Source organism: Mangifera indica, chromosome 7, assembly GCF_011075055.1.
Source record: "Mangifera indica cultivar Alphonso chromosome 7, CATAS_Mindica_2.1, whole genome shotgun sequence".
Lineage (NCBI taxonomy): Eukaryota > Viridiplantae > Streptophyta > Magnoliopsida > Sapindales > Anacardiaceae > Mangifera > Mangifera indica.
The window spans coordinates 7066466-7138554 of record NC_058143.1 but is presented as its reverse complement, the minus strand read 5'-3'; the positions used below and the strand labels follow the sequence as shown (position 1 = coordinate 7138554).

General features: G+C 33.7%; 2 protein-coding genes across 5 annotated transcripts; one reads left to right on the top strand and one right to left on the bottom strand.

Moving 5' to 3' along the window:
- Positions 1–26280: 26280 nt before the first annotated feature.
- LOC123221791 (DNA topoisomerase 3-beta) lies at positions 26281–51230 on the top strand. 4 transcript variants are annotated; one of them, XM_044644704.1, is made up of 15 exons: positions 26281–26490; positions 26574–26630; positions 27047–27150; positions 29108–29201; positions 30417–30516; positions 32525–32768; positions 34715–34877; positions 34965–35084; positions 45106–45185; positions 47340–47618; positions 48860–49028; positions 49305–49433; positions 49560–49772; positions 50118–50297; positions 50411–51230. In XM_044644704.1, the coding sequence occupies exons 1-15, from the start codon at positions 26467–26469 to the stop codon at positions 51053–51055; spliced, it is 2601 nt and encodes an 866-aa protein (XP_044500639.1). In that variant the 5' UTR covers positions 26281–26466; the 3' UTR covers positions 51056–51230. The 4 variants fall into 4 exon arrangements, with proteins under 4 accessions (XP_044500639.1, XP_044500641.1, XP_044500642.1 ...); XM_044644706.1 differs by lacking the exon at positions 47340–47618; XM_044644705.1 differs by lacking the exon at positions 26281–26490 and having other exon boundaries at positions 26612–26630; positions 29113–29201.
- Positions 37604–39799, bottom strand: LOC123221792 (ketol-acid reductoisomerase, chloroplastic-like). The gene is made up of 2 exons (XM_044644708.1): positions 37783–39799; positions 37604–37703 (listed from the first exon to the last, which is right to left on the bottom strand). Exon 1 carries the CDS (start codon positions 39767–39769, stop codon positions 37922–37924), a length of 1848 nt encoding a protein of 615 aa, XP_044500643.1. The 5' UTR covers positions 39770–39799; the 3' UTR covers positions 37604–37703; positions 37783–37921.
- Positions 51231–72089: the final 20859 nt, after the last annotated feature.

Genomic DNA, 72089 nt, shown 5'->3' with positions numbered 1-72089 from the left:
GGACAAAGGAGGTGGCTTCATTATAAAGCCGATCAAACACCATGTTCGCATAAAATTCATGAACAAAGGTAGGATAGACAAAACCACCCAAGGTGACAAAACGAGTCCATCTAAATCTATCAAAAAGAGGCCTAAAGTGGAATTATGCTAGCAAGTTAAAATCGACTCATCGAGTTTCACACAAACCACGATGACTATAACGTTCAGCAAAAGTCACGGCAGCTTGGGTGAAACAAAAACGAGTCTCATCAAACAAAGCCTCAGAAGGCTCGGCTTGATCAATAGGTGCTAAAGAGCTAGTGCTAACATTTCTAGATGGCCTAGAGGAAAGCTTAGCACTACTACGACGAGTGGCAACCATAAATGCAAAATACGAGGAGATACACAATAACTACAAACTCTAACTACTTATGCTAATAGATTACAAATTGAAAATTTTTAAAAGATAAAACAGAGAGCAAGAAAGGAAATACCACACAAAACACGATGAAATGTGACAAAAAGGAATGCTACGTCAAATGTACGTATAAGGGCAGAATCATCATTTCGCACAAACAAACCCGAATTGGAAAACTAACTGCACACCTTAGTTGGAGAGGATGAGAGGATGACAGTGGTGTATTCGAAAGTAAAAAGGGTCGATCGGAAGGGGTATTTTTGGAAACAAATCTAAAAATGGGTATGGAATTTGGGGGTTTTTGATGGAAAGCTAATGTGGACAAATTGATGCTTGGAACTTGGAAGAAGGATGCTGAGAGTGATGATTCTGTGATCAATTTGATGAAAACTCAACAAAATTTGAGGATTTTGGATGAAATTTAAATAACCTAGGGTTAGGGTTTAATGAGATTTTGGGGGAATTTTTGGGTAAAATATGGTGTTTTGGAAGGTTATTTTGGCTTAAAACAAGTAGAAATGATGTGGGGAATTGATTTGATGCAACAATGTCGAGTTTAAAGTGGATTAAGCAAGAATGGAGCAAAAAAGGTTGAAAGAATCGAAAGAGGGTTGAAGTATTTTGTGAGAAAAAAAATGAAGGAAAAGTGCCCTTTTTACGCTAGAATTCAGCCAATTCGATCGACCGAATTCTAGCATATTCGATTGACCGAATTTTGCAGAAAATCCAGTCGACCAGATTTTGCAATTCAACAGCCGAATTTGCAAAATTCTGATCAACTTGTTTTATGCATTTTGTTTTCTCAATTTGAACATATATGAGTCCAAATGATTCAACTATGCACTGTTTATTCAATCATGCATGAAATTCAATGTAATTCGATGCAAAAATATGATGAAAATTTAAATCAAGCATGTTAAAATCAATGCAATAATAATTGATACAAAAAGAAACATCAAATATGATCAAACATTAAAATGAAGCATAAAGCATATATTGACATTTTCAATTCAAGCAAAAACACCATAACCACAATGATATGTAAGCGCAAATGCTAATATGGTGATTCCATAATCCTAAGTTCACATCTAATTTTGCAAAAACGTTCTTCCCCAAGGTTTTGTAAAAATATCCGCAAGTTGATTTTCGATGGACACAAAGTCAAGACAAATATCACCCTTTTGAATATGATCTCGAATAAAATGATATCTAATTTCTATATGCTTGGTTCGAGAGTGTTGAATGGGATTTTTGTATAAGCTAATAGCACTTGTGTTGTCACACAAGATTGGAGTTTTAGATAGGCTAACTCCATAATCCCTAAGGGTTTGTTGCATCCACAAGGCTTGAGCACAACAACTACCGGCGACAATATATTCCACTTCCGCAGTTGATAAAGCTACAGAGTATTGTTTTCTTGAAAACCATGAAATTAATGCATGACCTAGAAAATGACAAGTACCACTAGTACTTTTTCTATTGACTTGGCTTCCGGCAAAGTCGACATCCGAATAGCTCATTAGGTCAAAAGACGTTTCTCTAGGATACCACAACCCTAAAAATCTAGTGCCATGTAAATATTTGAAGATTCTTTTAAGGGCTTTTAGATGAGATTCCTTGGGACATGATTGGAATCGAGCACACAAGCACACACTAAACATAATATCGGGCTACTAGCGGTTAAATATAAAAGAGAGCCAATCATACCTCTATACATTTTAACATTAACATTTGACCCACTCTCATCTTTGGTGAGCTTGATAGTTGAACTCATTGGTGTGCTTGAAGCTTTTAGTCCTTCCATGCCAAACTTCTTTAATAAGTCCTTGATGTATGAAGATTGGTTGATGAAGATACCCTTTGTGCTTTGTTTGATATTAAGTCCAAGAAAATACTTGAGTTCTCCCATCATACTCATTTCAAATTCTTTACTCATGAGGTTAGAGAATTCTTCACACAAAGAGACATTAGTAGATCCAAAGATGATATCATCAACATAAATTTGAATCAAAAGAATATCATTTTCTTTTCTCTTAATAAACAATGTAGTATCTACTTTTCTAATGCAAAAGTCTTTTTCAAGCAAGAATTTACTCAAACGTTCATACCATGCTCGGGGTGCTTGTTTTAAACCATAAAGAGTTTTTTGAAGTTTAAAAACATGGTTTGGGAAATCATGACTTTCAAACCCGGGAGATTGTTCAACATAAACTTCCTCCATGATAAATCCATTTAAGAAAGCACTTTTGACATCCATTTGATATAAAATAAAATTTTTAGAACATGCAAATGCCAAAAGCATCCTAATGGATTCTAATCTAGCTACCGGTGTAAAAGTTTCTTCAAAATCTATTCTCTTCTCTTGGTTGTAGTCTTGAGCCACTAATCTAGCTTTATTTCTAACAGCCACTCCGGATTCATCCATTTTGTTTCTAAAAACCTATTTTTTGCCAATAACGGATTGATAATCCGGACGAGGGACTAGTTCCCAAACATTATTTTTTTCAAATTGATTTAGTTCCTCTTACATGGCTAAAATCCAAAATTCATCATTTAATGCATCATGAAATGTTTTTGGTTCAAATTGTGAAAGAAATGCTAAATTATTACAAAGATTAAAGGATGATCTAGTTTTAACACCTTGATTTTCCTCACCAATAATTAATTCTTTAGGATGAGCATTTGCATACCTCCAAGTCTTAGGAAGATCTTTATCTTTATCTTCTTCATGTTCTAGCTCTTGTTTTGCTTCATCCTTATCATCATTTGGTGAATCATGAATTTCCGTTTGGTCACCATTTTTAACTTGATCATCATCAATATTAACTTGCACATTAGTTGAAGGATTAGATTCATAAAAAATAACATGCATGGATTCCTCAACTACTAGTGTCCTTTTGTTAAATACTCTATATGCTTTGCTAGATGATTAATATCCAAGAAAAATGTCAATGTCCGATTTTGAATCAAATTTTCCTAAGTTTTCTTTTGTGTTCAAAATAAAGCATTTGCATCCAAAAACTTTAAAATAACTAATATTTGGTTTTTTGTTTTTCCAAAGTTCATATGGAGTTTTATCTAAAGATTGTCTTATTAAAACACGATTTAAAACATAGCATGCGGTGTTTATGGCTTCCGTCCAAAAATATTGAGATAAAGTTTTTTCATTTAACACGGTTCTAGCCATCTCTTGAATTGTCCTATTCTTTCTTTCAATAACACCATTTTGTTAGGGAGTTTTAGGACAAGAGAATTGATGTTCAATACCATGCTCATCACAAAAGTTTTCGAATAAATGATTTTCAAATTCTCCCCCATGATCACTTCTAATGCAAGAAATATGCATTTCTTTTTTCTTTTTGTATTTTCTTGACAAATTTTGAAAATGCATAGAGGGCTTCATCTTTTGATGCAAGAAAAAGTACCCAAGTGAATCTTGGAAATTCATCAACAATAACAAAAGCATAATGTTTTCCACTTAGGCTTGCGGTTCTTGAAGGATCAAAAAGATCAATATAAAGAAGTTGTAAAGATCTAGATGTAGAAATATGAGTTTTACTTTTAAAAAAATTTCTTGTTTGTTTACCAAATTGACATACATCACAAATTTTATCTTTGATAAAATCTATTTTCGGAAGACCTTTTACAAGCTCCTTCTTGGAGATTTTTTAAAATCAAGTCCATGCTAGCATGACCTAATCTTCTATGTCACAACCAACTATTTTCATGCAATGTGGAGAAACACAGATTTTCATGAGATGCATTTTCTACATTTATAGTGTAAACATTTCCATCTCTATTTCCTACACAACTTGTTTTTCCATCATTCATATTTTCTATAGTGCAACTATTTGGCTCAAAAATGACTTTAAATCCTTTATCACATAGTTGACTAATGTTAAGGAGATTATGCTTAAGACTATCTACCAAAAGAACATTTTCAATGATAATATGAGAATTGTTACCAATATCTTCAATGCCAATAATTTTACCTTTCGCATTGTCTCCAAAGGTGATATGTCCTCCATCTTTCTTGCTTATTGTCGAGAAAAGTGAAATATCTCCGGTCATATGTCTTGAGCAAACACTATCGAGGAACCATTTGCTTTTCTTCCTTTTATTTTTCGGTTCCTAAACACAATGGGAGATTCAAGAATTTGTCTTAGGTACCCAAATCATGTTGGGTCCTTGGTGGTTAGTTTTTGTTCCCTTAGGAACCCACACTTTCTTAGTGCCCATATGATGTTTCTTTTGAATTGGGCAAGATGATGAGATATGACCTTTATTTCCACAATAATTGTAAGTTATATTTGATTTACTTGAAGTTGAGGCTTTAACAAAATAATTTTTTAAGTATTTTGCCTTGATAAAAGGTTTATAACCAAGTCCTCTTTTGTTTAAGACTCCTCTTTGTACACCAAACATTTTATCAAGAATATCTTTTCCATTTTTAAATTTTAAAACTATTTCACTTAAATCCTTTGCTCTCCTTTTTAAAGCTTCAATTTCATTTTCTATAATTTCTTTTTCCCTTTTAGCTATGCAAAGATCATTTTCAAACTTTTGTTTTTCTTTTTCAAAAATGGAACACTTATTTTCTTCATTTTCTTTTCCTTTAAACTTAAGGATTTTTTGGTTAAGATTTTCATTTTCTTTCTTTAAGGACTCATTTTCCTTTTCCAAATTAAAATTTTTCTTTTTAAGGGTTGCATTTTTAGACATGCAAAGAGCAAGTTTTTCATTCATCTCTTCAACTGTATCATATAACTCTTCATATGAGGGGTTTTCATCTATCTCATCATCTATGTCATTTAAATCATCACAAGTATTAGATGAGTTAGAGTTAATTACCTTATTATTTGTAATTGTCATGAAACACATGTTGGCCACTTCATTATCCTCCTTTTTGGATTCACTTTCATCGCTATCATCCCACGTAGCCTTCATTGCTTTCTTTTTCAATCTACCAATTTTGAGGAGAAGGTAATCATATTTGATGTGTCCCGACTTCTTGCATTCATAACACACAATTTGTTCTCTCCTTTGTCTTTCTCCCCTTTCACCTTTAGAAGCATCCTTTTTTATGAAGTTTCCATATCTTCTTAGCTTTCTATTTCTTAGAAGCTTTCCAATCTTTCTACTCAAGAGTGCAATGTCTTCATCTTCATCATTTGATGTCTCCTTTTCCTCTTCTAGAAACTTTTCATTCTCTTTGATGGATGATTTGAAGACGATACTCTTTTTCTTCTTCTCTACTTCTTCAATTTGTCGTTGCTTCATAGTAAGCTCATGAGTGAGAAGTGAACCTAAAAGCTCTTTAGGAGGTAGAGTCTTGACATCTTTTGCTTCTTCGATTGCCGTCACTTTGGGATCCCAAAAGAGAGGCAAACATCTAAGAAGTTTCTTGACATTTTCTTGGTTAGTATAAACTTTACCAAGATTTTTCAATTCATTCACAATAGTAATAAATCTATCAAATATGTCACTAATAGTTTCATTTTCATTCATCCTAAACAACTCGTATGAGTGTGTGAGCATGCTAATTTTAGTCTCTTTGACTTGTGAAGTCCCCTCATTTGACACCATCAATAATTCCCAAATTTCTTTAGCCGAGGTACAAGCATGTACCTTGTTAAAGTTATATTCATTTAATGCACAATATAACACATTCATAACTCTAGCATTAATGGCAATATTCTTCTTATCTTGAAGGGTCATTTCTTCCCTAGTTTTGGGCACTTGTTTTTCATCTACTTCTTTCATAGGAACAAAAGGTCCATCTTGCACTACATCCCACAATTCATAATCACTTTGAAGGAAAATGGACATGCAATTTTTCCAATGGGCATATCCGGTGCCATCAAACAATGGCGGTCTATTAGGGGCAAGCCCTTTACTAACAGTATGGGATTTTCCTAGGTTTATGGCCATTGCTCTAAACGGTTAAGTTTATGAGAATGAGCAACCAAGCTCTGATACCAATTGTAGTTTATGATACCAAGGGCATCTCTCTTAAGAGTGTATATGAAAGTTAAAGTTTAGTACAACTCAATGCAAATGAAATTACAAAGTGTATAAGCAAGGGTTTTGATTAGAGAGAAGAATTTGCAAGTAAATAGCTCAAAATTAATTTGCTCTCAAATATGTGAAAGTTCTTGGTGGCAAAAGTCCTTTTCGAACGAAATTGATTGGGTTTATATAGGGGAAAATAAGGAAAGTTACCGTTGTGCAGAAAGATAGCCGTTTTAGTTTTCTAGAAAATGCACAATTCGGTCGACCGGATGGAATTCGATCAATCGGATGTGACGTGGCACTTCTGTGGAGCTTATGTGGCACTAGCCATTAGAAAAATTCAAACCAAAATTCGGACGACCGAATTTAATTCGGTTGACCAAATTTTTGAAGCCAAAATATATGGCTTCTGGACAATTCGAAAGCTAATTCGATTGGTAAAATTTGGTCGACCAAATTTTATTGCATTGTACCCCCTAAATTTTCAAAAATCATAATTTGACCCCTAAAACTTTAAAAAGTGACAATTTAACCATTTTTTTGAAAATTCTTTCAAAACCAACTTTAAGATATGAAAATGTAGTTCACAAAACTTGATCATTTTAAATGAATTAATAAACTTTAGTGAAAAACTTGGCTTAACCCAATAAGTTTGAAAAACGATATGTTAACCCAAAATGTGAAAGATATAAAAATGAGTTTTCAAGTGAGCTATCCCATGCAAATAAATATTCTAATCAAAATGAATGCTCCACATTACAAACATGTCTACCTAAACTTGAGTTTTACTTCAAATCTTCAAGAATTCTTCACTTGAGCCTTGTCTTCATTTTCATCTTGAAACTCCTTCAAGTGCACTAGATTAATTCTTGCAATCTAAACACATACTCAAGTAAAATCATTAGTTAATATGCTAAGGGACATATTAGTTTGTTATCATCAAAATAAAAGCATAATGACTCATTGAGTCAACAATTCTTTCAAAAGGAAAATTGAACTTTAGTATTGTATTTTGGTTTTTCATAATTTTTTTTTTCATTTTGTCAAGCCACCAAAATGATTTTTTTGTTCTTATTTCATAGAATATTTTATAAAAAATTTAACAAATTTTATTAACAAATTAATCATTGGCTAAGAAAATGGTTTTTTTTTTTTAAACTTAAAAGGTGGAAACTATCATCCTATTAAAGTTTGGATGGGAAATTTCATTAGACCTATTGTAGTTACAGAGCATGGTTTGCACAACTGGATCGGACCAATTGGTTCAGTCAGTCAGACCATGAACTGACATATAAAACGGATACTGTAGCAAAAAAACTTGTTTTGGCTTATATTTAGACTAAATCACAATTGAATCAGGAGTTCATCATCGGTTCATGACTTGTTATAGTTCAAACAGGATCCGGTTCATGGAATAATTATAAATTAAAGTGAAAAAAAATTTACAAAAGAGTCAAAACACAAAACAATGAAATAGAAAAGTTGTAATGCATTGTCACCGAGTTGTCGACGACCAAAAGCTTCAATTTCAACAATGTTTAACTGTTCTCCCCCACCACTCATAAAGGTGAAGTTTGGTTGTTTCTTCGGTAGACGGCTGTTTGAACTTCTACAATTGTATCAAGTTAGATTGTTCTTACTCAATCGACGACAAACGTTTGCTATTTCTTCTTCAAGGAGCATTTGTCATTTGGTAACTTGATTGGTGAATGTTTTTACTTTTTAGGGGTGGTTTGGTTCCTAGAGAATAAAGATCATCATGGTAATTTATCTTTTATTATTTATATTACCTTATTTGGTTTGTCAGTAATAAAAAATTACAGTAGTATTATATTACCAATGATAATGTGACAAGTAATATAGATAGTAATCTGATTACCACTTTCCCCTTAGATATTAAAAGATTACCAAGATAATTTTGATTTTATTATAATTATATTTTTATTCATTAAATTTTTGGAAAAAAAATAACCTTATTTTTAATTAACATAATACGTAATATAAAAAATATTTCAGAATAATTATACCTAAGGGCATTTAAATAAAATAATTTACTAGTATTCTTTTATTACCTTTAACCAAACACAATAATTATTTATACCTATCAAAATTTATCAAATATAATAATAATTTATATCAAGTAATCTTCCAAGTAATATATCTTAAAGGAACTCTTTCAATTTTAGTAATAAAACATTACTCAAATCAAATCTCCCTTTAATACTCATTCTATTACCTAGGGGTGGATTCAAGCCAAACCAAACTCGAATTCAAGTAAGCTCGATCTCAGTTCGATGACTGTTCATGTGAGCCGAGCCAAAGCTCGAGCTCACCGAGTTGAGTGCAAAAAGCAGCTCGTACTTGAGCTCGATAGCTCGCGCGAGCTGGGGTTGGAATGTTAACGAACCGAGCTACTCGCGAGTTGTTAATGAGTCGAAGGTCGAACATGCTAATGATCCATCCCATCGAGCTCATTAACAAGCTAGACTCAAATATACGTAATGAGCCAAGTCTAACGAGCTTACATTCACGAGCTTGCATGTATATGCTTCCAAAACATATGTGTTAAGTCATGATAAATGCTACAACTTAGTCAAAATTGAATATAAGACATACATAATGATAATTATTTCTAGTGTTAGAGAAGAAGAAAGATATCCTCTTCCTGAGAACATCCATTCAATATACAACGATTGTATTGTGATTCAACATGGCAAAGATGAGAAGTGTTTGTTAACATCAAACTCACTTATAATTAGAGTACTATCTATCCAATCAATCAAAAAGAAGACAACATAATCAAAACTATAATAATAATTATCAAAGGCATAGACAAACCAGCCACTGAAGAACAAAAGCACATCTAGCAAGTACTCCTCGACAATGACGCAATTAATAGGTTGCATATCCTGTCATCCAAACAAAATGGCAAAAAAAAGAAAAGAAAAACTATATTTTCACCCATGAATAAATCATAATGAACATCAATAGGTTGACATGTATTTAAAAAAATTGTTAACAGTTTGAAACATGTTGAAATTGTATAAATTCAGAATCTAAACATCATAAAGCATTATAATTTATTCAACTACATCATACACAGAGAAATAAGTAGGCCACCACATAAGTAAAATAGACCCGAAAAGCAGTGGTTAGCATAACTCATTCTAATCAACACAACATATAAAGCTTGCAAGCAAAAAGAGAAAATCATTCAGTTTCCTTCAAAAATGAAAAACTAGTGGTTTCCTTGTCACAAAACTTGGTATTAAACTTATCAAATTATACAAAAAATTGACTACAATCTCTACTCAAAGATCAGTATCAGTCTTGCCACAAAAATGCTTAAGTCAGAGAAGTCCAATTAGACATGTCCTAATTAGGGAATTAAAGTTAGGTAGGTGAAAAAGTTAAAGAGGCCAAAGAAAAATCCGTTTTCCACCAAAAGAAAATCTTCATAACTATAGGTCCACACATAATCCAACCTGTGTTTTTTAATCTTTATGGATATAAAAAATGGCAAATTTGGGATAAAGACTTAATAAAGCTTAATCTTTTGCTAATCCAAAAGCCTGATATGTGTGGCATAAAAAGCTAATGTCAATAAATTCAGTAAATAAAGTTTGCACAACTATGAAGCATTTATATTGTAAACCTCAAGATTTACTACTACCAAAACATAAAAACAAAGATTAACATATTGATATTAACAATCATGAAAAGATATTTAATATTACTACCTCACTCTTACTTGTCGAAAATATATTAAGCCTGAGTATCCTTTGAGGATACTTTAACTGTGCTTCATGCTTTTATTCACCATAAGTTATCCCAGAAAACGTTGAAGCTGGATTAGGTTGCTCAGGGAAGTTTATTGCCCCAAATTCATGAGACTTCCCAGAAACTAGTTGAGCTTCAAATGAAAGGTGAGACCTTGGAACTGGCAAGTAAAAGTACAGAACACAAGCTCAAGAAGAGCAAAAAATAAGCTTTTATCACAAGAGTTAATCATGAAATAGAAGATGGATTAGTGTACAACTAATTCAATCAATCACAATAAGGAATATTGTGAATCAATAATTGTTCAATTGCACTCTGTTAAAATTCACAGTTAAGCATCACTTTTCTGTAGAACCCCAAAGGGTTATGCTTAATGGTAAAAGCTTTTACTTTTAGAGGTCAACAACACAAAGGCTATTCTTCACTAGGTAGAAAAGCTTTTGTCAAAGTGAAAGATCTGATCCAACAGAAATCCCCTTGGGGACACATACTTGAGATATTATAATCTATAAGCTTTCTAACTCCCAAGGTTGTAGGATCTAGAAGTAGCACTCATCTTCAGCGAACACTTACTTGAGATATAAAATTGGAAAAAAAGTATTAGTTGTCACAAAAGCCATTTTTTTCTTCCATCTCTACATGTTTCAATGATTAGAAAAACCTTTCATAACTAATTTTGGAAATATAAAATTAATCATATACAAAAGTAAAATAACAAAAATCAAATAAAAAAGTTGCAAGTAACTTCAAGAAGTTATAATGAAACTTCTTCAAAGTATTTTCAACGACAAACCAAAAGAATTAAATAATAATAAGTAAATGTTGGTTGGCTTAATATCTATCCTCCATGGACCTATCACCACTATAAACTAAACTATCTCATTAATGGATGAACTGAAAAAGAAATAAAGTGAGCTAAAAGTAACATTACCACCATCAACTTTCCATCTATTGTTTGATAGGGTTTGAATCCGCTCCTACAAATCTTCCAAGAAATCCTGAACATAAATAATCAAAACACATTGATGAAGCAAAGGGATATCCCAGATAAATCAAAAACTAAAATTTTGTTCAATAGATTATGCATGGCCAAAGTCTTATAGAAGAATGAATGCCAAACAATAATAGTAGCATCTGAAGAAAGGATCATTGGTTTCTTTCACAAATGTATCCTCCTTGAAGCTATATTATAAGCATAACCATCTAAGCCAAAATTTGTCTTACATTTATCATGCATCCTTTTTTAAATATCATAAGCAATAACATATACATAATGAGACTAAAATTTAAAACAAAGCAAACAAATAGAATGACACACATTTAAAGGGTAGTCCCAAATAATCATTTCATTTTTCATGTTAAAGGGTTCCATACACAAATACAATACCATCTATGACACCAACAAAAACAATCCTTCACCTTACCACACTTATTTTGAGCTACTCGCAACGTTACTCCACTATTAAACTTTATAGAGACAACAACAATTAAGAATTAAATGTTATTAAACATTATGTTAACTTATCTTATATCTTTATTTATCTGGTAAGATAAGCTTAGCAATCTCATTTTCATCGTCCATCTTCATGGAATAAAAAATAAATGAAAGCTATTAATCATTCTGCTACCAATTAAATGAAAAATCAATTTAAAAAGCATGTGGTTGTGATAAGTAATTAACTACCTCATCTTGTTTCTTAATATTATAACGTGTTATCATCCAATCCAATCAGCTCCACACATAAACATATTGACTATTTTTGGCAATAGGGATGACCTGTAAATGTCAATCACTCTACTACCCACACTAAATGCACTCTCCAAAGCCACTGTTGTAATAAGAATCTCTAAGATATCGACTGCCATTTGTGAAAGTATTTTATACTTATATTGATTGTCCCTCCACCAGTGAAGTACATTAAAGTCGCCTGAGTTGACATCTTCAGGTATCTCAACACCACGTTCTTCAAGATACATTTCTAACTCAGACTTAATGGTTTCTTCTGAGTATGTTTTCTCTTTATGATCCTTTAAACGCAACCACCTATATCCTAGACCATAATGTCTACTCTTAGAATATCGAGAGCTTGATGATTTACCTATAAATTAAATGTTAGAACTTATGATATGTTATAAAGTTTCATTTAATGACAATGATCTAATGTACCTGATGTACTTGATGGTGCTTGTTAGGTCCTTCGCTGATGTTATGGATGTGCAAATACAGTTAATGAACTTTCTAATGATAACATGTCATCATATTCTTTGTATAATTTTTCTAACGTTCTTTTGATATTTTCTATCTCCACAGGGGTATTTTCTTCACCATATAAAATGGGAAATGCCAAAGTAATCATAAGAATCTTTATCCTGAAATCATCACAAGTCAAACTAATTAGTTAGAAACATGTTCTTTATATACATATATATTATAATAAACCCAGTCAATTGTAAATTAATTACCTGGGATCCATGATGCTAGCAATCACTATAAGAAAATTCACCTCATCCTAATATTTGTTAAATTTTTTTAACATTGCTCGCACCATTATTGATATAGAATAATCTTCATCAAATTCTCGTTCGTTAAGGATCTCTTTAATCCTAAACACTTCTTGAAAATATCTATTTGCAGCTGTATACTGCGACCCATAAATTAATTTTGTTATATCATCAAATATTTCTAAAAAGTCACAAACAACCTTCAATCTCTCCTACTCTTCCCTTGTCAGGCAATATATATAGATTGACTCAATAAACATAAAACAAAGAAAGACCTCTCTGAACTGTAGTGCTGTCATTAATATTTTGTATTAACTATTCCATCGTGTAGCACAATCCAAAACTAGCTTCCTCTCTTTTATTCCACACTGCATAGCAATTTTTGCAAAATTTTTTTGTCTTACCTCACTAACTTTTATAAACTTCACACTTTCCCAAATATTGTCTATGATAGGTTTAATCACAGCCACCCCATCCTAAACTAACAAATTTACAATATGGGCATTACACCTAACATGGAAAACTTTTCCAACACACAACAAAGGTCTCTGTATTTGAAAATCTTCCTTCAATCTTTTAACGCAACTATCATTTACAATTGCATTGTCTACTGTGACAGTTTCCACTTACAAACAAATTTAATGAATATTAATGAAATTATATGCAATAAAATTATAAGTGTATTTTGATAAACAATTTACAAATTTGATTTTACCTTATTTTCAATCCCCCAACCCTTTAGACAGTCAAAAATTGTTGTTGCAATGTCTATTCCTCTCCTAGGTGGAGGTGAGTGCATAAAATCTATAATTCGTTTATTTAAGGACCACGACTAGTCCACCCAATGTGCCATGAATACTATATACTCAAAATTTTAATGATATGACTTCCAAAGATAAGTAGTAATACTAATCCTTCTAGTCTCCTCAAAAGTCTTTTTCAACCTCTCACGCTCTGCTTGATAAACCCTAATGCAATAAACTTTTACTTGTTTCCTTCCAACTTTTTCATAAAGAGGTTGTAGAACGTGACAAAAATTAATGAAATCAGGGTGTTTAACTATATTAAACAGTAATTCAGATATCATAACCAAGTGAGCTAAGGCCTCTCGAACCTGAAACACCAACACCATAATCATTGCATTAATTAATATAATTATTTTTATAACAATTTCATAGTAACAACAGACATTATTAATTGAACTCAAACTGACCTTGGGATGCTCATAATTCATCTTTGTTTTCACCACAGTTGGAGTAAGTAACCTTAAGGTTGAACGCTTAAAACCCAAGATAGTTTGTCTCCCCAAGACTAAGTCTTTCCCCATTGCTTTCTTCCTTTCAACACATTGACCCATATATCGTGTCAAATGGGAAGTAGCCTTGGTCTTTTGCAATTTCAACTTTTTCTAGCAATACTTGCATACAACATATATATCATCTCCAATAGTAACAAACATAGCTTCTGAAAAACACTCTCAAACGATTGATGTTTTCCTCCTCTTATTAGATGGAATAACATAAGGTGGTGCTTCTGTTTGTCTTTCATTATGTTTAGTTGCTTCGACTTCTTCACTTGAAGCTGAGACATCAAAATCTCCTATTACAGACAAATCTCTTTCACTTGAAGCAAGGTGTCAAAATTGGCTCCTGTAGGATAATTTATCTAAGGCATTCATTATTAATAATGCCCCTTTAATATTGCTCAATAAAATAGAATATATCTTTCCAATCATAATCATTAGATTCATTGAAATTATTTTTAGTACAAAGCATCAATGTTGCAACATATTCACATTACCAGAATCGTGTTAGCCTGATCACTTTCGGCACATAGGTTAAACTTCTTTTCATCTATGCCACTCTTCACAACAAATACGCCCTTTTAACATATAGATACTAATCAAATCAAACACACAACAGATTGCTCTTATAAACTTGTTTAGTCAATATAATCAATCAATAAAGGAAAGAAAATATTGGTACAATTGGCAGCAGGATGCAAGACAAAATAGATCGAAAAACTAGAAAGACTAAGCACATCACCAACCAAAAAAATTGAATCAAACCAATTTCAAAATGCAAAGGCATAAAACGAAATCCACAATAGCAAGCTAACAACACAAATAAGGAAATTTGATAAAACCCCCAATTCAGAAACCCTAATTCTAAAGTTAGGGTTCAATCAATTTAACACAAAAATTAACAAATTGAAAGTGAAAAAAATGGAAAAACACAAACCTGAAATATATTTGTGTCATCGATGTCGCTGTCATCATCAAACTTCTTGCTATCAAAATCCCGATCGTTGGAGAAATCTTCTATTGGCACGTGAGAACACTTGAACTGAACCATTTTACCTTGAGAAATCCCTGTCGATGGAGAAAATAGGCCGAAACTTCATATTGAGAAGGGTTATACTCTGGAATTGGAACTGGAGAGCAACTGCATATACTTGGAGTTAGAGGAAAGATATGCAACTGAAACAAAAACAATTGAAGGAAGCAATTTCATTCCCTGCTCATTTAACCAAAAATGACACCGTTTTTGGTTAAATAAGACTTGGCTCGTGAGTCGAGTCGAGCTGCTCTGCTCGCGAGCTGATTCAAGCTGCTCTACTTACAAGCCTAGTTGAGCTACTCGACTTATAGTTTGGACTCAAGCTCAAGCTTGGTTTCCCTGAATATTGAAGCTTGGGCTCGTTAATACTTGGCTCATTTCGAGCTCGATTGAGCTGAGCTTAAAATTGAGCTAGAATACGCTTGACTCGAATCCACCTCTACTATTACCCATTTTCATTTTATAATTTAGGCCAAAGGACTTATTCCAACCTAAAATTGGTTGCATTCCCAAGTTTTTACCCCTTAATTTTGAAAATCTCACTTACCCACTCATAAAGGGTTAAAGTTAACGAAACTCTAATATCTTAAAATTGTATCTCCTTTTCCCCCCTAAACCCTAAAAACTAATCACTTTTCCCTTAGACTAAGTTTAAAAAATAACATTTCTCCTCTAGGGTTTAGTTTTTAAACTTTGGTTCTATCTTTGGCGACCTCTCCCTTTTGACTCTTTCTCTCCCTCTGACAATCTTTTTCCTCTCACCTAGGCCTTTGACATACATTGATTGAAGCTAGGAAGATAAAGATCTCATTTTTGTCTAGAAAGATAATGATGAACGTCTTCTTCATCTTCTTCTAGGAAAACGAAGAGATGTTTTCTCGACTTCAATCAATACTGATTGGAGGTCCAGGTGAGAGGAGAAAAATCGTTGGAAGGAGAGAAAGCATCAAGAGGGAGAGGCCATTAAAGATGATGTCAGAGTTTGAAAACTAAACCCTAGGGGGAAAATGTCAATTTTTAAAACTTAGCATAAGAGAAAAATTATTAGTTTTTAAAGTTTAGGGGAAAAAGAAAAGAAAATTTAAGTTTATTTTTAATATTACATATAAAATGATAATTTTATCTGTAAAACTAGTAAATTTAACTATTTATAGGTGAATAAATAAAATTTTTAAAGTTAAAAAGTAAAAATCAGAGAAAATAGTACACTTTGGTTATGAATAAGTCATTTGGCCTATAATTTATTTGCATAGTTGTACCATAATAAAACTTGTATTATTAATTTATTATATTATACTACATTCGACATTCACGAGGATGTGTCATAATTTTCACACTATAACTTGTATGTGTATAGTGTTATGACTTGTATCACACACATTACAATTTGTATTATTAATTTATTATAAGGCCAAAGGACTATTTTTCACCTAAGGTAGGGTACTTTCCTAAGTTTCCCCTTTTAACTTTGAAAATCTCAAATATTCACCTATAAGCAGTTAAAATTAATGAAACCCTAATCTCTTAAAATTTTTTTTCTTTTTCCCCTTTAAACTTTAAAAACGGAAAGTTTCTCCCCACCTAAGTTTTAAAAAATAATAGTTTTTTTTTTCTAAGGTTTAGTTTCCAAATCTCTGACATTATCTCTAGTGTCATTGTCAACGATCTCTCCCTCTTAAAGTTTCCTCTCCCTTCGACTGTCTCTCTCCACCCATTTGGATACCCAATCACCATCGAATGATTTGTGAAAGACAAGATGAAGCTCTTCATCTTCACAAACGAAGACGAAGTTGTCGTCTTCACCTGGGAAGATGATCTCTTCCCAAAGGTCTTCTTTTGGGAAGACGAAGATGAAGCTCTTCATCTTCCACAACTCCTTCGACGTCGATCGGGTATCTAAATAGATGGAGAGAGACAATAGAAGGGAAATAAAGCTTTAGGAGGGAGAGGCTATCAGCAATGGCCTGAGAGATTGTGTCAGAGATCTAGAAACTAAACCCTAATGGGAAACTATCATTTTTTAAAACTTCGATTGAGAGAAAACTTTTAGTTTCTAAAGTTTCGAGGAGGAAAAAAAGATTATATTTTAGTTTATTTTTAATATTATAGATAAAATAACGATTTTGTCTCTACTCTTGTTAATTTTATCTAGTCATAGTTAAATATTTGAGATTTTCAAAGTTAAATAAGGGAAACTTCCGAAAATAACATACCTTTAGGGGGGGGGGGGGAATAAGTCCTTTGGCAGGATTATAATAACCTAGTTTAACTCTATATATATTGTTTCGTGCACGCACTCTAGATTAATTTTAGGAAAATTAATTAAATTGCCCCAAAGATTAGGGGGCATAACGAAATTGCCCCTGCATTTAATAATTAAACGAAAATGCCCCTCATATCAAAATCGACAAAACCACGCGCATATCTGCCAAAACACACGAAAACAAAAAATTCAAATGCACGTTTTCATGCACTCGACAACTTCAATTTTCTCAGATAATTTTCGTGATGTTTCTGGCCACGAAAATGGATAAAAAGGTTAGTAAAACAACCCTTGTCATCTCTTTATGCATTTCGGTTTATAATTTGAGCAATTTGATGTGAAATTTAGGTGTTTAGCGTTAGGGTTCCAATTTGAAACTTTTTGACAAAAATGCTTGATTTATTGGTGATTTTCATAAATCTTCTTAGGGCTTTTGTGTTAGATTAGATGTAAAGTTGATTGTTGTTGAAATAGAGTTTGAAAAACGAAGTTTGGGAGGTGAAATGTAACCACACGAATTCGACAATCACCACGCGAATGGCGTAGTGACTGCACGAATTTATGTGGTTAGTTTTGTTAAAGACGGGGTTGTTTTGTGCATTTTTCAAACTTCATGGACTACACAATATCATGTGGTTGGGGGTGAAAATGCGAGTTTTCATCATGTGGTGAGGCAGAGATAAATTTGAAAAGTTTGTTGACACGCAAAATTACGGTCAAACCCTCAAATTTGTGTGGTTGACAGGTGAATTTGTGTAGTTGACATGCGAATTTATGTGGTGGGGGCAAAATGAGCTTTTCCAAAGTTATCAAGGTGGCAAATCCGCGTGGTTGGAATTACAGGGGTAAAATGCGATTATATAAAATTTTAGGATTTTTTTGATATTTTTCATATGAGGTGCAAATTGAAATTTATCTATCTTAAGGTTTTTTGACGTGTAGAATTCTAATTTGATTTCTGTTTTTTTAAATAAGGCCTCTATGTATAGATTGAATAATTTATAATAAAATTGATATAAATTTAATATAATCGTAATTTAATTTTGAAACAGGGAGCTGCACAAAAGAGAAAAAGGGATGAAGGTAGGGATAAAGGCAGGGATGAAATGTGATTTCCTTTCGAAAATCACTTCAAGGCTCAAGTTACTACACGTGGATATATAGATATGAGAGCCGTGATAAAAAAATTATTAACAGTGAGATTCTAATACATTCCTTCATCCTTCGAGCGATAAATAAGGTGACCTCACAAGAAGAGTTATGGTTTCGAGTTAATGATATGGATGTCATATTTAGTCAGCATGAGTTTGCTATTATGACGGGCCTTCGATTTAGTCATATGGTATATATTGACATCTATATTCATCGAAGGCCATTGATTGGATCCCCTAGACATATTTTCACTGGTGTAAGTCAGTTACATATATTGATCTGAGTCGTGTTTTCCAGCAGAGACCAGGGGGGGAAGACGACACTGATGCAGTGAAATTAGCCTTGTTGTTTTATCTTCACATGGGGTTTTTAGGAAGTGATTTGAGAAAAACAATTCCCTTGAAGATATTACAATTAGCTGATCATCTTGATGAGTTTAATGCATACCCATAGGGAGTAAAAGTGTGGCAGATGACATATCGCTCTATATGTGATAATATCTCTCGAATTTCTATAGATTCCGACGTGAAAAAGAAAAAGGAAAACCAACTTAAACAGTATGACATCATGGGATTTCCATTAGCATTTTAGGTAGTTGTGGTATTTATTAATTTAAACAAAAAATTTGTGTTTAAAATAAAATTAATTTAATAAGATTGTAAATATATACAATAACCGATTTATGTTGATATTGCAATTTTGGATATAACGTTGGACTCGTTATATCAATTGGTGGATATGTCACCAATAGTAAGAGCTACACGAATGTTGAGACGACATACGAAAAACATTCCAGGATGGGATTATATCTCAACTATCTTTATTGGAGATGCAGTAAGTACTAATTTATTAAACATTAACATATGTATAAGGTATAACAATAAAATGCACTGAAAATAAATATTTTGTAGGATGATGTTAATTTTCCCATAGTTTTATCTCTGGTTGAGAGATATATAGACTAGTATGAGGATATCGTCCAATACACAAAGGTGTCGGATAGTCGATTTTTTTCGTCTTCAAGAGATGCATCATTGAGTCTTCCTGATGTTAGTTTTTTGATCGTTGCTCCTTCTCCTATTGACGCTCATGTTCAGCTTTCTCTTACCAAGCCTTGTCTGATTAGTGACCTTGTTACGACCTTTGTCGAGGAGCACATATCACTGGATCTTGTGCCTATGCCTCCTACCATTGAGCATATATCAGATGATTCTTTTATCACTGGACTAGATTTTTTTATTCATTACTTCGATGTTGCATTGGCTCAATGGGAAAATCGTATCTTAGATCAACTCACTGTTTGGAGGCTAAAATGAAGGATAGGTTTAGTCGCATTAAGGGTAGGATGACTCTTATAGAGGATAGACTGAGTTGTATAGTGGATACGATGATTCGTATGGAGGATGGATGATCTCATCACCATATAGATACTGTCTAACAGATAAAAAAGTTAATAATTTACTAGATATTTCATCTATTTATATACGCAATCATATAAATCTTATAATAATTGTATATATTGTTACAATTTTCTCGGGATGATAGTGATAGACTATCGACAAGGGTTCTGACATTCTCATCTCCACCTGTTATTGATGTGAGTGTTAACTGCTTCGAGTATATTAAGAATGATACTTTTGAAATAAATTTTAATCTTCTGTTAACTCATGAATATTGAAATTATTACAACGTCAGTTGTTTGATGAGAGACCATCAAAAGAAGATCTTATATTGACTCTTAATATCAACGATGACATATCATCGCATGAAGTCTTTTCGATGACACCTTTTATGATGGTTTAGGTAATTATAACGTCCTTTATAGATGTTATATCCGAATTCATCGATCGTTGATTGAATACTTGTTAACGAGTTTTCATTGACATTGTCATAGAGGCCTAACGATTCTAAGGCTCTACCAATGAGAGATCTAGAGATAACATCGACGACTTGAGTAAATGTCAGTACACCATCGATTGTACATCTATCAGTCCTAATAAATATAACTTTTTGATTAATTAATATTAATTGTTAATACTGTTACAGGATGTCGGTGACGATGGATCACCTCACAGAGTTTCTTAATCAACACCTTCTGTGATGATTCTGGTTAGTATAACATTGATATACAATATTATATATCATTCACACATTCGATTTTCGGTTTTCTCTAAACTTGTTACTATCGATATTGTGACAACAGTCTAACGTTTCTGCGGTTGCACTGATTGCAGATCCTATTATGACGTATGTTTCGACATTAGAGGTACGTACATTGTATAATGTATACTTTGTTATTTTTTGTTCAATAGTTTGATTTACTAATATGGAATGTTAATGTTGTCATAGGATATTGGCGATGTCAATAGATCACCACATGAGGATGCTCCAGTATTGCTTTAGGAGGAAGTTGAGGTGAAGTGTCGGAATACCTACTATTAATTGTTACTTTTGTTAATATCAACAGTTATTTACCCTTGCTCTACTGTTACGATAGGATCTTCTTTTGGTCTATCTCAACACTCTAAGCAAAGGAAAACTAGTGATCAATATTGTCTCCTAAGATGACGAGGTCATCGGTGATGTTGTTGAGCTTCTTGCACATGAGGATCGGGAGTAGGTAATTGAATTTTCAAGAAATTTAATAAGTACAAATGAAATGATTTATTATCCTATTTAGTGAATTCGTATATTTGACTGCAACCGGTGTTGAAATAAAATGTAGTCGATATAACTTCATTTGTAGATTCTTCGGCTATGACTCCAGTGTTACAAAAGTTATTAAAAAGTTTAAATTTTCAAAAAATTTAATAAGTTCGGTTAAAATAATTTATTATTCATTTTAACAGACGTATTATTTATTTTGGTGTAGTATTTCCGCACACTTCGCAGTAGGATTGTCAAGAAAAGACCTATTCATTCGTAGCCCATACACGAATCCCTTGAAACCACGAAGCCAACGGACAAGACCACCTGTGTAGTTATTGAGCACCGAACGTGAGGAAATTTTCAAGAAATGGTATGTAAAGTAGAACCTGTTCGAGAAACGTCATGTATACGACATAGGTGAAAAGACCAAAATTGCGTTTTGGGGTACACTCATGGACACATTCGGATGGTTATTTGACGAGGTGACTTCACTTTAACAAATTAATTTCGTTTTTCACTTAGATAATCGTTCTACGGCATGATAATGTTATATTTCCTGTTTTTTTAGCATATAGATTCATTTTTGGGATTATTACGTCGATGACAACATGATGATACTACGAATGTTTGGCAAAACTGGACGATAGTTTTGAGTTGCTTTGTTGGATACATCCCTCATGAGTATGCCGCCTAGATGAGAGATTAGTATAACTACCAGTTCTTTCTACTCTTTACACACATAGTGGATGCATATTATCCACTTGAGTTGCATTTGCAACCCTAGGGTGTGATTAATGAGGTTAGTATTCAAATCTCAAGTACCTTTCGAAGAATATTGAATTAAGATCTAATGTATGTATTATATCAATGTGTGTAGGTTTATATCCCAATAAACTTCGATAATGTGCATTGGGTAGCAGGGGTGTTGGATTTGAAAGAGTGGAAGATTACAGGTTACGACTCCTTACAGAGTTTCACTGCTGACCCAAAGCTATTTAGGCGAAAGATATTAAGATATATGTCGATGATATCACGTTTGCTAGCTGCGACATCATTTTGGTCTCATAGGGTTGAAGTCCATGGGACAATCCATTTGCATTGCATAGGGTGGTGGATATACCACAACAGGGACCCCTATCAAGTAACTGTGGTGTGTTCATGTTACGATAAATCAGTGTTTAGCACTTCACTGATAGTTATCTTTTGAGGGGGAGGACTCGGTACGCCTGCGCACATGGTTAGACACGTAACTATTTTTTCAGGATATTGATTGACGATTATATTATATGTTATTTGTATTTGTATATATGTTTATTTATTCATATGTATATATGTTTATTTATATATTGATTCATTTATATGCATTTGTTTTTTATATAGTTACCATAAGCGACAAATATAATGAAAAAAAACGATATAAAAAAATAACATTTTATAATTAGAAACTGCCCAATGTAACAATCACAAACATTAGAGTTACAAAAACAAGTACAAAGACAACATCTATATTAAAATTAACTAGTACAATTAATAACTGCAATTATTTTTCATCTTTCTTTTTTCTTCTTAAACTTAATGGTACAAAATTAGGTATTGGAATAGGACTCTTGCAATTTTGTCTTATATGTCTAGGTTTGTGACATCGACTACAGATAAGTTGTTCAACAATCTCTTCTTGCGAAGGACATCTGTTTTGATTTGCTAGACGACCCATACGATAACGATGCACAAACAGTGGGTGGATAACACTTGCCTCCTCTGGATGAATCCACTCTGATTGATCTCCTAATGGATTGACTACATCCGTTTATACTATACAATAAAAAGTTGTGTTGTAGTATGGATGCACTCATTGAATGCAGGTGGTGAGCTTCATATATCTAGCTACAACAATAACATGCATGTAGGGAATCTATGATAATTGAAATTTTTTATAGGTACATGTCTGCTCCATCAGGTCGACCAGGGCATCATATTGGCCACTACTAAGGACCTGGTATCGTTCAGATGTTATAGGACATACCTCTAAGTTTGAAGACTTCCATGCACATTTGACGATCTTATCTTCAACCCAAGGTGTGACTGGGCTAGTACAAGCATCTGTAAATCATATAAATATAAACATATCTAGTGAGTAATCAAGTTTAAGTTTACTAACACACATTTATTACATATTATAACATTGAATATGAATTTACTGGCATGATTTCTTCTTTCATAAAACCATCACTGCAATGTATCTTTGATGAACTCGATTAGCATCGTAATAGGTAAGTGTCGAGTTTGTCTGATCAAGGCATTAAACAACTCAACAATATTGGTAGTCATTATATTGTACCTATGCCTTGGAAAATATGCCCGTGCCCATCGATCGAAACCCACCTCACACAGGTATGCAGTTGCATCAGGGTACATATGGGCCAATGACTTCATTACTTGTTAGAATTCATACTCTATGTACGTCTTAGCTGCTTTCCAATACATCTATGCGACTTTGGCATTCTTTTTGTACTTGGACCGCGTGTTACAATGAAGGTGATGACAATAATAATCGTGGTGCACACTAAGGAATATTTCAGCCATCGTAAAAAATATACTGATATATCAATATGAAATAATGGCTAAATGAGGTACCTCACCAATACAATCCCTCAGCTTTGTTAAAAACCAACACCATGTGTCATGATCTTCCTTGGGACCAATCCTAAAAGCAAGTAGATATATCTAATTATTCTCATCCAATGCAACAATAATAAATAGTTGACCCAAATATCTACTCTTTAAAAAGGTAGCATCAATACAAATAACTGATCGAATAGGTTGTGGAATGCACGAATACTGCAATCGAATGCCATGTAAAAGTATTTAAATCGATTCTTCTCATCCGTTAGTGCATGTGTCACAGTTCCCAGATTACAACGTACTAAATTGAAGTAATACTCTGGCAGCAACATAAACGACTCTTCTGGTGTCCCTCTCAATGATTGAAGTGCCCAATTTCTCGTCCGTCATGCTTGTGCATATGAGATATCAATTTTTTATCGGTCAGTGATATTAGCAATGATCTCCTTTGGTCGATAAACACAATCAACTAATATGAATTTGGTTCTCAAAATTTGTCCTAAAGCTCGGGCAACTGCTTGCCTATGATGAGGTAATATCTGATCTTTACAACATGTGTGATGGCTATCCAAACGACGTAATTCAAAACTATCACTTTCTCCCACCCCAACTGCCTATGCACACTATTTACATTCTTCGTTACAACATTTAACCACCCATTTACGCGTATCTGATTTGTTCATCAAAAATTGATATCCCCTCCGAAATGCGTCTTGATATTTCACATCAATAACATGTTGTTTACTTGGAAATAATGTACCAAATTTTGTAGAATCACTATCGATCGATACTTTTGAGCTTCTGGATGTAGATGATTGATTAGGAAAAGGTGGTAACCAATGAAATGTATCAGTACAAACATTCCCACCGTAGGATTTGTTTTCGAAAAACTACTTATACCTTCAATATCTTTATTAATGTAGGTCTTCTCTTCAACCTCCGATTCCTCGATTGGAATATCATGTATAACCTTCCGTCAAATTCACTCCACTTTGGAAAAGTTTCTTCATAGCCATTAAGAAATTCTTCTGCATGATATAATGCATCAACATCAACTTCATTTATATACGCAAAATCTTCCTCTAAAAATTCTTGTTTCAGATTGATATCGATATTTTGAATCTCTTCTACACCAATAGTTTGATTTTCTGGATAATTACTCGGTTCACCACCTTGTAAATCTTCATCTGCTTGTTGAGCCTCAGAACTATCATCATTAACTGTAGTTATACCAAAAACTGAAACACATTCTTTGAAGAGGTTAGATAGACCGTTAAAAACCTCAACATCTTCATCATTCGAAATTTCTACAGGAATGCCGTTGTCAAGATGCTTTGGTTTCATGCTTAACCGAATGTTAAATATCCTTCGATCTATATTACACTTGTCGCTCACTATTTTGATTAATTCTTCGAATGATGTGTGTTCTGGAATTTTAATCAATTTCCTATTACCTCCAACATATTTCATAATATTGTCACCCTTTTTTATCCATTTCTCCTCATATCGAATTGAAGCATATCCAGCCATTTAGATTAATCTTACAATAAAATATATAACAACATAAATAATATGACTAAAAATACTATTTACAGATGCCTATTACACAATTATACCTATTCCATAATTCAATTATATATTGTGACTATTTAAATATTTTGATTAATGTTATAATAATTTGTGGAAATATCACTTTACCTTTATATTGTATAATATCATGTTTTTCTAAATATTATCTAACATATCTCTAACACCCTTCATTGTAAAATATTATTTTACTTTCTAATATTATCTATTCAAAACTATCCTCTAACACCTTTTATTATCAAATATCATTTTATCCTATACTACTATAATATTTACAATATAGCCTATGTAATTTTTATTATTTTACTTATTATACACAACTATAATTTATTATAAAATAATAACGATTGAAGTAGTAGTAGAGATAAATACCTCGAAATGACAAACTTTTCTCTTCTCACTAAAAATTTTGAACACGAACTTCTTTTCTCTTTTTAGAAATCTCTCTCAAATATGTTAAAAATGAACGAAGATATGTGGTTTATATAGAAATAAATGAAGTATAGTTTTGGTATTATTTTGGGACATTTTTGTTTAAACACTTTAAATTAAGGGTATTTTTATTTAAACCCCAACATTAGGGGTAAATTTGTTTATTACCCTTTAAAAAAATAATAATTTAATTAAGAAGGGTAGTTTTGATATTTAAGGGAATATTTGAGATATTTTCGTTTAAATACTTTAATATAAGGATATTTTTTTAAACCCCAACAATTGGGGTAAATTTTTTATTACCCCAAAAAAAGGGATAATTATTTTAATTTCTCTTAATTTTATGTACGTTGTTATGCTATGTGTGTAATTTGTGATATGCCTAATTATACATAGATTTAATTTTAGTGTATAAAAAATATTTAATCAAACCAAATTTATTTTGATTTTTATATAAAATTAAAAATTCGGTTAAATAAACCCATCAAAATAATTTCATTAGAATCAAACCTCAAAATAATTCATAATCCATTCCGATTCTTAACACCTGGTTGTGAGTTTATTTAAAAGAAAATTAGTAAAATGGTCAAATTAATTTTGACCTAAAAAATTAAGTTCTTTCTACTAAAACACAAGTTTCTTCCTAAACTCGGGAACTAGCTAAATTTCGCGCTAGCACAAGCGTCGGCGTTCTCTGTATCTTAGCAGAAACTAAAAATCGAATTGAAGCTATGGCTCCTCTCAAAGTTCTGATGGTAACAATCGCCCATCAATGCATTCAATAAATATCTTTTGCTCCGTTGTTTCTTTTTCACTATTTGTAATATACATTTCTCAGGTTGCAGAGAAGCCTAGCATCGCTCTCTCAATTGCTGCCGTGCTCTCCCGTGGCAAAGTAGTTTCTCCTTACCCTCTTTCGTTGCATTTTAGATGTTTAATTCACTTTCTTTTAGTGCTGCACTGTTTATAGCTCAAGAAAACAAGTGAATTCGCTGTATTAGGCCTAATTACGTTTGAGTTGAAAGAGAATTATTGATAAAGCATGTCTTTTATGATTCATTTCGTGCAAAAATTAGAGTAAAGCAATTTTGGATTGATAGATTGATTTTTTTTCATCTGCAATATATTAGACCCATTAATTAGTATCTATTCTTTACGATTCCTCAGAAACTTTTGTTAAAATTTGTGTGAAATAAGCTCTTGATGTTAACCCTTACATATAATCCTAGTATAATGTTACTACTTTTCTTAATGAATTTACTTTAGGCTCTACTGCTTTCTTGAATGCTATGTTTAAATTCCATGCCACAGATGTTTACAAGGAAGGGTGGTACCGAGGTTCATGAGTTTGATTCTATATTTCTTGGATCTCAAGCGCATTATAAAGTCACATCAGTGATTGGGCATGTTTTCAGGTTAAGCTTTTTTCTAATTATGTTGACTAGAAAAGAAAAGGGAATATTTTTGTCAATGTTTCAGATTTATCCTGCCAATATATTTCTTGTGCCAGGTTCTCATTTGGCTACACTTGTGATTTTCAAGGAATCATTTACTTTTAGAGTGTGTTTAGAATTCTTGAAGAACTAAAATTCAATTGAATCCGTCTTATGGTTTAGAATCTTGTCAATTCTTCTGATTTTATACTCTAGAATTCAATCTTTTCTGGAAATCAAATATGTAATTCAATATTGTTTTTGATGTCAATCAAATAGGTAGGAATAAGTAGAAATGGGGGGAAATTAGAAATACTATCTATACATATTAGTTCCTATCAATCTCTGAGGATATATTAAGTGTTTCAGTAGTTTTGTCCCTTTTTTGTTACAATTTTTAACTAGCAAAATCAACTTCTTGACTTATAGACTAAGAAACCAGAGTTAATGATTTTGGTAATGATGTAAGATTCGTTTTTGGGAAGATATATGGGTTGTTTCCTCTAGTTTCATATTTCTGTTTCCTTGGTTATATAGATTATTTTCTTGTATCATAATGTGAACTTATTGTCAAAATAATTAGAGAAACAACTTCTAATCTGACTACATGAGGAACAGATTCAACCAATGACCCATAATTTTATTCTCTCTGGAGCCTTAACTTTTTAAGAGAGTAAAGTTCATTGCATACGTGTGGTCTTGTAGTATCAATTTCCAAATACTGTCATGAAAAACTAGTGAAAAGGGAGGAAGCAAACGGTTAGAGTTCTTAGATAGCTTGTTTCTTATCTCATAACGTGAACTTATTGTCAAAATAAATAAAGAGACAACATTTAGTCTGACTAAATAGGGAAGAGACTGAACCATTAACCCATAATTTTATTCTCTATGGAGCCTTAACTTTTTAAGAGAGTGAAGTTCATTGCATTTGCATGATCTTGTTGTGCATCAATTTCCAAAAACTCTCCTCATGAAAAACTAGCAAAATTGGAGGGAGCACATGGTTTAGAGTTGTTTGATAATTCAACCTAAAACATTAAGAGGGCGTTTGGTTTTTGTATTTAAAGATTACTTTGGTAATATATCTTTTATTCTCTTGTTTGGTTTATCAGTAATAAAAAATTACAGTAATCTTCTATTACCAATTCTGACGTGGCAGGTAATATAGGTAGTAATCTGATTAGCATCTTTACTTTAGGTATTTAAAGATTACCAAGGTAATCTTGATTTTTTTATAATTATATTATTTTTTATTAATTTTTTGAGACAAAAATAAATTTATTTTTAATTAATATGATAAATAATACAAAAAATACTTAAAAATAATTATATTCAAGGACATTTAAGTAAAATAATTTACTAGTAATCTTTTATTACCTTTAACCAAACATAATAATTATTTATACCTACCAAATTTTATCAAATATAGTAATTATTTATACACAATAATCTTTTAAGTAATCTATCTTTAAAGTAATCTTTTTATTTTAGTAATAAAATATTACCCTAACCAAACGCCCCCTAGGTTGATAGGTGGATGGTCTAACCTTGGTATAGGTGATGTAGGACATACAGGAAGAATGCAAAGGGCTATTTAGTCTTTGTCTTTCTCTATTTTAAGACTTAGTTGTCTTAGTAATGATGGAAACCTTGATTATAGGCTTTTTAAATCAAATGCTAGTTAAAATATAATTCTTATAATTCTAATCCTAATTAACTAAGAGAACTCAATCCTAAAATAAAGAGAAACAATGGCTGAATAGCCCTTTGCATCTTTCTATATGTTCTACATCCATATTTAGTCAAACTGAATGGTAATATGAAATTTCACTTTTGCTCTGTAATGTTCTTTTTTTTTTTGCATTGCATGCCTTAGTTTAGTAAATCTTTAATTATGTTTGTCATTTTCTTGATCAAATTCTTCATTGTGTAACTGTAGTGTAGATTTTCCAGCAACATATCAAGATTGGTCTAGCGTTGACCCTTTAGATCTTTTCAGAGCTCCAGTTCTGAGGAGAGAGTCAAACCCAAAGGTAACTGTGTCTGTGTTGTTTGCCATCAGTTTGTAGTTTTTTCGAACTTTTTCCCTTGATCTTTTAACTGTGTTAAAATTGCAATAATTAAAATAAGTTTGTACTTGTGTCTTGTAAAAGTGTTCATAATGATTTGCTACAATTTTCACGTTGCTAGATGTTTTTCTGTTTTTTTTAAGGATTATCAAAGCATGCATCTTACAACAATATGAAAAAAATGTGTTTGCATGTCTGTGTATGAAGTTTTGTGATTTTGTATGATATAGTGCTTGATTTTTGGATCTTGCTATTTTTAGTAAAATTTTCTATACACAATCTTGATGGTGTTCTTTTAAATATTTATTAAAATGCTTAATTATAAGAAAACATATGTATTGATCTGTAAAAAGAAAATAGACATACAGTATAATGGCCAAAATTTTTCTCATGTTTCATGCGTTTGTTATTGTCTCCTCCAATAGGTTTATGCTGTATAAAACTATTAGAGTGAGTTGTATATCATTTTTCAAATCTGTGTTTGATAAAAATTATAAAACAAATATAGAAAATTGGGATTTGATCTTGGTGCTTTCAAGACATGGAGACACAAGATTATTAAAATGAAAAAGTGAATGTATATCTAGTAGAATAATTGACGAATTTGGTAGAATTTTGTTTTAATTTCTTTCAATAATTTGTAACTATATAATTATCTTCCTTTACATTTTTCTTTTTCAACTATATTAACATGAACTTGATTTTTTTATCATATACTATTTTAATTAAATTGCTGTTGGAGGAAAATGAATTAAACAAATTATAATTTCTTTTTACAAGAAACATAAAGTAAGAGTCAATGCACATTTATTTTTGTTTCAATGTATTATACTCATGAATTACATCCACTCACTTTTGCTTCATTTAATTTGTGTGTCCATCAAAAGAAATCGTTTCCCCACAAAATATCATGGTGGGGAAAAATAAAGTTGCTTATTTTTTTTAATGTAGCTTTGTAATTACGATACTATAGGTAATTTTACAAAGTACCTCCAAGGTTTGTGTCTTGTAATTAAGATATATAGCATATTAGGGTCTTGTAAAAATGCTTAAGTTTTGCTGGTAAGTCACTAGATTTAAAGTTTATTTTGCATATATCAAGCATGTATATACCATTGGTCGTTATGTTTTTATGTTTATTTTTTATTCAAATAATCTGGTGATTTGTCTTGTGGTAAGGCACATATCTGTAGGCATCTAAGTCAAGAAGCTCGTGGTTGTGGTCATTTGGTGTTGTGGTTAGATTGTGATCGCGAGGGGGAAAATATATGTTTTGAAGGTAAACTTTCTTTCTTTGTCATTTCAGTGTATGTTTTTCCGGTTACGTATGGTTCTTGCTTGATAAAATACTCTCTTCAATTTTAATTGTCAATGGGGACTTTTATCTGTTTACCATACAATAATATTTTTTTTCTTTATTCAAGGGGATTGAGCAGCTTAGTGCCTTAAATTTCTTATTTTTGACTTCCTGGAGGGATTTATTGTAGAGAAATATATATTCATTATTTTTCTTTTAATTTATAGGCCTTTGGTTCATAGTCTTTTCTAGCTTCTTGGATAGAAGAGTTGGTAAGCAGAACAAGGACATAATATAAATGGGAAAACTGATCAAACATATTGATAAATGCCAACCTTTCTTCTTTAGATACACAAGTTTTCTTCCACCCATCTAGCGTTCTTCCTGCCTCTTTATGACTGGATACAAAACTGTGGAACTGTGTAATTTGGTACAGAAGACTCTTGGTTACTGAATCAAAGTGTACCATTTATCTTTTTGTTTTAGTCTTTCTCAAAATATCATCTGAAATCACCAAAACCCCCCAAAAATGTCATAAAACCTTACAAATATCAAAAAGTCCGCTATAAAATAGCAAAAAGGTTTAGCAAAAGACCAATAAACCATACTGTATCATTTTTTTTTTGGTTTTGTATGATTTGGTTATTAAACTTATATGGTATGGTATTTTTTTTTTTTTTACAATTTTTTTAGTACATTATGGTTCAGCTAGAAAACTGAATTGTACCACATTTGTCCACCCCCACCAAAAACTCATAGATCTAGAATTTCCCACCAGACACAATCCTAAATATATTTGATCGACCAATCTCTTCCTTTACACCCAATTGAATTTGCAAATTTTATATTGAGGACCTTTGCATATTGATGCCTGAGAAAATACTATTGTTCAAATTTACTCTTAAACCAAACAAGTAGGAGTGGATTTGAGTCAAGTTAAGTTGAGCCTGAATTAGGGCTAGCTTGAGCTCAACTTGAATCTTGAAAAACTAGCTTGAGCTTAAGCTGGTATTCAATTTGTTAGTGAGATTGTTGAAAAGTGTTAGAGATGAAGAAAAAGGGTCATCGAATATGAAGAAGAAGGGTCGTTGGAGAATAAGAATCGCCTGAGAAGATGAAAAGTTGTAAGAGAAGATGGATTTGTAGTGAATTTTTGACGGCTTAGTCAAGTCAAGATGGGACTACCTTAGCTTGAGTTTAGCTCATTCATTTCGATGCCGAGTCAAGCCCAAGCTAGCTCGACTCAGATCCACCCTTACAGACAAGGCATAAAATAATTTTTCTAAGAAGATTGAAGAACTATTTTTATCAACCAAGTGAAAGAAAGTTGTATCATCAACGAATTGCAAATGGGTCACTTGTACTTGTCCTTATATGTGATCAAACCTCCAAATGAATCACTTTTGTATAGTTTCTTGGTGCTTTTTTGTTGCTCTAAACAGTATACCCTTTTTGTGGATAACTTGTTTAATAGTTTTGTATCACATTTTTATTTAAGAATCAGAAGTAAGGAAAAAGTAAAATTCATAAAACTCTTGTATCTTAAAGCTAGCTTTTATTTTTCACTCTGTATCTACTGACTAAACTTTCAGAAAATTGAAGATAATATCTGTTAACACTTGGAGGGGATACTGCTTCCCAACAACTATGAAAGTTGATTAATTCATTGCTTCACCTTTAGTCAGATAAATCTGCAGTTTAAATACATAAAGTCTGCAACAAATGTGGCCAGAAAAGTAGCAAAAAACCAGCAAAATATCAGGAACTGAACAGCAGAGACAATAACAGAAAAAAAATTTGCAAATTGAAAACTAAAAATAAAAACTGGGGAGAGGCTATCAACTGTGGAAGTTTTCTCTTCTTGACTAAGCTATTGAGGAGAATTATTGAATGCAACATTATACTACAGTCTTGACAGTGTGTGGAAGTTTCATTAGTTACTGGCATTACTTCTTAGCCTCTGTTATTTATTTGTTTATTTTTTCTGCAGTCATGGAGAGCACTGGCTTTCAATTAAATGATGCTAGAAGAAAGGTTTATCGTGCACGGTTTTCTTCAGTTACCGAGAAAGATATTTTTAAGGCTATGGATAACCTTGTTGAACCTAACAGAAATGAAGCACTGGCTGTTGATGCTCGGCTGGAGATAGATTTGAAAGTTGGTGTCGCATTTACACGATTTCAAACTAGATATTTCCAGGGAAAATATGGGAATCTTGACTCCAGAGTTATCTCGTTGGTTCTCTTATCTCTCTTATAGTTCTCTTTAGTACTGTAGTTTTGTTTTGCTCTCTGTATGGAGTTTAAGTGATCTGGGTAAGGCACCACTAAGATTCTCTTGGTGGAAATTCAGTTGCCTATCAGATGCAGGTATGACCTGGTATAAAGAGTTGCAATTGTGAATTGGGAAAAAAAAGGAGAAATGTTGCATTATTAGTTTCTTTCCCAATATCCATGAGTGTTTTGTAAATTATGCTAAAACAAGATAATTGGGAAAGTTGGATTGAGGGTGAGACACCCTGCTTTGCTCTATGGTTAAATTTCAACTAGAACAATACCAGTCTTGTGGCTCCCAGGTTGACATGTGAATTGATGAGGTTGGTTAGATAAATTCAAGAATAAAGCTCACCTAAAGAGCATAGGATTGATGAGGTTAGCCTCTTCAAAAGACTACTCTGTATCTCCCTCAACCCTAATGGCATTAGCATAGGAGTTTAAATTTAAGGGAAATTGTAAATTGCAAAGGGATTCTTCACATGTGCCTTGTGATTGTGACAACGAATTTTTCAAAATTTGGATGAAGCTTTTACCGAATCCTTGTCCATTTTAGACAACTGATTCGCATTAGTTCTAGTTAGAGGTATCAGTGGGTCGGCCGGCGTGGCCCATTGGGCCTAAGGCCTATATAGTTCTGGGCTTTTGGGTTAGGCTGGTCCGAAAAATACATAAGGCCATAGGGCCTGGCCGGGCCAGACTGTGCTGTGTCCTGTTGGGCCTTAAAAGGGTCGGCCCATTAATTTTAATAAAAAATAATTTTTTTATTATAATTATTTAATTTTTAATTTTTTCAATAATTATGTGAATAGTAACAGTCTGGGTTGTCCTATGGGCTTGATGCCCAGGCTCAGCTTTGAAGGCCTATGGGCCAGACAGGATTGGCTACAGTACTGGTCGGGCCATTTTTTCGTTCTTTAGACTAGGCCATGAGTTGGCCCAACCCATTTGCCATGTCTAGTTCCAGTTATTAACTCAGTATTTTATCTTGTCCTGCGATTCTACTCCAACCCAACTGAAGTATGGATTTATGATTTGTGATTGGCTTTAAAATATCTATGCTAGCTTTTGCTCATTAGTGGTTCTGAAATTCAAGTGGTTCACTTTGTTGAATGCTTTGCTGATATCTAGAATTAGCCCTAAAAGAATTTGTAGATATTTCGGCCTTAGTGAAGTTTGTTTGTGCAAATCTTTATGAAGATGGAACTCTTGCCCACCTTAATATTTCTATTGGTGCTGATGCATTATTAATTATCGTTTTCTATCTTCTTTGTTAGTGTCCTGAAATGTCTTTACATTTCACCTGCATTCTTTCAACGTCATGGTTATGCTAAATCTTGCAATGCTTATATATGCTTACATAGATAGCCTTTTAGAAATTATAAAATTTCCTAAAGTTTCATGTTAATTTGTGATTTAATTGGTGAACTTGTTCATCTTTTCCAAATTGTTTCTTGCAATTTTTGTAACTATTTGAACGGAAAACCTTTTTGTTTCTCTTAAAGAAATAAAAATGTATACAACAGTAAGAGGCCACTAGGCGGCAATATAATTGTGATACGAGCTTTTTTCTGTATTATAGTCATTGTGGTTACAAATAATTTATATTTGCAAGTTATGCATGCATATTCAACTACCTTTTTTAGTATACTGTTTTTTGGGAATTTGCTTGTTATTACTCTTTGAGTTTGATATAGTTACCCATATTTCCAACGGCTTCGAATTTTTAATTGCTTTGAATACTTTCTATCAGATTTTAATCTGATTGAAGAATATGCAATATCTGGTCTTTTTATTTTAGTTTGATATATTTACAAAAAACCGGACTTAGGTATTCGTGTGTATGTTATTTTTCTCCATCTTTCTCGGGCAACCATTATGGTGTGCTTATTGATTTTTCATTTCAGCTATGGGCCATGTCAAACTCCTACCCTGGGGTTTTGTGTACAACGGTATTTGCAAATTACTTCCTTTAAGCCAGAAAAGTTTTGGGCACTGCATCCTTACATAATACAGAATGGGTATGAAATTAAGCTAGAATGGGAACGTCACAAGTTGTTTGACTTGGATGTGAGACTTTCTTTCCTTATTTTTTACTGTAACATTCATTGTTAGCTTCACCTTTGAAGGTAATACATATCATGCCTTATGTTACAGGTTGCTATGATGTTTCAAGAGTCGGTCACACATGATTCAATCCTAGAAGTAATTGATATATCAGAAAAACAGGAAAGCAAAGTTCGTCCTTCTGGTCTTAACACTGTGAATCTTCTAAAGGTCAGCAAAAATGAAGGATGGCTAGTACCGTTCTTGTTCTAACACAAATTATACTTGGAGATAAGTTTTACATGGACACTTCAATATCTATCAGGTTTATGTTGCAAATGAGATTCATAGGTCTGGGTATTAAAGAAGTGCTTGCCATGCCCGAATACTTAATTAGCAGTAGGGTCGGTAAAAGTGGACAAATTATAGAATACTAGAATTATCTATGATGCTTTCATTATCTATTTCCAAACCCTAACACACGGGCTAAATTGCAAGTTCCCAAACTTGTAGAAGGGCTACTTGAAATCTTTGGAAAGCTGAAATTACTTTGATACCCTTTTACCATTAGGTTTTATCTTTTTTTTCTAATGAAGTTAGATTTTATGTGGGAATTTGTAAATTTGGTATTCAAGGGGTGGGAACTTGTGGTATTCCCAAATATGGGGTGGGAAATTGTATTTAACTCTTTTCTTGCTTTCCTGAAAGTAGATATTTTTCCATCCTTCAACATAACTGAAATTAAAACTTTTTGTCATCTTTATAGAGACTGTAATGTGTTTTACCCAAGCTCGTTTCAACAAACGAACGTACGAACTTTGAGAAGCCTTCTACATTTGATGTCAAATAATTTGAGTGTCATGATTAAGTTTTTTAAAAGTAGTATATTTATTAAAAATACATTCTATCTATTGAAGTTCATATTAGTGACTCATAGCTCAAGGAACATGTGTGTGATGTAAAATATTATTTCTAGTCTCATAATGCATTTTAATATAGAGTATAATCTAATTGTTAAAGGTGCAACTCTTGATCTGTGAATTTGTTATCTTGAGTTAGCTTGATTTAGTTGCCTTAATTCATTGTAGGATATTCATTGTTTTAATTAAGTATTGTGCTCTTAAGTGAATGTTTCACCTATACATTATTGATATTTTGAGATTGATTGTTGGTTAATAATCTTTATATTATTTTTTGTATAAGTGAAAATTGATTAATACTGTAGAAATGTATATTGTAAAATAAGAAATATATCTTGTAAAATAGAAAAACTTAGATGTCTTTCCTAATGTGGTTAGGTATAGTTAGTATCTTTACTAAATTAGTAGGTATACTCTTGTATATAATGATGTATTTCTTGGAATCAAATATATATAGAACAAAATTCATCAACCACCTTTGTTAGCATGATATCAGAGCCTACATTAGACCTTTGAAATTTTTTTCACGGTGTCTCTAACTCGTTTTTTGGCCACCACCTCTCTTTTTTCAGCCACCATGTTTTTGGTCTTTTTCCGATGGTCATGTCGATACTTTTGTGATCAACACTATCTTGCCAGCAAATCCCTCAAATCTCAACACCGAGTTTTGTCTCCAATCTCCTTCTTAGACGAACGCGCATCAACATCGCCTCTTCTAGTAGACTCAGAAGATGTTGACGGTTCATTTTGTGGTAACCCCATCGTCATCAGCCTCCATACGTGCTTGCACATGCCTACTGTTCTTCATCGGATCTTCACCCCTAATCTATCTCTCTGGCATGCGTGGAATTACACAGCTGACACCATCCCCTTTAGATAGATTTTTCTTCTATCTCCTGGCTGTGTCCGATCTGTCATCTTCATCTCCAGGTGTTTTCAATAGTTTTTATCAGTTTTGATTATTTTTCCTCTCTGTTCTTTTTTTAATATGGCTATTGAGAGCTCCAAATGAGGTACAACCTCTCTTTTTAATTCTCTCCCAATTATCACTACTGAGAAATTAATTGGTAGTAGTAATTATGTTTCGTGGGTTGCATCTATTGAACTATGGTGTATGAGACAAGGTATTGAGGACCACTTAAAGCTAAGGATATTAAATTCGATAAAACTACCTAGACTAGGACTGACGTTTCTTTGTGTAGTATGCTATGAAATACTATTGATCCTTAACTTCTGTCCATTTTTAAGGCCTATCAAACATGTTTTGAAATTTTAACTTAGGCTAAACTCTTCTATACTAATGATATTCAGAGATTATATTTGGTTGTGTCTGCTCTTGTTCATTTCAAATAACAAGGAATGAGCATTTCAAAGTTTCTTGGTTGGATGACATCTCATAAGACGAAATTCAACTTACTTCTTTCCACGGTAAGTTAGTCACATAAGACTTTACCCAACGGGATAAATTCTTCATAGCTGTCCTTAATCCTGACCTTGATTTGGTTCAGGATAAGATTCTAGCCAATATAGTTATACGATCCTTTGATGAGGTCTTTGCTCAATTGCTCCATGTGTTCTCTCCAAGTGTTATAATTGGTTCCTCTAGTCTGGATTCATTTGCTCTTACCTCTTCGACTCAACAGGGAGATCGTGGTGGCTAGGGAAATTGGCCACGGTGTACTTATTGTCATAGGTGGGGTCATACAAGAGAAAAATGCTATAAACTGCACAGTCGTCCTCTTCGGTTAGCTAATGCTGTTTAGATTGTCCTCCTTGACTCCTCTGGAAATCAACTTCAACCATCCTTAACTCTCACGGGTGTTGATTATGAATAATATGATGGATACCTGGAGAATCCGCCAGCAGCAGAGCTTCCCCTGGATGCTTCTTCTGCTCTCACAATCTTCCCTGCACTCCAATCTCAACCACACTGCAACCAGCAATAAAACAGTAATGACAATGCAAACACACACACACAAGGCAATGAAAATATGAATTGTATTGAATACTTCTCCAATAATGAATACAAAGTAGTTTTCCAATACAATCACTATTTTCATCTACTGCACTATCTATTTAGTTACACTTCCAGATACTAATTTTTCCAGAAGGTTACAACACTCTAGTTCAGAGCCCCACAGTACATGCTCAACACTCGAGAGAACTACTCTCTCCCCACTTTTCCTTAGTATTTTCACCTGCCCCTTTTTCCCCCCACCTGCTCCCTTTTTCAACTCTTTCCACCGCCATTTCATTCTCTCCTGCTCTGCCACGTTTCATATTCTGAGTGGTTGGATTTGCAATAAGGTGACAGCCTTCCGATTTTGCCTTTGGGTCACAGCTTTTTTTATATTCTCTTTTCCTGCAGAAAATATATATATGAGTTCTAACATTTCCCCGTCCATCGAGAGACACCTTGTCCTCAAGGTGTGATTGGAGAAAGGGATATTGAAGGTTGTCGCATGATTCCCAAGTCCATTTGCGATCCGGCAACCCTTTCCACTTATTAAGCAATTCAAGATCACTATGGGAGGAATACTTGTATTCTGATACACCTTCAGGCTGCTCCTCTAGCAAGTCTTCCTTCAAGCCTTTCATATCGCCACATTTTATCAGATCACGAACAAGGCTACGAATATCACAGCGCGCAGAAAAGTTCACAACAGCCCATCGTTTTATCTTTGTCGGCTCCACTAATTTCTTATTATTGGAATTCCACCGCCCATTTTGAAGAAAGAAATCCTCACCATTTCCTACTTTTAACCTTGGGGCGGATAGAACACGGCCTTGCACTCTGTCAATTACTCGTCTTCCAATACCCTTGCCATCAACAGGATGACCATCGTCATATGAGAGGGAAACACTATAATTGGTGACATTAACTTTGAAGTGATTTGTAAGCACAACAATATTTTGCCCTTTAGATCCAAGGCCACGCCTTGATATTGGAAGCCTCACCACCTTTCTCTTAAATGGTTCAGGTTCCACCTTTGTTGGAGTGAAATCTGGTGGAACTGAAATGTCAACGGTAGGTCTCAACTGAGCGCAGACTTCAATGGCTCCATGCACTGGATCTGAAAGGAAGTTGCTGATGAGATCTCGATTGATGGGGGCACCGCTGTCCACTGCCACCAGCGCTTGTTGCGTGAGGTTGTAATCAAAACGAGGGGCCCATTTCCTTGATCCAAGCCGAGCTGTTGTGGAGCAGTTATCCACCATAAAAGAAACTCCTCGAACATGCATAAATGGGTTCAATGAATCTACAGACTCAATCACACTTTCGTTGATGATCTCAGAGTATGAGTGCCCCTTCTTCCTCAAGACTTCAATCTGGGCCATCATTAAAGCCACATAGACACCTGCAGTAAAAGGGTACAAGGGGCCTAAGTCACCAGCTGGCCGTGCTGCTCGGACACGCTCACCAACTTTCCACATGCGAGTCTGATCAATTTTTCCCATTGGGGAAGCTGGTAAACCATCCTTTTCATAAAACCGACGCCCAGCCAAGACAACACTGCGGATCTCACTACAACCGGCTACATCTTCATAGCACTCATACAAGATGTCCATGCAAGGATAAAATGATGCACTATAAGCTGTCTCAAATTCCTTTTTCTCCTCTTCAGATAGGGAGTTGTAAACAGCCAACATACCCTGAGTAGAGATGGTCTTGGATGTAATTCCTGTAATGCACTCAACAGTATTCTTGTAAGCCTGATCTTCACTCATTCCATTGACAGTGTACCTTCGGAACAAGGACTCCACAATTCCATGAACAGAACCAAGTAGAATGCCCCACTCCCCAAAGATATCACTCCTATACTCCCGCTCCAAAGTGGTGGCAAATGTGAAAGGAGAACCTAGGGCAACTGACCATCCCAGGGCAACATCAGTTGCTCTACCATCAACATTCTGGTGGACAGCAAAACTGGAATTAATTCCAGCGCCATTAATCTCTTTGCCCTGAGCGTAAAGTCTCCTCACAGATGGACCCATTCCTTTGGGACACACAGCAATCACACTAAAATTCTTTAGGAATTCAAGTCCCTCCCACCCTTGCAGCCATTTTCGAGTCGTGCTTTTTCCTTCCAAACCATTGTCGATAAGGAATGCAAGTTCCAACCGTCGGTAGCATGTGTCTCGGTGGCCATCTCCCTGTTTTCCTTCCCCTCTCCTCTTTAAAAAAGGATGGATTAATTGAAGGGTAATATTGATGTTATTGAATCGGTCATGAGTTGGGGGTGACATGTTGTTGGCATGGTGTACTGTCAATGGGTAGAATTTGATTGAAAAAATTTCAATAGTTTGGGAATGAAAAAGAGGATGGGTGGTATGGTGATATGCTGGCTCGGAAGCTTTTATTGGAGTTGGGTTATGTTGGCTAGAGTGGGGTTTGATTGTAAGGGTTGGAATAATATGCTTGGGCTGGGATATAAGTGGCGTAAATGGGTTAGGTTTGGTTGTAGTTAAATAAGTTGAAGGATTGGGTTTGGTTTTGGAAATATATAATATTGGATTTTGTGTGGGCCACTTGGGTTTGGGCTCAGGTCTTGGGCTTGTATTATTATTGTAAGGATTGTTGAGATTGAATGTGAATGACATTGGGTTTAGTTGAATTCGGGCCAGATTGGGTATCATAGAAATGGGCTGCCATGATTTTGGGTTTAATGGCCTGGGTTTGGGTCGGGTAGGGTTATAATTTTCTTCTCCTTTTCCTTCTTCATGGACGCCTCCTTCTCCAGCCGCAGCTTCTTCTGTCTCTCTTTTCTTCACAGATTCTGAGCACCTAGTAATTGGTTGCATCTCCATGGATTTCTCATTTTCTTCCCCTTTTTGCTTTTCGTTCGCAACTGTTATTGTCTGCTCTATCCTCATCGTCAATGGAAGTTGATTCCCATATGAATCAATGGATTCCAGCAACTGAAACTCCTGTGAATCTGCCATTTTTTCTTTCTGTTGGCCTATTTCCACCGATGGGTCTTCATATGACATCAGACTTCCTTTCATAATACCGAAATCACCAAGGTCAGTTTTTTTCCTCTCTGAATCTCCATCGAATGCGAATAGGATGCCTTCATCATCTTGATCATCCTCTTCTACCACAAGAATGGCCCATGATTTGCGCTTACAGTCATGCTTCGGCTCTTCCTTGTTGTCACAGCGAGGACAAATTCTGTTCGTCATCGATTCTCGAAGTTCCCATTGAGTCAGTCGTCGAACCATCCACCAACGCCCGTTATCTTTGATGAAGTCGACTTTCTCCATCCCTAGAATCGGTGCTCTGATACCAATTGATGGATACCTGGAGAATCCGCCAGCAGCAGAGCTTCCCCTGGATGCTTCTTCTGCTCTCACAATCTTCCCTGCACTCCAATCTCAACCACACTGCAACCAGCAATAAAACAGTAATGACAATGCAAACACACACACACAAGGCAATGAAAATATGAATTGTATTGAATACTTCTCCAATAATGAATACAAAGTAGTTTTCCAATACAATCACTATTTTCATCTACTGCACTATCTATTTAGTTACACTTCCAGATACTAATTTTTCCAGAAGGTTACAACACTCTAGTTCAGAGCCCCACAGTACATGCTCAACACTCGAGAGAACTACTCTCTCCCCACTTTTCCTTAGTATTTTCACCTGCCCCTTTTTCCCCCCACCTGCTCCCTTTTTCAACTCTTTCCACCGCCATTTCATTCTCTCCTGCTCTGCCACGTTTCATATTCTGAGTGGTTGGATTTGCAATAAGGTGACAGCCTTCCGATTTTGCCTTTGGGTCACAGCTTTTTTTATATTCTCTTTTCCTGCAGAAAATATATATATGAGTTCTAACATAATATCTCAAGAATCAAGCCAACAAACAGTTTTCTTTTAATGTTGCTTCTGTTGCACCCACAGGTCACTTAGCAGTGTGCCTTATTTAGTCTTTCCCTCTCAAGCCATGGGTCCTTGATTCTGGTGTTTTTGATCACATTTCTAGTAATCTTTTTTACTTTTCCCATTGTATTAAATCTCAGTCTCTATCTGTTGTTACATTAGCCAATGGATTTATAGCTCGAGCAACGACAATAGGTTGTGCACATCCTCTTCCTTTTTTGCCTTTACATTCTATTCTTTATCTCCTTGAATGCCTTTTTAATCTTGTCTCTATTAGTAAACTCACTCGTTCTTTAAATAGTATCATTATTTGTATTAATGACTTTTTTGTTATGTAGGACCGTAGTACGGGATGGACAATTGACATAGGACTTAAGTCATAAGATCTCTACCATTTACATCTACCATTTGATTTTGTAGCCTGCACGATTACTAAGTCTCTAACACTTATCCACAATCGTCTCAGACACCTTAGTTTATCCAAACTTCAAAAGATGGTGCTTGGTCTTTCTTCTTTATCACCTTTTCAATGTGAGTCTTGTCAACATGAAAAATATTCTCGAAAAATCATTTTCAAAGCGTGTTAATAATTGGGTTGTATCCCCCTTTGAGTTAATTCATTCAAATGTCTGGAGTCATAGTAGAGTCGCATTTGTTTTAAGTTTTCATATTTTGTTACTTTTATTAATGATTACTCGTGTTGCACCTGATTGTTCTTAATGAAAAATTGATCTGAGTTGTTTTCTATTGTTGAATATTTTTGTACTAAGATAAAGACACAATTTTCTACTACTATTTGTACCTTTTATAGTGATAATACATATGAATACTTTTCTACTTCCTTCACTAAGCTTATGTCTTTCTAAGGTATTTTACATCTGTCATCTTGTGTTTATACCTCTCAACAAAATAGGGTTGTCGAATGGAAGAATACACATCTCATCGAAACTACCAACACCTTTCTTATAAACAATCATGTTCCCTTTCGGTTTTGGGTAGATACGGTCCTCATTACATGTTTTCTGATAAATCAAATGTCTTCAATTTTACAACATAAGGTACCTCATATTGTTCTGTATCCTAATCAACCCTTGTTTTCTCTTTCCCCTTCTGTCTTTGGGTGTACCTGTTTTGTTCATGACTTATTTCTAGTTGCAACAAATTAACCGCTCATGCTCTCAAATGTTTATTTCTTAGATACTCTGGTCTCTAGAAAAGTTATTGGCATTATTCTCTTGAAACATGTCAATATTATCTTTCTGCTAATGTTACCTTTGTTGAGTCCCTCCTTATTTTTCCTCTTCATTGGCTCAGAAATCCTTCCTTTATAATACATTGTCCCTTTCCCCAAGTCACCTTCTGAATCCGCTCTTACGACTCATTGTCCTAGTCCTACTAAGGAGTCTCTTTCACCGCCGAGTACTGATCTTGTTCCATTCCACCCTCCCACAGGTGCTGATGTTAGTGAGTTCGTGCCTGAGGCCTTTGTGCATCCACTTCCTATGCCAACCTTTGCCAACCTCCTTCATTGCTGAGGTTTTGCCTCCTGATGATCAGTTTCCTATTGCATTTCACAAAGGTATGCGCTTTGTTCACAATCCTCATCTCATCTATAATTTCCTTAGTTATCATCGGTTATCTTTACCTTTTTATGTCTTTGTCTACTCTATCCTCTATAACTGTTTCAAGCACTGTTTGTGAGATAATTTCTAATCTAGGGTGACGTTAGGCAATGGTTGAGGAGATGTTAGTTTACATACCAATGGAACTTGGGAATTGGTTTCACTACCTCCTGGACACTCCCTTGATGGTTGCCGGTGGATTTATACTGTTAAGGTTGGTCCGGATGATGAGGTTGATAGGTTGGAAGCTTGATTAGTTGCCAAGGGTTACACTTAGACATAAGACCTTGACTATTATGAAGCATCCTCTCCTGTGGCTAAAATGTTGTCTGTTCGCCTATTGTTGTCTATGGTTGCTATGTGATAATGGCCACTATATTAGTTGGACATAAAAAATGCTTTTCTTCATGGTGAGTTGCAAGAGGAGATTTATATGAAACAATTGTTTGGCTTTGTTATTTACGGGGAGTTTGGCTTGGTATGTAAACTTTGCCATTCTTTGTATGGCCCAAAACAGTCTCCTTGTGTCTGGTTTGGTTGGTTTAACACATTTATTCAAGAGTTTGGCATGATTTGGAGCGAGTCTGATCATTCTGTGTTCTATAGACATACATTACAAAGATAATGCATCTATTTGGTTATTTATGTTCATATATTGTTATAACATGAAGTGATCAAGACGATATTGAGCAATTAAAACAGCATTTGTTTAGACACTTTCAGACTAAGGATCTAGGACTATTTTAAGTATTTTCTTGGCATAGAAGTCATATAGTCTAAATTTGAAATTGTTATTTCTTAAAGGAAATATGCTTTGGATATTTTGGAAGAAACAAGTATAATTAGATTGCAAATCCATAGACTCTCCCATGGACCTTAATACTAAACTTTAACTTGGATAGGGAGAGCCCTTTACAGACCCTAGGAGATATCGAAAATTGGTTTAGTAAACTCAATTATCTTACTATTATACGACATGATCTTTCGTTTTCAGTTAGTGTTGTTAGTCAGTTTCTGTAGTTTTCATGTGATCATCATCGGGATGCCATTATTTGGATTCTACGGTTCATCAAAGGAGCCTTAGAAAAAGGTCTACTTTATGAGAATAAGGGTCATACACAAGTTGTTGGATATTCATATGTTGATTGGGTAGGTTTACCATCAGACAGAGGATCTACTTTTGAGTATTGTGTTCTTATTGGAGGAAACTTTATATCATGGAAGAATAAGAAGCTAGATGTTGTGGTAGATCAAGTGCAGAAACAAAATATCGTGCTATGACTTTAGTTACTCGTAAGCTTATCTGGTTGAAACAGTTGATTCAAGAGTTGAGGTTTGCAAGTATATCACAAATGTCATTACTTTGTGATAATCAGGGTGCACTTCATATTTCCTTCAATCTGGTATTCCATGAAAGAATGAAACATATAGAAATTGACTGTCATTTTGTTCGTAAGAAGATTCTGTCCGGCAGCATTACTGCAAGTCATGTCAGTTCAAACAACCAACTCATTGCATTCTTACTAAATCTCTTCGAGGTCCTTGGATTAATTATATTTGTAACAAACTTAATGCATAAGATTTATTTTCTCCAGCTTGAAAGGGAGTGTTGAAATGTATCTTGTTATATAAGAAATAGATCTTGTAAAATAGGAAAACTTAGATGTCTTTCATAATGTAGTTAGGTATAGTTAGTATCATTCCTAAATTAGTTTAGGTATACTCCTGTATAAAATGATGTATTTCTTAGAATCAAATATATAGAGAACAAAATTCATAAACCACCTTTGTTCATAATTACTTATTAAAATATCATTCAGGTTGCTTCAAGTGCATTAGGCTTTGGTCCTCAAATGGCTATGCAGTTGGCTGAGCGCTTGTATACTCAAGGTTTCATCAGGTTTTCTCGATAACTTTTTCCATCTTGATTAATTTGTTTGGTCTTTTGCTTTCATTTATTCTTTTGTGGTTGTATAAGTATAAAATGTGATACTTGTGTCCACATTCTAGACTTGTATTCTCAAGGCTCAGTTTGATTTGATTTGATTTGATTTCATTATGTGCTAGTGTGTGAGATGTGTAATGACTTTTCTTGTATCAATGGACAAATTTGTCTCATATAGATGCATTTCTTTCTAATCGGGTGTGGTTACAAGGGTAGTTGTGGTAAAGGTGTATTCTGCTCTATATTCTCCTTGTTCTCTTGCAGAGGATGGATATGATAAAAAGTATATTAGTTGAGCAAGAATTAGTCAGACACATATTTTTTATTATTGGTTTTTTAATCTAAACAAAATTATGCTGACAATGATTCTCCTATGAGGTGAGCTTATACCAAATAGTAGGTCATGGTTATATTGCTGGTTTAGTTCATATATTGAATCCACAAATGGAAATTTGTTGAAAAAGATGGAACTTTTTTACTTCTAAAGGTTCAACTTTGTTGGATTCATTGAGTAATATGTGAGGTGAGGCGAAACTTTTGTTTTGTGTCTATGGAGATGTTTGTCTGATATGTGCATTTTTTTTGGTGGTATTGTTGACTGGTGCACATATGAAATCCACAAATGGAAATTATTGGTGACATGGAAAGTTCTTTACTTCTCAAGATTCAACTTCAATGCATTAATGTAGTGCTGCTGTGTTAGGTGAGTGAAGCTTTTGTTGTATCAGTTGAGAAATTCATCTGAGATGGGTGCATTTCTTTTTGAGCATTTTGGTTTTGTGGGTAGATGTGTATAATTGATGCATGCTTGTATTCCTTTACTATGTTCTCTTATGGGGGAACAATGCCTGAAGATAAACTGAATTATATTTGTTGGTTTATCTCTCTAGAATCATGGTTGTGTAATAATGATATGAACCTTAAGAGAATCATATCTCAAAAGCTAGCTATTGAGATTGAAAAACTTAAGACTATATAAACCTTACACCAGAAGCCTATACTTTCTAATGTAGAATTTATGTCTCATACCTTACACTTAGAATCTTAACATACCACTACATTCCACAGTCTTGGCACCCACGCGGGATGGGTGTGTGCCAACTTCTTGCTAGCCTCAGGCGAGCATTCCAATGCTGACGTCACTGCTCCCACCGCACGATTGCTACTAAATGACATGCTGAACTTTAGGACAAGCTTAAAGCCATTCCAATGTGGGATCTAAGTCTCATACTTTACATTTGGAATTCTAACAGATAATTATTTATGAGAAGAGTATGTTGACTAGTTCGTTTTGTTGACTTCTATTGTTGGATGTTTCTTCATTATTGTAGGTCATTTGTTTTGTTTTATTTTTTATTTTTTATTTTTTCATTCTCTTTTCCTGTTGAATATTGAACGACATGTCATGGGAGGTTGTATGGCATCAAATGTGGATATATTGTTGCACAAAAACTGTATAATATAACCTAGGGGATTTAACCGGCTTAGAGTTTATTTTTTGCACTATAGATGAATGTTTCACATGAATTATTTTCTGTGTTCTTGGTCTACTTTCACTCCTGGCACTTAACTCTTTTCAAATTTTTGGGTTTGTTTGACCATTTGCAACTGTTCAAAAATCATTTGCTGACAAATTTAGTTTTTGAAATTACACACACAAGTTGCCTGTGCACCCTTTTATTTTGTTTTTCAGAGAATTTTTTTTTAAAGATAATCATTTTTCTATTTTCTAGAATTGTTGCATCAAAAGATCTATATCTGACAAGGTTACCGAAGGTTAGTTAATATCTTGTATGTATCTAGTCTGATATCATAGGCTTCAAAGTTTAGGCTGTAGTGCTTTTTTCCTCCTAAGGAAAAGTATGACTGCTTTGGAATTGACAGCCATATGATAAATTAAGTTGGAGGTTCCTGATTGGACAAATTTTTGAACCTTGAATAACCTTGTTTTGAAATGACATCTTGGCAATATATGTGATTCAATCTGGGAATCTAATCCAAATATATCAGCCTTTTGTTTGATCCCTTAATATTTCATTTTAACTCTCATTTTTCTTTCGTCTCTGTGGAATATAATAATCATTATTAATCTTTATGCCACTCTTCTAGCTATCCACGTACAGAAAGTACTGCCTACCCTTCTTCATTTGATTTTCAAGGGACACTTAGTGCACAAGCAAACAGTCTAGTATGGGGTGATTATGCACAAAGGCTCCTTGCTGAAGGTTATCATAAGCCACGGTCTGGAACAGATGCAGGAGATCATCCCCCTATTACTCCAATGCAGTTTGCAACTGAAGATAATCTTGGCCAAGATGCTTGGAGACTGTACCAATATGTCTGCCAACATTTTCTGGGCAGTGTGTCTCCGGACTGCAAGTTTGTAAGGTAAAGGCATTGTTCCCAGACTAAAGATTAACAGTAACAGTGATTTGTTGACAGGAATGGGAATCTCATAATGAGTTAAATTACAGCATAATGAGCCAAGCTCATTTGCTAGAGAGAATTATACATTCTTTTCCCTGCAGGTTCAAAATAAAAAAGTATCTTGTGTCATCTTCTCCATTACCCTTGGTGTTGAAATGATATTACTGCTTCGTTACTTTCAACATTAACTCATCTCTCTGTATTGCTTTCATTTTTTTCTTACAACATATGAACCCCCCTGCCACACTCTTGCACAAGAGAAATATAGGGTGACCAAGCAAGTTGCAGTTTTGTCTTGATATATGTAAAAGAGATGATCCTCCTCTTATAATATGTTGGTCAAATTGTAATAACAGGAGCTGTAACTCCATGAATGTATGGATTGAGAATCTCATTCCTGTTCTACCCAATCCAGGTCTACAAACAGAGCCTGACTATTTATGATTGCACTGGTGGTTCACTCTTATTGTCTTGTAACGTCTTCCAGCTTTTTATTTTTGATTATGCTCTGTCATATCCCAACTGAGTACTCATTCTATCAGTTTTCTCCCTTCCATTTGCAATTTATTACAATGCATTTGGTCTTCTTGTTTTAAGTTATGTTCTTTAAGTGTTTGCTTAGGCTCAAAAGGGTTCTCTACTTCTCAAACATTATGATTTTCCCCCTCAATTAAAACTTTAGAAGAAACTCATACAAACCCTATGCCATGAATGTGTAGGTATGCTTAATGTGTTGGGCTTTTCTTTGCCACCCAAGAGAATCTATACTGACTACTGGTGACAACTATATTTTTGTTGGTTCTTGACTTTTACGCTTGATGAGAAGATGCTCTAGTTAGAGCATCATCATTTGTAGCACAGATTGCCGAAAACATATTTACTCTTAAAGAATGCAATCATGTGAGTCATTTTATTAATGTGCTTATTGTGGAAGTAGGTATAACAATTCTTTTGATGATCCAAAAATAATTGCATTATATTCATAAAAAAATAAAAAAGAATTGTCTTGTGCTTTGTGTTGAAAGGATTATTTGCTTATATCTTGGTTTAGAATTAAAATTTGTGAGGACCGTGTTTTATGCCATGAAAAAATTCTAATCATTTTTCAGATGAAAGAAATTCAGAAAGCAGAAATTGCAAGTATATATTGGCTTGTGACTTCTATATTGTAGCATAGCATTAACATTTGCTGTCCATTCCAGGAAAAAGATAAAATTTTCAATGGGTGGAGAGTACTTCCATTGTGTAGGGCATCATGTTACAGTCGAAGGATTTACATCAATTATGCCATGGCTAGCAATAACTGAAAGAAACCTGCCTGAGTTTTCTAAAGGAGAGAAAATAGAAGTTTCAAGGGTGGAGCTGAACGAGGTAGCTTTTTGACCTCCAGAGTTCAATTTTTGCCACAATTTGATATTTTTAATTTTTTAGTTAATTTGAAAATTCAGGATATCTACAATTTTCTCTATTAAACTTGGGAGTTTTTTCCTCCATATATGGTGGGGAGGGTAAGGTTGACAAGGGCTATAATGTACTGCATTTTCCGCCAAATAAAGTATAGTGGCATTATGATATAATGATTGGTATTACTGTTAATTTTTTTTTTTTTTAAGTTTATGATTTATCCTGAGTTCCTTACATTGGCAGGGCAATACTGTCGCACCTGATTATCTCAGTGAGAGTGAGCTTATTTCCTTGATGGAGAAGAATGGAATAGGCACAGATGCATCAATACCTGTGCATATTAACAACATATGTGAGCGCAACTACGTCCAGGTTATAACATTTTACTGTCAAAAATTACTCCCTTACTGTTGGATATTTAGTGCATTTCTATGGATAATTTAACTTTGTTGGTTATGCTTCCAAGATTTTAGTATTAACTTTACATTCAATTTGCAGGTTCAAGCTGGCAGGAAATTGGTCCCTACGCCGTTAGGTATTGCGCTTATAAGAGGCTATCAGTGTATTGATCCAGATCTGTGTTTGCCGGATATCCGAAGTTTCATCGAGCAACAGATAACACTTGTTGCTAAGGGTCAGGCAGATCATTCTCGTGTTGTGCAGCACGTGCTACAACAATTTAAGGAGAAGTACAGTTTCTTTGTTAAGCAGGTTAAAAATCTTATCTCTTGTCCTTAAGTCTCAACTATTGGGACTTGGGCAAATGATTTGCTTTTTGAATATGGTTTCATTGGCCTGCCATTTAGTTTGACTAAAATAAATGCTGACTGGTTCCAAAAGTCACTAGAAACTTCCCCAATTATTCTGAAAACTGTGATATATCCCCCTGTAAATTCATTTTAAGAATGAGGCATGCTTTTATATTAAGGGTCAATCTACTGGATTTCAGTTACTATTAATCAATTAAAATTATTCAAGGTTCATTCTACTCAACATTTTGCTTTCTTCATATTCTAGTTTTAACCAATCAATTTGCTTTCCCTTTTTTTGGTGCAGATTGAAAACATGGATGCACTATTTGAAGCACAATTTTCCCCACTTTCTGACTCTGGACGTCTTCTCAGTAAATGCGGTAAATGCCTGCGGTATATGAAGTACATTTCTACCCAGCCATCAAGGCTGTACTGTGCTACATGTGAGGAGGTTTATAATCTCCCTGAAAAGGGTACCATTAAGGTAATAATACGTTTTGTGTAGTAATTTTTCAATTTGTCCGAGCTTGGGAGTACCATTTTGGATTTAAGCTAATAAATATTATTTTATTTTATTTTATTCTATTCGTTTAACAGCTCTACAAAGAGCTGACATGTCCTTTGGATGGCTTTGAGCTTTTGATTTTCTCAATGGCTGGGCCAGAAGGCAAGTCTTTCCCTCTCTGCCCATTCTGCTACAACAATCCTCCATTTGAAGGTATAGACACACTCTTTGGTACCACTAAAACGAATGGTTCTGGGAAATTTGGTAAAGAAGCAGGCATGCCTTGCTTCCTCTGTCCGCACCCAACATGCCGACATTCTCTAATAGCTCAAGGAGTTTGTGCTTGCCCAGAATGCAATGGTACTTTGGTTTTAGACCCAGTAAGTGCCCCCAAGTGGAGACTCTATTGCAATATGTGCAATTGCCTTGTCTACCTCCCTCAAGGTGCACATCGAATTGCCACCACTTGTGATCAATGCCCTGAATGTGATTCTACACTAATAGAAGTGGACTTCAATAAGAAAACGTCGCCTTTGGATGATGGAGCTACTTTGCATATTGGTTGCATTCTTTGTGATGAATTGCTTCATTCTCTCATTGAAGTGAAACATGGTAGATCGTTTTTCAAACATTTAGGTGGTAGGGGAAGGAGAGGTGCAAGGAGAGGTGGATATAAAGGAAGAGGACGGAATTCTGGAAAAATGGTGGATCCAAAAATGAGTTTTCGAGATTTTTGAGAGGTTTTACTTATTCACCTTTGTATTTGATCTTAAAATTGTTTTGAGTGTGCAGTTGATTTTATAAACAAAAATTCTGAAACTTATGACTTGTTCTTATGGTTCATTCATTCTGGTGCAAACTTTATTTATGTAAAGCAATTGGTGTAAACTTAATTAAGAACAAATTTTATTCCGGGACTCTTAAGGAACATTTTAGGGAAATTGATTAGTTTAGTATCCCCATTGACTTGTATTCTTTCCTATGAAAAAAACCTCTTTAAACAGTATTTCATACCTTGTTTAATTAGATTTCTGTGTTTTAAGATTAGAAATTTGTATTATTTTGAAGAATCTTGTGCAGCTTTAATGACTACACTAAAGCCACAAATTGTTGTTGTCTAGCCCGCTGAGCTGCTCGAGTCAAACTTCTAAAGTTCAATTTCACAAATTATTAATTGATTTATTTTTTGAAAAAAAAAATTGTGATTTTTAAATTAGGTGTACTAATGTACTGATTATCTTTACCCTGTATCTCTTCCCTTGAGATTCAATTAAGTGCTGCGTTTCTATGTCTTGTAGTGGTGATGATTCGTCTCTTTTTGGTGTGGACTTATTCTTTTTGCCAAACTTATACCATTTGTGCAATTAAATTTATTAAGTGGCATGTACATTTAACATAAAATAATTTTCCTTCAAATAGTAAATTTAAATGTTTCGCATCAAGTCAACAAATTTATCATTATATTTTGCATTATAAAATATAATTGAAAAATAGATTTATTAACTTTATATTCATTAAAAATGTTGGTTAATGTTTCATAAATGGTGACACCAGAGTAAAGATATTTTAAAATTTTAAATGCAATAACTTTTTTGTGCAATTGTTAATTAAAATTAATACACCGGACAGTTGCAAAATATATTATAACTCCTAATTATTAGATATCCATAAATATGAAGTCACAAATATAACACTCTCAAAATCGGTTAATTCTTTTGTTATTTATAATTTCATTAGTTCAAAATTTATAATTTCTAACTGTCTAATATTAATAGAGATGTAAAAATTCTTTTAAATGTAAGTTGGACATTATTTTGTATTATTCATTTTAATATTGTATTTTTGACATAAAACAATGGTTGATCAGAAGCGACATCGTACATAATCATATAATCATGTATTTTTTGTTCACCATACATGAAGTTTGATATTTTTCTGAGGACAAAACTGGTTGGATAGCCTGAAAAAGATCTTAAACTTATCATGATCTTATAAAGACAATTTGTTGCTGTCCTCTCAGTGTCGTGGTGTTTGTTGCAATAATCATTTATATGTCGACGAAGATGTCAATTCCCCCAAAACTTACACAAGTTGAAATGTAGTGCAATGTTTGTACACTGCATGTCAAACCAATTTATTATGATGGTTTCTTCTACTTGGTCCAAGGCTCTTCTTAATATAATGAGTTTTTTCATTATCAAAATAATCGAAATGATTAAACTAATTTGATCTAAGATCTATTTTGAATGAATAAATTAACGATAATAATTGAAAAAATTTTAGAAAGAAATGGAAACAAATTAGTATGACAAAAATGAAAATTGATTGAGAGAGGTTAACACTTGAATGTTGATACAGAAATTTTGAAATTGAGATTGAGAAAGTTGAAGAAATTTGAGAATGAGATGTTATGCGATTTTGTAAAATTTAGGTTGGGGTACACATAAGCATTCAAAAAACTGAGAAGAGTTTTTACAAAAGTCACAGTAGCTTTTGGGTTGTCCCTATTGATAGGTTGGCAAGGAGTCGCTGCTATGACTCCTTACCCAATGTTTATAATTTTTTTTATTTTTTTTGTTGTGCACAATGTCAAGTAAGCATGACCCGCTCAGCCCACCATCCATGCCAAAATAGGGGGCTCAGATTGGCCCGACCCCCAACCAAGTATATTTTTATCTCTTTTAAGCTTTTAACTTTTTTGGCTTGGCTTTTTTGTTGGTTGCCATACTTATTATTGTAAACACAATATTTCGAGTGAAAAAATAAAATTTCATTATGAAATAATTACTTTAAAAAACTTCTTTTAGGGTTAAATTGAAATCTAATGTCTTTTTAATTGATTTAGAAGATAAAACCTTTCATCCAATTGATTTTCACTTTCTATAGGGTTATTTTGGGATAAAAAATACTAAACAAACAAACATCTGAATTTAAACAAAATTTTGCCTAAATAAAATAAAATAAGAAATGAAATACTAAACAAAATTTATAGATAACTAAATAAAATAAGAAATGAAATAAAAAACAATTAAAAAATGTTTTACTCTAGTGTTCATAGAAGGGCAAAATTTTGTTTCCTTTAAATAAAAAACCCTTTTAAATATTTAAATTAATGTGTTACCAACAAGCCAAACTTTATTGGTAACGCAAACTATGCAAATTTGGCAGTGGGAGAGAATATGAATTTTTTGGCAACGACCGACTATCTCCATGTAATGTCTTTTCCTCCCCGACATCTCCTCTTTCCTATAGTGCATCGTCTTTCCCTCCCAGGCGTCGTCGTCAATGAAGACGCGTCGTCTTCATCGACGATGATGCCATACAGCGTCAGAAGTGTACGATCGGAAGGAAGGGCCATCATAGAGGGAGAGTAGGTGCTTGGAGATCATCGGTTGTCGCTAAAAAAATTGGATCTGAAGTTTGGAAACCTTAGGGGGAAAATATAGTTTTTGAAAACTTGAGTTGGGGAGAAAGTGTTAGTTTTTAGGGTTTGAGGGGAAAAATGATATAACCAATAGACTCAGTTAAGTTTAACAACTCGTAGGTGGGTAAATGAGATTTTCAAAGTTAATGGAGGGAATTTTGAGAATTGAGCATAGTTTGGGTGGGAAATAGTCCTTTGGCCTAATTATTTCCACAACATGATTTGCTTTTGTACCTTGTTTCCAAATTTTGTGAAAAGAGGAGTTTTTGTGCATTTGATATTGGGAAGATTCTTTTCTTCTGTTTGCATATTTAGGGAGGTGAAGGAATAATATAGAATAAGGCAGAATGTGCATATTATATCTGTGGTAGTTTTTGAGACATTTAAATATGTCCAACTGCCTCCAGCTGTTTGCCTAACTCTCCTTTAACTGTCTTCAACTGTCAATTGACAATTTATAGGAAATGAATAAGATCAAATTATAATGAGTGGACTCAGATTTAATATATTTTGAGTGAAAAAGTAGGGAAATTATATTAAATGACCAAAATTAAGGGGTCTAAGCAAAATTATCCAAAACAATAAGGTTTAAGCAAAAATAACAATTTTTTGTGAAATGACCAAACTGCCCCTATATATAAACCAAGAAATTTTCTTATTTCCCACGTTATTTTTCCATGGTTCTATTATGTAAATTCAAAGAAATCTTTAGTTGCCACGGTCATCCCATGGGCGTTCCACAGGCGAAGAGATTTCCGTTGATTTTCATGTTTTTTGATGACTGAAAATAACAAAGAAGGTTAGTGCATCTTTCCTACTTTTGTTTGAATCAAGTTATTAGTCATATTATTGAAATTTGAGGGAGATTTTGCGGTTTAAAACTTTAGGGTTTCAATTTTGAACAATGCATAAAATGTTTTGATTCTTGGTTATTTTCGTTGAATTTCTTGAGGGGTTTTGTGTTATAGGCTATGTAGATTTGATTTGTGTTGAAATTGGAGGCTGAAACGATAATTTTTTGGTCGAAAAATGGGTTTGAAGAGTTCAACGCTCGGTCCGTGAGAATAGTGGAACCCACAGACCGAATAAGTTCTCCGATGGGTAGGAGAGATCAATCGTTGGTTAGGGGGAAAAAGCCTTTTTCAAACATCTAGGGACCGGGGGTAAGGGGTAGTCCACGGGGGGCCTTAGGGAAATTTTACATGAAACAGTGGGCTGATGCCATGAAAACCGTGGGTTAGGGGGAAATTGGCCTTTTTTTACAGTGCAGGGGTTGTTAGAGAATAGAAAATTGCTGAAGGGGCATGGTATAAATATTAGACGTGATATAATAGATATTTTTCACATCTACGGTTTTTTTAAATGTAGTTTTCGAATTTTATATCCGTTTTTCCTGTTTTAGGGTTTTTTGAGGTATAGTTTTCGAATTTGATATTCGGTTTTTTAAATCACTAATGGTTGTATTGAAGTATTGTATATATGAGACGTTGGACACCTTGTATGGTTGAGTTGGTATGATTGATATCCATACGTCTTCATGGATGTTTAGGTGGCGTACGCGGGACGTCCCTAGTTGGAGTCATATGGGTACTATTTTCACTGGTGGCTCGGTATGTAATCGTTAATTAGTTAGTTGATTGATTCATTGAATGTTACAATTATTTTGAGTTATATATCTTCATGAATAGGATGATGTCACATTCCCATTTTGTCCATCACCGATTGAGGAGGGTCTACCATGGTATACAGAGATTCGTGAGTATACTAGTTTGTCAGATGCGTATTCCTCTTCATCATCTTTAATGCCTCCTCAACAGGAGACGAGGCTTCTTCTATCATGCCACCTTCAAATATACGCCTCGATACTCTTGAGACACTTGAGGAGCCACCTTAGCCTCTTAGTATGGATCAACCTTTATGTCCCCCTATAGTTCAGACCCTAGCGGTTGAGACCGCAGACCTACCTGGGGTTAAGGATCGTGCTACCCATCCTGTCATAGAGGTGTGTCCCCCCCTGTATTCCCTAGTCTATCCATAGTAGATGCTGCATTGGCGTATTGAGGCGCTATGATTTTACGTGAGATTTCCTATTTTCATGATGAGGTGTCTTCATAGGTGACTCGATTACACGACGATGGTCCTCTCAGATACTTGATTAGAGGATTGTTTGACTCTTTTGGAGAAAATTGTCATATGTACATGTCCAACCCCAGTTGATCAGGTTGTAAAACCACATCTCATTTATTGCTTATAAAAATTGTATTTCGTTATTACTCTGACAATTATATTAACTTCGTACAAGATAGACACGACGGTGTCAGGACGAACTCTCCCATTGACAGGTCAATACCATCCCAACAGCCACATGAGGTCTGTATTTAATTTCTTAGAAATATTTAATGTTAAATGTTATTACTATATTTTGATTTTGTTTTATATAAAATGTCACCAATCAAGTTATTATTACTATTACCTTAGGGTAGTCGCCATAATGGGGTATCGGTTGGCCCTTCTGTTACATCACCTATCCGATCTAAGGTATATCACTTATCGGTGGAACTCTATTTTTTTAATTAATTGTCATCGATTAATTCATTTTATATATTTGTATAGGGTCTTCCTTATGAAGGCCTTTCGATCGGACCTTCGGTTACTTTAGATCCTCCACTTGAGGTATGAAAAATATTGTAGTTATTATGAAATATCATTTACCATTTTGTTCTTTTCATGCATATAGGGGATCAACATTAAGGTATTATCGATCAAAAGTTCTCCCCAAACACCTTCCCCGACCGTAGAGGTAGTGTTTTTTTAAGAAATGTTATTGATCGATTTGTTTTTCCAATTATTATGTTTATTTATCAATGTTTTGTCTCCTTTTTAGGATGAACGGTTGTGTTTTCTTGCTGATATCCCCAGTTCTAGCAAAAGGACAGTGCATATTAGTTCACAAAAGGAGGACTTACAGGAAGATGTTTTCGATGCAATCCATGTTGAGGTACATGCATTATAATTAGTATATAAATATTCATATATACTGATCATTGATAATTTTAAAATTATAATTTTGTAGTCTGTCGAGGGGGCATGCACGGTGGACGTGACCATGATACAGGATTCTTCAGTCAAACCTCCTCCGGCATACATGGAAAAGGTAACATTAATTGATTAATTCGTAATTGTTATGTATGATGAAATAATGAATTAATAGTTATATGTACTTGCAACTGGTTCGTACAACACACGGTCAGAGCGTTTGGAAGGGTCCACTCTTTCGTATCTTGTATACAAATCCAATCAAAAGGAGAGTGAAACAACAGCTCAGGACCATTCCATCCTCTGCCTCAGAGCTACAGCATCTGACGCTTATGATGTTTACTTCATTGGGTCGAAGTCGAAAGACAGTTTTTGGCGGATTGTGGTAAAGTTACGCGAATGGCTGACCAATAATGTAAGTTGTCTATACTATATATAATTTGGTTAAAAGTTTGATATATTCATCAATAACTAACATATTTGAAGTTTTTTATACCATTTCAACATGTGGATTCCTTTTTGGCTATATTATGTCGGCATCAGGATGATCACTGTTCTACTATTTCATAGTATTGGACGACTACTTACACATTCTTCGTAGGACATGTTGAGTTGGCCTCGAAGAGTTGGCAGACCACACCGGATAGGGAGTATTAGTTTTCAAGGCTCTTTACGAGGTTGGTTGAGGCAGATTATATCTCGGGATTGTTTTACAAACTATAGGGGATGGTCGATAAAGTATAGGATAATAGTATTTTTATTATATTTTACGTTGAATTAGTTTATAATCTACTTTAATTTGTCACTGTTTATAAGTTTACATTCCTACAAACTTCGATTGCACACATTGGGTGGCTGGTGTTATAGATTTCTGTGATTGGTCGATTACGATATACTACGTTGATGTATCATACTCAGGGAATATGGGGTCTCTCAAACGGCGGATGCAACCGTACACAACATTCATACTTGTATTATTAGAGGTGAGGAGTTTTTGGACAACTTTTGGGTAGATTCCATAATGTGATCCCCTAACGTTATATCGAGCAACGAATGTCCCTCAATAGGGAGAAGGCTCCGGTGATTGTGGCGTGTTTATGTTACATTTTTTTGAGTGTTTGACATTGTCACGGAGTGTCGATTTTCCTTGAGAGTCGTCTACCTCTATGTGTCGATGTTTAGCGTCGTAGTTGTATTTCCACTATATCGAGTAGATCACGGGTGTATATTTAGTTCGCTCATTGTTTATTTATCGTTCTTCAAATGTTCTTATGTATATATTTATTGTATGTGCTTATGTGTATGATGTTCTTTATCTGTCATTATATATGGATATGTATTTGATTTCATTTTTTAAATAATCTTGTCACGGAAATAATTATATGAGATTTGAGTGATGTTATTAGCATTAAATTACGGTATTAGTGAAATAATCAAAAAACTCATTCTAACAAATATGAAATGAAGAAATTATTCACACTAAAGTTATTACATCACATGTGAAAACAATTATACATTTGAAACAATAAGAAAAATACATAGGTTACATATCATTGAAGTACAACAATGATGAATCATATAACTAACAAAACTAAATAAAAGCTTGTCAAGATCTCGACCCTTTACCTTTTTTGGATAAACGCTGTAGGGTAGAGCTTGAGACTGGTCTTGGGCTTTTACATTGGGTTTGGACATGTCCTGGTTCTTAACAATGACTACAAATCCTAGGTGTAACATTTTCTCCTTACGAAAGACATCAATTTCTGTTAGAAGGGCGACCCGGATGACCACTATTGAGAACGAAGGGTAGAATAACTATTTCTTTCGGTGAATGCAACCATTATGATTAGTTTCCAAGAGGACTGACAGGTTCCTGATATATTGTCTTTGAGTCTCGTTTGTACTTTGCCCGTATATTACACAGAAGGGGATGACAACAACATCCATGGTGGACATCTAGAAAGACTTCAGCCATTGCAGAGTATATAGCATAATGTCGATATGAGATTATCGCCAACTCGAAGAGATTGTGGATGCATTCTTTAATCTTTCTGAGAAACCAACATCACGTGTAGTAATCTTCTTTTTTATCGACACCGAAACCAATGAAATGTATCTAGTTATTACCATCAAGACCCATCACAAGGAATAAATGACCTAGATATCAACCTTTAAGGAAAACAACGTCAATACAAATAACAGGTCGAAGATATTTTTTAAATGCACCAACGAAATATCCTAATGCCATGAAAAAATACTTAAATCGATAGTCATCGTCCGTTTCAATAGCAATAATAGTGTCCGAATTAGTATATTATAGATTGTAGTAATAATCTGGTAAGAACATAAATGATTTCTCTGGTAAGCCCCTTAATGAATTTAAAACCCAGTTTTTTGCCCGCCAAGCTTGTGAATATGAAATGTCAATTTTATATCGGTCGACGATGTCCACAATTATTTCTTTAGGTCGATAAATTTGATCAATCAACACAAAGTTTGACTTCATTAATTGATCTAAAGCTCGGACCTCAACTTGTCTGTGATCTGACATTATTTGATAAATTGAACATGTGTGGGTTGGATTCATTTGGTTGATTTGAAACACCTCACCGACTTTGGATTTGCTTGCATGTATATACCACTATCAATTTTTAGCCTTGCACTTAATATCCCATCACCCCCTGTCAAATTTCTTGACGATGAATTGAAATCCTTTCAATAGGGCAAATTGCTTCACAACATCTTTCAATTGTATTTTATTATGGAAAATATTACCAAACTTTACACCATTCTCCTCTCGGATCGATGTTGTACCATCTGATGATGTTGATAGCTGTGGAGGAAAATCAAGAAGCCATCTAAACGGATCAGTAGGGACATTATCAAAAAATGGCCTAGAATAATTTTCACCACCTAAAATAGGATCTTCAAGCTGTAAACTATTCATACCCTCGGTAATAGGTGACATATACTCGGGTTCTGCCTCTTCAAAAAGAATATCAAACATATCATTTTCATCAAAGTCACCCTAGTCGAGAACCTTATCTTTCTTTCTCTCCATGAGCCCATGAGTTTGCGATGTACAATAGGTTATTATTGAAATCAATCAAGTTTTCCAAATCATATTCTTTTTTCACTCCACTAATTTCTTCTTGATCTTTTTCTTCTTCCTCATATCTTTTAATGGGGTACATGTAACAAAAACAGGAATACATTCTTGTAAGATCAATAAGACCGTAGACATCTTCATCATTATGGATCTGTATGGGGCAGTCGAACTCAATTTTTTTTTGTTTCATTGATAGTTGAAGGTAGTTTTTCATTGGATCAATACCGCAAGACTCCTTGTATGTTGTCTTCTATCAAAATATATCTATCTATTCTTAACATGTTATTTAAATCTTTTATATATTGTGTAATATCAAAATGCCCCCTATATTTTTTTAACATTTTATTTAACCCCTATATTATTATCTAACATTCAAATACCCCATTTACATGACATATAGACTAGATTTAACAAATAAAATTAAGTTTTAAGTTAAGATTTGTATAAATATATATTTTTCGTGAACTGACTTTTTTCAATTCGAATTCAAAAATACAAACTTTTTTCATTCGAATGAACTCGTATTAATTGATATTGAGTAAAGTAAGAGTGAAAATGAGTATTTGAGTGATATGAGAAGTGTGTATAATAAGAGTAAGTGACAGGTTTATATAGATGTGGTAAAGGGTAATTTTGGTATTTTAAAAAAATTTTAGGGTATTTTTACTTAAGAATAGGAAAAATGAGTATTTTTGTTTAATAAAGAGTAAAAAGGGCGCTTAATATAATTTTCCGAAAAAAAATTATCAATACCATCTAAAAATGAAAAAGTGATATTATGTTAATTTAAGTTGGGAAAATATAATCACTTTTTTAATATATATATATATATATATATATATATATATATATATATATATATAAATAACTATAGTTCTAACTTTTATATCCATGTAATCATTAGATTTTGGTTTGACAAAGACGTTCTTATATATAATGAATTTTCACACATTCTCTCCTATTTTCAAAAAATGCAGCTCAATCTTTTTTTGACTGCATTTCCGACAAACAACTTACTTAAAAAACCAAGCACTTCTAATAAATCAGCCACTTTCTCGTCGATTAAACAAACAAATTGATTTTTCTGTATTTAATTTGTAGATATGAATGACTTAGCCAGACAAATTCTAAATACAAATCGCTATTAAGGGTACTAAAGAAAGAATTTTGAATTGTCATTTTTATTATAAAAACCTTTGATTTTTCTTGCTTATTTGTTTTGGTTTTATGTGTTTTTCTATCTTTAATATGATTTTTGTGAAATTTGGTAAATGTTTTAGTACAAGCCAAATGCTCAAATAAGAATAATCGATTATCCTCTATTAGAATGAAATAATGCTCACTGATTTTAGTTAAGGCAAAGAACTTAATTTGTTCATTATGTCATCACTTCACCAATTTGTATGGAACTGTTTAATGGAAGCCTCAAGAGCAAAAATGAGCCCGGAAAGCCTGAGTGTCCTGTAAAAATGCAAAACAAATGAGCTTGAAATATATAATTCAAATAAAGGGAAATTATAATAAAAGGCCAAAATTAAAGGGGTCTAAGTGAAATTACCCAAAACAATCAGGTTAAAGCAAAAATGCCTAACTTTTGTAAAATAACCAAACTGCCTCTAGATATAAACAAGGAAAATGTTCATATTTCCCACAGTAAACTTCCATGGTTCACTGTGCAAACAAATTTTCTATGATTTTCGTGCTTTCCGACGACCGAAAATGATAAAGAAGGTTAGTATATCTTTTGTAATCTTGTTTGAATCAATTTATTGTTCATATTATTGAAATTTGAGTGAGATTTTATGGTTTGAAACTTTAGGGTTTCGATTTTGAACAATGCTTAAAATGTTTTGATTCTTGGTTGTTTTCGTTAAATTTGTTGAGGGGTTTTGTGTTATAGTCTATGTAGATTTGATTTGCGTTGAAATTAGAGGTCGAAATGAAAAATTTTTGGCCGAAAAATGTGTTCGAAGTAATCGACAGCCCGACCGTGGGAACAGTGTATCCCACGGTCATGACGAATACTCCCACGGTCAGGAGACATTGATCGTGGGTTAGGGGGTTAAGTAGTTTTTTTAAAACATTAGGGAGTTGGCCGCATAGATTAGTCCACGACGGGTGTTTCTGAAATTTGCCATGTGATAGTGGGTTGCTGTAGTGAATACCGTGGGTTGGGGGAAAAATTTACTTTTTTTGAAACTGCAGGGGCGCTAATAAATTCAAAAATTACTAAGGGGATAAGGGATAAATATTGGACTTGTTTGTAATAGAAAATTTCTCAGGGGGTAAATTGATATTTTTCACATATAGGGTTTCTCAACGTATAGTTTTCGAATTTTATATCCGTTTTTTCTATTTTAGGGTTTTTCAATAGTAATTTTCGAATTTGAGATTTGGTTTTTATATTTTTGCGTCTTTTAGACACATTTTACGATGTAATGACATAATTTCATTCAATATTTCAGTTTTCTCGTTTATAGGATATATTGACTTGTATTTTTGAATTTCAGTTTCGTTTTTTTGAATTTCACCGTTTTATGATATATCGACTCGTATTTTTCAAATTTTCGAACGATTTTTTCGATCAGTGACATTCTTACGTATTTCAATTGATAGAGTTCAAATTTCAATTCCATTTTTTTGATTGTTCACATTTTATTGGATTTCAACGTATAGAATTCGAATTTTATTTTCGTTTTTTCAAATTTCGTCGTTTTATGATATATCGACTCGTATTTTCTAGATTTTTGAATGATTTTTTGATTGTTGCCATCCTAGGGTATTTCAACGTTTAAAATTCAAATTTCAATTCCGTTTTTTCGAATTTTACCATTTTAGGATATATCGACTCGTATTTTGAAGATTTCCGAACGATTTTTCAATTATTGACATTTTAAGGTATTTCAAAGTATAAAATTCGAATTTCAGTTTCGTTTTTTCGATTTTCATCCTTTCAGGATATATCGATTCATATTTTAATATTTTAGGCTAATTTTTTGATTATTAACATTTTATGGTATTTCAACGTGTAGAATTCGAATTTCATTTCCGTTTTTTCGAATTTCACCTTTTTAGGATATATCGACTCGTACTTTTTAGATTTTCAAATGATTTTTTGATTGTTGACACTTTAGGGCATTTCAACGTCAGAATTCGAATTTCAGTTTTGTTTTTTTGATATGAGCTTTTTCAGGATATATCGACTCGTATTTTTCAGATTTTTAAACGATTATTTGATTATTGACCTTTTAGGGTATTTCAACGTTTAAAGTTCGAATTTCAGTTTCGTTTTTTCCAATTTTACCGTTTTAAGATATATCAACTTGTACTTTCTAGATTTTCGAATGATTTTTTGATTGTTGACACTCTAGGGTATTTCAACGTTCAGAATTGAAATTTTAGTTTCATTTTTTTGATATGCGCTCTTTTAGGATATATCGACTCGTATTTTTCAGATTTTTAAACGATTTTTTATTTATTGACCTTTTAGGGTATTTCAACGTTTAGAGTTTGAATTTCAATTCTCTTTTTTTGAATTTTACCGTTTTAAGATATATCGACTCGTATTTTGAAAATTTCTGAACGATTTTTTTATTATTGACATTTTTAGGTATTTCAAAGTATAGAAATTAAATTTCAGTTCCATTTTTTCGATTTCCATCTTTCTTGGATATAACATTTCATTTTTCAGATTTTCGGCTAATTTTTTTATTGTTAACATTCTATGGTATATCAATGTATAAAATTCGAATTTTATTTTCATTTTTTCGAATTTCACCGTTTTAGGATATATCGACTTGTATTTTCCTGATTTTCAAACGATTTTTCATTTGTTGACATTCTAGGGTATTTCAACGTTTAGAATTCGAATTTTAGTTTTGTTTTTCTGATTTACGCTCTTTCGAAATATATTGACTCGTAATTTTTAAGATTTCTGAACGATTTTTCGATTATTGACATTCTAAAGTATTTCAACTTATAAAATTTGAATTTCAGTTTCGTTTTTTTATTTTTACCGTTTTAATATAATGAAATCTTGTTTTTTAAATTTTGTCATTTTCTTTTTTATTGTTTTCTGTTTTTCATCTTTATTTTTTTTTCATTACTACATTTGTTTACATATTTGCTTTTTATGAATGTCTTACGAATTATTAAAATTTTGGCAGGATATTTCTCGCAAAAGAAAATGTGTTGAAGGTGAGATGCGAATCTCCGATAAGTCCATACACTTATGGGCAGATGTGATATGTCATGCACAGTGCACCACATTATCTAGGATTACTTCTACATTGACCCCAGATCAACTACGACTATTTGAGAGGACATGTTTTGGGCATCTCTTTCGTTTACCCGAAATCAAATTCTTTAAGATATTGGTTCATGCATTTCTACTATGACAGCTACATCGGCCAGAGACGAGTTATGGTTTAGGGTTAGCGGGGCTGATGTGAGATTTAGCCCATTTTAGTTTGCTCTAGTGATGGGCTTTTCGTTTAGTCAACGCACTGATATTTCTGCATATATTCCTCGCTCCTTCGGACATAGGATCAGTGATATATACTTTCGAGGTTGTTCGAAGGTCCAGTATCATGACATAGAGCATGTTTTCTTGTCGAGGCCATAGAGGGATGACGATATTGACGCTGTCAAGATGGCCTTGCTGTATATTCTTCACATGGTTTTGTTGGGGAATGATCGATGAAAGGTGTCTGTGAAATATTTACAGTTAGTTGATCATCTGGACTTGTTTAATTTCTACCCCTGGGGTGTAGCTGTGTGGTAGATGACGTACAAGTCTATGTCACAGGAGAGTGATAGAGTGTGCTCCAGGCAGATGCCTAAAATACGTAAATATGACCTCTACGGATCTCCTTTCGCATTTCAAGTTAGTTTTAATTTATTGATTATATATATTAATTGACAAAAAATATGAATTGATTTATTTAAATCATAAATGATTATATTATAGTATTGGATATATGAGACGTTGGACACGTTGTACGATTGGGTTGACCTTATTGATATCTATGCATCCCCATAGATGTTTAGGTGGCGTACGTGGGACGTCCCTAGTTGGAGTCATATAGGTCGTATTTTCACTGGTGATCTGGTATGCACTCGTTAATTAATAAGTCAATTAATTCATTGAATGTTGTAATTATTTTGACTTATATATCTTCATCATTAGGAGGATATCACATTCCCGCTTCATCCATCACCGATGGAGGAGGGTTTACCATAGTATGCTGACATTCGTGAGTACACTAGTTTACCAGATGCTGATTCTTCCTCATCATCTTCAGTTCCTCTCGCAACAAGAGATGAGGTTTCTCCAGCCTTAGTACATTCAGATATACCTGTCGAGACTTCTGAGACACACGAGGAGCCTATTTAGCCCCTTGTTATAGAGCAACCTCTATGTCCCCTTGGAGTTCAGAGCCTACTGACCACAAACCATCTTAGAGTGGAAGACCGTACTACCCATCATGACATTGAGGAATGTCCCCCATCCGTATTACCTAGTATTTCCATATTAGATGTACGTGACAATATGACATTTCATATAAAAATTGTATTTCGTTATTATTCTGACAACTATAATTATATTCATATAGGAGAGGGACGACGATATCGGGACGACGATATCGGGACGACCTCTTCCATTGATAATGTAATACCATCCCATCAGCCACATGAAGTCAGTATGTAATTTCAAAATTATATTTAATGTTAAATGTTGTTATTATATTATAATATTGTTATATATGAAATGTCATTAATTAAGTTATTATTACTATTACCTTAGGGTAGTCGCTAGGAGGGGGCACCGGTTGGCCCTTCTGTTGCATCACCTATCCGAGCTGAGACATGTCACTTATCAATGAAATTTTATTTTTATGACTATTTTGTTATCGATTAATTCATTTTATATGTTCGTATAGGGTCTTCCTCATGAAGGCCTTTCGATTGGATCTCCGGTTGCTTCAGATCCTCCACTTGAGGTATGAAAATTATTGTAGATATTATATTTTATATGAAATATCCTTCACCATTTTGTCCTTTTCATGCATATAGGGAACTCGTATTAAGATATTATCGATTGAGGGTTCTCCTCGAACACCTTCCCTGGAAGTTGAGGTTATGTTTTTTTAAAAAATATCATTGATCGATTTGTCTTTCCAATTATAATGTTTATTTAATGATGTTTTGTCTCTTTTTTAGGATAAACAACTATGGTTACTTGTTGATATCCCGAGCTTGAGCAAAAGGACAACGAATATTAGTTCATAAGAGGAGGACTTCCAAGAGAACGTTTCTGAGGCCATCCACATTAAGGTATCGAGTATTTATAATTAGTATATAAATATTCATATATATTGGTCACAAATGAACAAAATTACAATTTTACAGTTCGTCGAGGGAAAACACACGGTGGACTTGACCCTCATTTAGGATTCTCCAGTCAAACCTCATCTTGTATACATGAAGAAGGTAACATTAATCGATAAATGTCTAATTGTTACGTAGGATGAAATAATGAATTATTAGTTTTTGGAACTTGCAGCTGATTCGTACAGCACGCGATCGAATTGTTTGGAAGGGTCTGCTAGTTTACAACCCGTATACAAATCCACTTAGAGGGAGGGTGAAATGGTAACTCAGGACCATTCCATCCTCTACCTCAGAGCGTGAGGAATCTTTTCTCACGTGGTACACCAGAGCTACGGCTTCTGACGTGCATGATGTTTACTTCATCGAGTCAAAGTCGAAAGACAGTTTTTGGCGGCTTGTGGTAGAGTTGCGCTAGTGGTGGACTAACGATGTAAGTTATCTATACTATAAAATTCGGTTAAAATTTTGATATATTTGCCAATAACTAACACATTTGAAGTTGTTTATACTATTTTAGCATGTGGATTCCTTTTTGGCTATATTACATCGACACCAGGACGATCATTATGCGATTGTTTCACAGCGTTAGACGACTGCCTACACATTCTTCGGAGGCCAAATTTGAGATGGCCTGAAAGAGTTGGCAGACCACACCGTATAAGGAGTTCGAGTTTTTAGGCCTTTTCATGAGGATGGATGAGGCAACGTACACCCCGGGGTTGTTTTACAAACCATGGAAGATGGTTGATAAGGTATAGTATATATGTATTTTCATTACATTTTACATTGAATTAGTTTATAATCAATTTTAATTTATCACTGTTTATAGGTTTACATCCCTATAAACTTCAACTGCGCACATTGGGTGGCTAGGGTTATAGATTTTTGTGAGTGGTCGATTACGGTGTACGATTCAGAGGTATCATATTCAGGGAATATGGGGTCTCTAGAACAGTGGATGCGACCATACATGACATTCATACCCATATTATTAGAGGCAATAAGCTTCTGGACAGCTTCTGGGTAGACTCCATGATGTGATCCTCTCACGTTACATCGAACAACAGATGTCCCTCAGCAGGGAGAGGGCTCTGGTGATTGTGACGTGTTTATGTTACATTTTTTTGAGTGTTTGGCATTGTCACAGAGTGTCGATTTTCCCCGAGAGTCGTCTACCTCCATGCATTGACGTTTAGCGTCGCAGTTGTATTTTCACTGTATCGAGTAGCTCATGGGTATATATTTAGTTAGCTTGTTTTGTATTTATCGTTCTTCATATGTTCTTATGTATATATTTATTGTATATGCGTATGTGTATGATGTATTTTATCTATCATTATGTATAAAAATGTATTTGATTTCATTTTTTAAATAACTTGTCACAAAAATAATTATATGTGATTTGAGTGATGTTACTATCAAACGTTAGATGAAATAAAGAAATACTTAAACAACTCATTCTAACAAATATAAAATGAAGAAATTATTTGCACTAAAGTTATTACATCACATATCAATACAATTACACATTTGAAATAATAATAAAAATACATCGGTTACATATAACTGAAGTACAATGGTGAATCATATAACTAACAAAACTGATTATAAGCATGTCAAGATCTTGTCCTTTTGCCTTTTTTAGATAAACGCTACAGGGCGGAGCTCGGGACGGGTACTGGGCTTTTACATTGGGTTCGTACGTGTCCTGGTTCATGGCAACCACTGTAAATCCTCGGTGTAACATTTTCTCCCTGCGAAGGATGTCGATTTCTGTTAGAGGGGTGACCTGGATGACGACTATCTAGGACAGGGGGCAGAATAACTATTTCTTCTGGTGAGTGCAACCAATTAGATTGGTTTCCAAAAGGATTGATAGGTTCTTGATATATTGCATGGTAGATATCGGTGCAGAAGAATGGATGAACCCATGCATTGACATTCGTGAGCCTCATATGTCGTGCAACAACAATGGCATGCTTACACGAAATACGTGAAAGTTGAAACTTTCTACACGTGCAAGACATTTCACCAAAGTCCACAATACCCATGAATCCACAAAAAAATAACAACTTGATACCGAGTAGGTGTAATTGGTCGAACCTCCAAACGTGTAGACTTTGATAGACGACTACTGATCTTCTCCTCTGGCCAAGGGGTGACAAAGTTAGGACATTCATCTGTAATTTGAACAAATATTAACAACACATTTGGTAATAACCAAAACTAAGGGGAAAAAGTACATGAGAAAAAACTTTTAATTATTAACGATTTGATACTTACTTGCATGGTTTCTCCTCTCGTAAAACCATTGTTACATGGTACCACAAATGAACTAGATGAGCATTGTGATAGGTAGGCCTCGTGCATGTCTAACAAGGGCATTAAATGACTTAGTAATACTAGTTGCCATGATGTTGTATCGATATCCCGAAAAGTACGTTATACTCTAACACTCAAATCCAACATCATATAGATAAGCTCCAGCTTGAGGGTTCATTGAGTTAAGAGATTGCATCATCACCCCAAATTCTGCTTCTGTGTATGATTTTACAGCTTTCCAATATGAACCCGCAACCTGTAAGGTGGTAAAAAATATGAAAACTGATTATAATCAAAATGTATGAAAAATATAAACTGTTAAAAATTTTATTACTTGTTTAAACATTATACCTTTGAGTCTCGTTTATACTTTGCCCGCATGTTACATAGAACATGTTGACAATAACATCCATGGTGGACATCTTGAAAGACTTCAACCATTGCCAAGTATATAACATGATGTCAATCCGAGATTATTGCCAACTTAGAGAGGTCATGGATGCATTCTTTAATCCTCATGAGAAACCAACACCACGTGTCGTGATCTTTTTTTATGTTGACACCGAAACCAATGCCATATATCTGGTTATTACCATCAAAAGCCACCATAATGAATAAATGCCCTAGATATCGACCTTTAAGGAAAACAATATTGATGTAAATAACAAGGCAGAAATATTCTCTAAATGCACGAACGGAACATCCTAATGCCATGAAAAAATTCTTAAATCGATGCTCATCATCTGTTTCAATAGCAACAACGGTGCCTGGATTAGTATGTTGTAGATTGTAGCAATAATCTGGTAAAAGCATAAATAATTCCTCCGATGAGCCCCTCAATGAATTTATAGCCCAGTTTCTTGCCCGCCATGCCTGTGAATATGAAATATCAATTTTATATTGGTCGGCGATGTCCACAATTATTTCCTTAGGCCGATAAATTTGATCAGTCATCACAAACTTTGACCTCATTAATTGACCTAAAGCTCGACCCCAGCTTGTCTGTGATATGACATGATTTGATCAACTGAACATATGTGGGTAAGATTCATAAAGTTGATTTGAAACACTTCACCGACTTTGGACTTAGTTGCATGTATATACTACTCACAATTTTCAGCCTTGCACTTAATTTTCCATTGTTTCTTGTCAGACTTTTTGACCATGAATTGAAATCCTTTAAGTAAGGCGAATTGCTTCACAATTCTTTCAATTGAACTTTATTATGGAAAATATCACCAACCTTTACACCATTCTCCTCGCGGATCGATCTAGAACCACCTGATGATGTTGATGGCTATGGAGGAAAATCAGGAAGCCACCTAAATGGATCAGTGGGGACATTGTCAAAAAATGGTCCAGAATAATTTCCACCAACTGAAATAGGATATTCAAGCTGCAAACTATCCATACCCTTGGTAACTAATGCCATATACTCAGGCTCTACATCTTCAGAAGGAATATCCGACATATCATTTCCATCAAAGTCACCCCAGTCAGGAACTCTATCTTTTTCTCCATGAGCCCATGAGTTTGCAATGTACAATGGGTCATTACTGAAATTAATCAAGTTTTTCAAATCGTATTCTTTTTTGACCCCATTAATTTCTTCTTCATCTTCATCTTTATCTTTTTCCTCCTGCCCTTCAATTAGGGTACATGTAACAAAAACAAGAATACATTCCTGTAAGTACTGAGACATATCAATAAGACCCTGAACATCTTCATCATTTTGGATCTGTATAGGGCAGTCGAACTCAATTTTTATTGGCTTCATTGATAGTTGAAGGTAGTTTTTCATTGGATCAATACTACAAGACTCCTTCAAAAGCTTAATAAATCCCTCGAATGTTGTTCTATAAGGAATTTTAATCAATTGTTTGGATCTTCCAATATATTTCATTGTGTTGTTGTCACTTTGAATCAATTCTCCTTGGTAACGAACCAATGCATAACCATCTATTTTAATTATCAATCCTACAATGATAAGTTTTTGAAAATAATTATTTATTTATAACAAAAAATCTATAATAACTATGTAAAACAGTCTTACAATTATTAATATAAAAAAACCCCTCATATTTTTCTAATATTTTATTTAACCCCTTACAATTATTTAACTATTTATATAACTCCCTCATATGTTATCTTGTATCAAAATGTATCTATCTGTTTTTAACATTCCATTTAAAACATTTTTATAATGTTTAATATCAAAATACCCCCTATATTTTTTTAAAATTTTATTTAACCCCCCATAATTATCTAATATTTATTAAACATCATTGTATAATATCTTGTATCAAAACGTATCTATCTATTTTTAATATTTCATTAAAAACGTTCTTATAATATTTAATATCAAAATACTTCATATATTTTTCTAATATTTCATTTAACCCCTTATATTTATCTAATAATTTGTTTAACAATCTTTTATGTAACCTTGTATCTGAATGTATCTATCTATTCTTAACATTTCATTTAAAACGTTCTTATAATGTTTAATATCAAAATACCCCCTATATTTTTTAACATTTTTTTAGCCCCCATACTTATCTAATATTTCATTTAATATCCTCGTATGTTTCCTATTATCTCAATACATTTATTCATCCTTAACATGTTTTTAAATCCTTCATGATATTATGAAATATCAAAATACCCCCATGTTTTTCTTAACATTTCATATAACACCCTATAATTATCTAAACTTTCATTTAACACCATTTTATGTTCTCTTGTATCAAAAAACATCTATCTACTCTTAACATATTATTTAAATCTTTCGTGTATTATGTAATTTCAAAATACCCCCTATATTTTTAAAAATTTTTTTTTACCCCTACAATTACCTAACATTGCATTTACAATCCTTTTATGTTGTCTCATATCAAAATACATCTATCTATTCCTAAAATTTCATTTATAATGCTCTTACAATGTTTAATATCAAAATACCCCCATATTTTTATAATATTTCATTTGGCCCCCATAATTATCTCTTTCTTTATTTAACACCCTTGTATATTGTCTTGTATCAAAGTATACCTATCTATTCTTAACATGTTATTTAAATACTTTATATATTGTATAATATCAAAATAGCCCCATATTTATCTAACATTTTTAACCCCCCATATTTATCTAACATTGCATTTAACCCCTATATTAGACATATAAACTAGATTTAACAAATCAAATTAAGTTTTTAGGCTAAGATTCGTATAAATACCTTTTTCTCATGAATAGTTTTTTTCGAATCGAATTCAAAAATACGAACTTCTTTCATCCGAACGAACTCGTACTAATTAATCTTAAATAAAAATGAGAGTGAGAGTAAGTGTTTGAGTGATATGAAAAGTGTGTGTAATAAGAGTGAGTGAAGAGGGTTTATATAGATGTGGAGAAGGGTAATTTTGGTATTTTAAAACACGTTTAGGGCATTTTTGCTTAGGAATAGGGAATTTGGGCATTTTTGTTTAAG

What these genes read in the sequence shown, in the direction of transcription:
- LOC123221791 (XM_044644704.1), top strand. Translation starts at nt 26,467, where the DNA reads ATGGCTCCTCTCAAAGTTCTGATG. An exon ending in CTTGACTCCAGAGTTATCTC is followed by an intron (nt 32,769 to 34,714) that starts GTTGGTTCTCTT and finishes TTTTCATTTCAG; the next exon opens with CTATGGGCCATGTCAAACTC. An exon ending in ACACTGTGAATCTTCTAAAG is followed by an intron (nt 35,085 to 45,105) that starts GTCAGCAAAAAT and finishes AATATCATTCAG; the next exon opens with GTTGCTTCAAGTGCATTAGG.
- LOC123221792 (XM_044644708.1), bottom strand. Translation starts at nt 39,769, where the DNA reads ATGGGTCCATCTGTGAGGAGACTTTACGCTCAGGGCAAAGAGATTAAT.